At 51.3% G+C, this 60,948-nt stretch overlaps 3 protein-coding genes across 3 annotated transcripts; 2 read left to right on the plus strand and 1 right to left on the minus strand.

Moving 5' to 3' along the window:
- The first annotated feature begins 2,106 nt into the window (after window positions 1–2,106).
- Window positions 2,107–7,549, plus strand: PROCA1 (protein interacting with cyclin A1). Its single transcript, XM_082201868.1, has 4 exons — window positions 2,107–2,572; window positions 4,775–4,907; window positions 5,907–6,041; window positions 6,860–7,549. Exons 1-4 carry the CDS (start codon window positions 2,143–2,145, stop codon window positions 7,527–7,529), a joined length of 1,368 nt encoding a protein of 455 aa, XP_082057994.1. The 5' UTR covers window positions 2,107–2,142; the 3' UTR covers window positions 7,530–7,549.
- Window positions 7,550–14,083: 6,534 nt separating this feature from the next.
- SUPT6H (SPT6 homolog, histone chaperone and transcription elongation factor) lies at window positions 14,084–55,600 on the minus strand. Its single transcript, XM_082201650.1, has 37 exons — window positions 55,475–55,600; window positions 47,298–47,500; window positions 46,217–46,369; window positions 45,840–45,910; window positions 44,354–44,549; window positions 43,896–43,980; window positions 43,005–43,278; window positions 42,617–42,718; window positions 41,212–41,328; window positions 40,891–40,980; window positions 39,425–39,567; window positions 38,525–38,676; window positions 36,834–36,932; window positions 36,092–36,221; window positions 34,987–35,137; window positions 34,295–34,449; window positions 32,732–32,927; window positions 31,810–31,949; window positions 31,599–31,716; window positions 30,761–30,837; window positions 29,387–29,522; window positions 28,322–28,459; window positions 26,934–27,101; window positions 25,340–25,467; window positions 24,359–24,566; window positions 24,105–24,252; window positions 23,413–23,555; window positions 22,802–22,942; window positions 21,719–21,914; window positions 20,922–21,160; window positions 20,717–20,830; window positions 20,276–20,400; window positions 19,203–19,315; window positions 18,426–18,503; window positions 18,170–18,336; window positions 16,131–16,321; window positions 14,084–15,122 (listed from the first exon to the last, which is right to left on the minus strand). Exons 2-37 carry the CDS (start codon window positions 47,401–47,403, stop codon window positions 14,936–14,938), a joined length of 5,175 nt encoding a protein of 1,724 aa, XP_082057776.1. The 5' UTR covers window positions 47,404–47,500; window positions 55,475–55,600; the 3' UTR covers window positions 14,084–14,935.
- A 777-nt stretch (window positions 55,601–56,377) lies between these two features.
- SDF2 (stromal cell derived factor 2) lies at window positions 56,378–60,268 on the plus strand. The gene is made up of 3 exons (XM_082201929.1): window positions 56,378–56,768; window positions 58,310–58,506; window positions 59,694–60,268. Exons 1-3 carry the CDS (start codon window positions 56,393–56,395, stop codon window positions 59,979–59,981), a joined length of 861 nt encoding a protein of 286 aa, XP_082058055.1. The 5' UTR covers window positions 56,378–56,392; the 3' UTR covers window positions 59,982–60,268.
- The last annotated feature ends 680 nt before the right edge of the window (window positions 60,269–60,948 follow it).

Here is a 60,948-nt window from a genome sequence, read left to right on the forward strand (position 1 = left end):
CGGCAAGAAGATCAAACCTCTCCATTCTGAAGGAAATCAGCCCTGAGTGCTCACTGGAAGGACAGATCGTGAAGCTGAGACTCCAATACTTTGGCCACCTCATGAGAAGAGAAGACTCCCTGGAAAAGATCCTGATGTTGGGAAAGATGGAGGGCACAAGGAGAAGGGGACGACAGAGGACGAGATGGCTGGATAGTGTTCTCAAAGCTCCCAGCATGAGTTTGACCAAACTGCGGGAGGCACTGGAAGACAGGAGTGCCTGGTGTGTTCTGGTCCAGGGGGTCACGAAGAGTCGGACATGACTAAACGACTCAACAACAACAACAACAACAAAGTCATCAGGCTAGGAAGTAAACAAAAGCTGTTTGGTGCCAAAGCTTTCACATTTGTTCTTTGAAATGGTGTAGAGATCGCCTGTCAAGTATATTAGTGTTGCTAAAAAAATATATTTTGGGGACATTTTGTTTGGCCTAATGAAGACTTTTCCCCAGTATGGATTTTGGATGAAGACCCCACTTAAATCTGGAACATTAAAGTACCAGCTTTGCAGCTGGAATCAAATTCTTTTGTGGACGTTTATGTGGCATTGAAATATTTTTGCAAATATTCCTTTCCAGGCCTACGGCAAGGGGAGCAGGGATGTGTGACATGCAGCGGCGTATTGTGAGTTGTCAGCACCCGGGGCAAGGCAAGTAATTTGCGCCCCCCCCAACCCCTAACCTGCCGCGTCAGGTGATCTGAGGTGAGTTGCCGCTGGCGCTGGCACCCAAACGACGCCGCTTGCCCGGAGGAGGAGGGGGGCAGAGAGGCAAGTAAAATGCAACATGGCCCAGCGGAGACGGGGCTGTGAGGAGGAGCTGCCTGGCGCGTCCTCCATGGCCCTGACGCGCGGGGACCACGACGAACGCTGAGAGCTGCTGCCTGCCGGGCGCCTTCAGCCCGGACGCGCGCACAGCCAGTCGGTTCCGCGAGACATGCGGCTCCGCTACAGCCTGCGCCCGAGGCTCTTCGGCGACTCCGGAGGCAGCGAGCGCGCGCCCCCCAGATGTTGCGCCCGGTGCGGCCGGCCCCCCTTGCACCCCCCACGCTACGCCACTGGTGACATGCCTTGCAGACGTGTGTGGGAATGCCAGCCTCTCGATCTGGGGCACCAGGCAGGCCCATGCCTGCAGCTCTGACTTTTTCACTGCCAACACAATGCCCACCCTGTTTTGCTGTGCTTTCTGCAAAGGGACCTTAGGGCCCCTTCCTTCAACTGTTGTTGTTGTTGTTTGTATACCACTCTTCATCTGTAGATTTCAGGGCAGTTCGCAACATGAAAATACAAAATGAAAACACAAAATGCATAATAATAGAGAAACAAACCAATAACCCCCCTCCCATAAACACACTTGAAAGGCCATTGATTGCTTAATCAGCCTGGGAAAAGTGGAACATTCGCCTGGTGCCTAAAGATATGCAATGAAGGTGTCAGGCGAGCCTCTCTGGGGAGAGCAGCCCAAAGACGGGGAGCCACCACTGAAAAGGCCCCGTTCTCGTGTTGCCACTCTCTGGACCTCAGACGATGATCACAAATGTTTGTTCTCATGTCAAGGTGAGAACCTGAGTCGTCTGTGTGCTCCAAGCTAGTCCATCCTATAGCTGAACCATCACCTTACAACAGTTGGCAAGGAAGACTCCTACCTCTTACAGGACTGGGGTGTTTTCTTGGAATCTAAACTATAAGTATGCCCAAAACCATGAGCTATGATTCAAGGATCATTTGGCTGTGCTTCCTTGAATTGCCGGCGATTGGACTGGACCTTTGCGGTCTCTTCCGCCTCGAACCCCCCACGATTCCTCGATGGTGCCCAGACGCACCTGCTGAGCCATCCAGCGCAGCTGTCAAGTGAAGAACTACGTCCGCCACCCCGGACTAAGAAAAGCCTGCGCTTTCTGCTTCCTAGAGCTGGGAGACCGTCGAGATTTGGAGCGGGGGAGAGGGAGGGAGGGAGGGAGGGCTCCGGCCCCTCCCCTCTCCGCGGATCAGGCCACCGCACGGCGGGGCTTAAAAGGCGCCGGGCACGCCGGGCGCTGTCTCTGCGCCCTGGTGCTGAAAGCGAGCCGCCACCGCCGCCCGCTCCTTCGGTGGCTCCCGCCGCGATGCCTGGCACGTCGCTGCCGCTGTTGCTGTTGCTGCTCCTGGCGGGGGCTGGGTCCGACCCGGCCCGGCCCCCGGCGGCCCTCTGCGTCCTCCGCAGCCCGCTGGCGGCCGGCGTGCTCCGCTTGGAGGCGTCCGACGGCAAGGAGCTCCTGAGCGCCACTTGGGCGCCCCGACGACGCGCCGGCCTGAGCGGCTGCAGCGTCTCCGCGGAGCCCCGGGAGGTGGCCGCCTTCCTGAGCCGCTGTTCCGCAGGGGCGCAGGAGGAGGAGGAGCCCGACTTCCCCGGGATGGAAGAAGCCAAGGCGGCCTGCCTCGACGGCGCGGACGGCAGAGAGGCTTCCTCCCGGCGCCGGACCAAGCGCGGCTTCACCTACCCGGGGACACTCTGGTGCGGAGCCGGCAACATCGCGGAGAGCTACGAAGAACTGGGTAACTAACGGGAGATGGAGAAGGCGCGGGGCGGGAGGGGACGGAGGAAGGGGGGGGGGCCTTCTCCAGCCAGGAGCCTCTTGCTTCGCCAACTTGGCGCCCTCCGGAGACATGGAACGGCGCAATGTTTGTTTGTTTTTTAAATAACTTTTTTATTCAAAATTAAAACAAAACATATTATCCAGAAACATATCATCCTTATTCCCCCCCCATTTTTCCTCCCTCCCCCCACAGAACCCGCCCACCCCCCGACTTCCCTCAGTTCCAGTCTTTTGGTTTCTCTAAAAATGCTGTTTTCTGCATGTTACGCAGTTGTATAGATCCTCAAACTATTTAGCTGATTGTTATCAATAAAAGGTTTGTGAATGCTTATTCTAAACCAGCCAAGGAATCCAGTTTACTTTGTTGCGTCTTCAAATACTTTGTAAAGGGTTCCCATTCATCTTTAAAGTCACAGTTATCCTTGTCCCGTAGCTTATATGTCAGTTTTGCCAGTTCTGCATAGTCCATCAAATTTTTTTGCCATAATTCTTTAGTTGGGGTTTCTTCACTGGAAGACTGGAAGGATGGAGCAGCACAATGTTTGAGAGAGGCAGTGTGGCGTAGTGCTTAGAGGGTCGGGCTAGGACCTGGGAGACCAGGGTTCAAATCCCCCACTCCGCCATGGAGCCCATCGGGGGTCCGTGGAGCAGACACTGCCTCTGCCAGCCTGACCCACCTCAAAGGGTTGTTGTCAGGAGTCAATGAGCGGGGTGGAGAACCATGTTACTCCCCCTTGAACTCGCACCCATGGCTTCAAGTTGCAAAAAGAAAGGAAATTCCAACTAAACGTCAGGGGGAACTTTCCGACAGCAAGAGTGGACTCTCCTTCCCTGAAGGTTTTTAAGCATCTGTCAGAGATGCTTTAGCGGAGAATTCCTGTATTTCAGGGGGCTGGACTAGATGGCCCTTCGAGTCCCTTCCAACTCTACAATTCTGTGAAATGAAATGAAATCAAATGACTAAATAAATAGTTGCACCCCACTCTGGGACCTTAGGATGCAGGGTAGGTAGTAAATTGCAATAATGTTAATAATAGTAATTATTATTATTATTATTATTATTATTATTATTATTATTGATGATGATGATTGATCTTAGAATCTAAGGTCTCTAGGGAAAGTCCGAGCTAGGAGCATAGCTGTCAACTTTTCCTATTTCTTGTGATGAATCCTATTCGGAAATAAGATGATGTATTTAATTTTCTTTTTATGTTTTAAGGTTTTTAGGTTTGAAGTTATGTTATTAATAACCTTTTCTGTTAAGAGATAGCAAAGTGGGTGAAAATATAAGCAAACCAGAAACACAAGTTGGAGGAAGTCTTGGAGGGGAGGGAGAATATATAGTAAATGTTAAGAATTTGAGATGTAATGAATGAAAATGAAAAATGAAGAGAGAGAGAGAGAGAGAGAGAGAGAGAGAGAGAGAGAGAGCTTGGAGTCATCAATGAACATCTTTTTCTTCTCCTCTTAGAAATGTGTCATAGAATCATAGAATTGCAGAGTTGGAAGGGACCTGAGGGTCATCCAGTCCAACCCCCTGCAGTGCAGAAATCTCAGCTAAAGCATCCAGGACCAGGGCCATTCTGTGTCCTCCTGTGACCACAGCTATGTGATGATGATGGGGGGGGGCTGACCGGAGGAGGAGCCTAAAGCCCCTTGAGGGCAGCTGCTTGGCTTGGACCAGGGAGGGTGGCAGTGCCCCCTAGGAGGAGTGTGGGATTACCTGGGGGGTGCTAAGATGCCAGGGGGCAGCAAGAAGCGCTGGAGGTGAAAGCAGCTCTCAGACTTTCATCAGTTTTGTTGAATTAACCAAACTAAGTAGTTAAAGTGGATTTTGAATAGACATGCAGTCAACAGCAGGAATAGCTCAGTCAGCAGAGCATGGGACTCCTAAGCTCAGGGTTGTGGGTTTGATCTCCACACTGGGCACTAGATGACCCTGGTGGTCCCTTCCAATTCTATTATTGTTCCTGTTGCGAATTTTACTGTGTCGCCCTCTACCTCAGTGGGTCATGCATGCTGCTATTCTGAAGGATGCTTTTTCGGGGTAGGGCAGGGGACACACGGGATGAGCTTGTGGAGCCAGTGTTTCTAAAGCCATACCTAGGCTGGTCTTCTTAATTTTACCTGCCGCCCTCCAATCCCTCCCGCCCTCTTTCAGGAGCTCACCAGGAGACGGACAGGTGCTGCCGGGAACATGACCACTGCCAGCACGTCATCCACCCTTTCACCTACAAGTACGGGTACCGCAATTTCCGATGGCACACCATCAGCCACTGTGACTGCGATAACAGGTGAGCGGAAGGGAGGGGCGGGGTTTGGGAGGAAGTTTCTGCAGGGCCCCCAAAACACAGAACCACAGAATGGCAGTGATGGTAAAGATAAAGGGACCCCTGACCATTAGGTCCAGTTGTGGCCAACTCTGGGGTTGGGGCGCTCATCTCGCTTTACTGGCCAAGGGAGTCGGCGTACAGCTTCTGGGTCATGTGGCCAGCATGACTAAGCCACTTCTGGCGATCCAGAGCAGCACACGGAAACGCCCTTTACCTTCCCGCCGGAGCGGTACCTATTTATCTACTTGCACTTTGACGCACTTTCGAACTGCTAGGTTGGCAGGAGCAGGGACTGAGCAACGGGAGTTCACCCTGTCACGGGGATTCGAACTGCCGACCTTCTGATCGGCAAGCCCAAGAGGCTCAGTGGTTTAACCCACAGCGCCTCCCGCGTCCTGGTAGTGATGGTAGTGCCATGCAACAATAGGCAACTGTTTCATACGGGGATCAAACCCACAACCTTAGCAGGTTACCAGCACCACACTCTAACCAACTGAGCCGGTCCTGCAGTTTCCAAAAGGGAGGAGGAGGAGCCCCTCTTCAACCCTGCCTCCCCCTCCATATATTTCTTCCAAACTCCCAGATCTTCAAGGCCAGCCCAGATAAGGCGAGTGAAATCTGTGCAGCTATTGTGTGTTATAGCATAGAAAACCTCAAAGAACCCAAGACCAAGATGTCAGGGGGTTGCCAGGGTTTGAGCACCAGCTTTGCATGCAGAAGGGCCCAGGTTCAATTCCCAACTGCACAGAAGTGTAGAGGTGGAAGGGAACCCAGGGGTCATCCAGTCCAACCCTCTGCAATGCACAACACAAGGTTGGTGTGGGTTTTTTTAAAAAATAAAATACAAAAATTAAAAGGATGTGTTTTGGGAACCCCCTTGGGATTTTTCAAATGGAAAAGCTAGATGTTTATTCTATGCAGAATAAGTGAAATGGAAACCCCTCCACCATCCTTTTATAGGTTAAAGGCATGCCTGCGAGCCGTGAACGACACAGCCTCCCGCGTGGTGGGCCAGGCCTTCTTCAACGTCATCCAAGTGCCTTGCTTTGAGTTTGCCTACAAAGAGCAATGTGTGGAGCCTTATCTCTACGTCTGGTAAGCGGCTCTTAGTTCCTTCTCTGCCCCCAGCAGCCTCCTCTTCAAACTTGAGCAACAGAAGCTCAAGAAGCTTTTCCGCTGGTAGAATCGCAGTTTTCAACGAGCTTGCACGTTTTAAATTCTTTAACGTGATTTTTATATCATTGCTTGAAAAGCTGCAGTTTGGTTTTAGTGGGCTTTATCTTTTCTATGCTCTACAGTTACAAAAGCACTTTTGCTAAACTCACCTGGGAGGATCAGACTTTATTCAAATCAATTATCAAGAAGGGAGCCTGCAACCAGGGCTGGCTGGACTTGGCCTTAAAATGAAACCAAAGGAACCTGCTCCAGAATAATCCAGATTCTGCAAACATGTGCTATATGCAAATATGGGGGGGGGGGGGAATGCACATTTTCTTTCCATGCATGTAATTTATTCTGCTGGTGGCAGTCACAGGTGTGTGGCTATGGGTGCCAGAAGCACTGCCAGGCCTTAAAACACACACCTCGTCTCCCCAGCTAATCATCTGACTTCTGAAGCAATGGTAGCACAAGGACTAGAAACTTGACCTCTTTCATTTTAAAGCAGAGGTGGGGAAATTTGTTGGGCTTCACCTCCCATCACCCTCCCTGGGGTTAACAGGACCTGAAGTCCAGCAACACCTGGAAGACCACAGGATTCCCCAGCCCTGCTTTAAAAAGCACTCAGGTTTCTAGTCCTCAGCATCCCTACTTTGAAACGAACCAAAGTGATGCCCCCAGCCTGTGAAGTTTCCCCTGTGTGCTCAGGGAATCCCTGCAACTCCTGGTTATCTGTGTCTGCTCAATTTTTGCAGGTGCAAGAACTACACAACCGTGGCAGTTGCCGTGGCGCAAGATCCGGTGCTGTACGAATACGGCGGGGTGCTCATAGACGGGCTGGCAACCCGTCAGCCGCCCCCGGCAAAGTCTTCCACCACCACCACCACCTCCTTCCATCTGTCGGCGGGTTCATCTCCTCTTCCCCGCAAGCCGGACCCGGCTGTTGTGGCAGCTGCTGGGACCACTCCTGCCCCCCAGGCAAGGCCCAGCGACACCCCCAGGAAGCAGCAGAAGGGCAAGGGCAAAGGAAGAAAAGGCAGAAGGGGGAAAGGCTTGAAGAAGAAGGCAGAGGCAAAGGCTGCGACCGTTCCTCATCCGGCGAGAGAGGACCCCGCCGCCTTCCCAAAGCAGCTGGTGGAGCAAGAGCCGGCCAAGGTGGACTTCCAAGACCCCGTGGGGCGTCCTGACTTAGGGGAGGAAGATCTGTTCAATGCCATCCTTGGCGACGACCCTGCGGGATTGGCCGAACCAGGGGGCAGAGAGCCAACTGCCCTGCCCAAGGCCACCCCCAGGCCCCCCACTGTCCAGCCTCCTCCGAGGAAGAGGAAAGGGAGGAGGCGTCGTCTCAGGGAGAGAGATGGACGGTCCCAGCATTTGCCCCACCCAGACTTGGGGGGCAAGATCTCCGCAGTCCAGGCTGCATAATAAACAGGCAGAATCAGATCGAGCCCAAAGACCCTGACTTTACTTGTGTGCTCCCCTCCAGGGGAGGGCAGGGAAACATCGGGGGGGGGGTCTGGAGGAGCTGAGGGTGCCTGGCACCCACCCTGCCCAGCCAAAATGTGCTTGCCTGCCAGAGTCCACTGGCACCAAGTGTCCCACCCCAGGAAGTCTATACATGCACTTGAGAATGAAATCCTGCCAAGTCATGCAAACTGGCACCCGTTTGCTTGCATTTTGCGGGATTTCGTCTGCCAGGCGGCAGAAGCAAAACAGGACACAGGACCACCTCCCCAAACCCCAATAGCTCTGCCAAGGGGGCACAGGGGGGCAGAGCAGCTGCTCTGCAGGCAGAAGGCCTCAGGGCTCAAGCCCAGTTGGTGCTAACCTGATGTCGCTCCCCAGGTGTTTTGGACCAAGGCTCCCTAACCCTGACGCTGCTGCAGTTTGTTGAAAAATAAAAAGAGTAAGTGATCAGAAATGCTTGTTTCCTCCAGGACAGACAGACAGTCCTCAGGTAGAGAGAAACAGCTTGATCCTGAACACTTGGGAGTTCTAGTTACAGGTAGGTAGCCGTGTTGGTCTGCCACAATCAAAACAAAATTAAAAAAAAAAGTCCTTCCAGTAGCACCTTAGAGACCAACTAAGTTTGTTATTGGCATGAGCCTTCATGTATTTGAAGTGTGCATGCACACGAAGGCTCATACCAATAACAAACTTAGTTGGTCTCTAAGGTGCTACTGGAATTTTTTAAAATTTTGTTTCGACTTGGGAGTTCTTTAGCATCAAGGGATTGCAATGCAGACAGTCCCTTCCTATTCTATGATGTTATGATGAAAAATAAAGGAGCTTGTGAATCTCATCCTTTGTGTTCTCCTTAGCTAAATCTAAAGGACCAGAACATGTTTTTTTGGTGTTGTGACCCAGGTATGGTTCTCGGGCTGCAGAATCCTGCACCAAGTACCAAGTGCATTCAGGATGTGGTGGGACCCTTAGAATCGAAGAGTTGGAAGGGCCCACCAAAGGATATGCACCTTTGGCTCATTTCCCCACACTTCAGGAGGGGGTCTGCCTCCCCAGATGTTGACTGCTCACAGGTGGAGGCCAATTGGTATCCCTTCCTTGAGAGGCTCTGGGTAGGAATGGTCTGCCTGCTGAGCACTCCTCGCATTCTCTGGCTTCTTCATGAAAGGCCACTGGTGTTCTGGACACAAAGGGGAAATCAAGGTTGCTGCTCCCAGCCAAGAAAGGAAAGAGATTCTGCCAACAGGAGCAGCCTTTAAAGCCCATGCTCTCAAATTTCCAGCATTTTTACACCTTTGATTTACAGTTTCTCTGCTTCCAGGCCTTCCTTCTTTCCCTAGGGACCTGCGGCCAAAGATTTGTCTGGTTGCAAAGGACGCTGTCTTCCAGCAAGTCAAATTTGTTCCATCTAGAATTTCAGAACCCTAGAGTTGTCAGGATTCGCACCCAAAGCCTCCTTGGCAGCTCAGTGTTGTCTGCTGGCAGCAATGAATCTCCAGGGTTTCAGGCAGGGCTCTGTCCTTAACTGCAGATGGCATCAACTCTCAACTAGAGCCAGGGCTTTTTCGGCTGCGGCTCCAACCTGGTGGAACGCTCTGTCACAAGAGACAAGGGCCCTGCAGGACTTGACATCTTTCCGCAGGGCCTGCAAGACAGAGCTGTTCCACCAGGCATTTGGCCAAGGCACAGCCTGACTCCCTCCTTTGGCAATCCTTACAATACTTTAGTTTATGGTTGCCATCAATTCTGATTTTAATTAATTCTTATGATGTTTTTATAATGTTGCACTATTTTAGTGTTGTTAGCCGCCCTGAGCCCGGCTTCGGCTGGGGAGGGCGGGATATAAATAAAATTTATTATTATTATTATTATTATTATTATTATTATTCATCAGGGGCAGAGCCTGGGACCTTCTGCATGCAAAGCAGACACTCTGCTACAGAGCTGTGGCACTCCCCGCCCAAAATGAAGTCCCCAGTCCTCATGGTCTGAATAAAGGGGTGATTTGATTGGGAATCCAAGAAATTGCCATACATGGAGTCAGGTCATTGGTCCATTCACCCCAGCATTGTCTAAACCAGCGGTTTTCCACCTGTGGGTCCCCAGATGTTGTTGGACTACAACTCCCATCATCCCTGACTGGCAGAAGCCTTCCAGGCTTTCAGGCAGGGCTTACCCCCGGGGTCTGGCCCCACCACCAAGCCAGGGCCCTTCCTGATGGGCCTGAGCCTTTCCCCATCTTTCCCCACCACCCTGCTTATCTGGTCTTCACTCTCCCACCTTGCTGGGTTTCTCAACCACCTCTGAAGAGCCACTCTGAGCAGGGAGGCAAATACTTCCAGTTGAGATCCACTGCAGTCCAGAGGCTCCCTATTACATGTCAATAATAATAATAATAATAATAATAATAATAAATAATTTATTATTTATACCCCGCCCATCTGGCTGGGCTTTCCCAGCCACTCTGGGTAGCTTCCAACAAACTATTAAAATACCGTAATGCATCAAACATCAAAAGCTTCTCTAAACAGATCTGCCTTCAGATGTCTTCTAAAAGTCTGGTAGTTGTTGTTCTCTTTGACATCTGGTGGGAGGGCGTTCCACAGGGCGGGCGCCACTACCGAGAAGGCCCTCTCCCTGGTTCCCTGTAACTTGGCTTCTCGCAGCGAGGGAACCGCCAGAAGGCCCTCGGAGCTGGACCTCAGTGTCTGGGCTGAACAATGGGGGTGGAGATGCTCCTTCAGGTATACTGGGCCGAGGCCGTTTAGGGCTTTAAAGGTCAGCACCAACACTTTGAATTGTGCTCGGAAACGTACTGGGAGCCAATGTAATATTGTAGAGTTGGAAGGGAACCCCAGGGTCATCTAGTCCAACCCCCTGCAATGCAGGAATCTCAAGTAAAGCATCCACTGCAGATGACCATCCAACCTCAGCTTAAAAACCTCCAAGGAAGGGGATTCCACCACCTCTCTAAGGTGACTGTTCCATTGTCAAACAGCTGTTACCAGATACGGCTCCTGCCGTAGGCAAAGGGTGAACCTGTCAGCTCACACAGAGAACACAGTAAGAATCGGCTGGATCAGGCCCATCTAGCTCAGCCTCCTGTTCCCCCAGCGGCTACCCAGATGCCCACAAGAGCAACTCTCCCCTCCTGTGGCTTTCAGCAACTGGGATCCAGAAGCATCCCTGGCTCCATTTGTGGAGGCAGAGTAAAGCGATCCTTGTTGGAGCCACCGATCGTCCTCTCCTCCAGGGAATGGTCTAATAAAACTTCTAAAGCCACCCAGGTTGGTGGCCGTCGCTGCTTCCTGTGGGAGGGAGTTCCGCAGTTTAAACCATGGGTATTAAAACTAGGGTGAGCAGAGGGTGGTTCTCCCATTTGGGGAGGCAGGACACCGTGGCCAGGAGGTTGAACCTTCTCAGAGGGACAAAGGTAGCTGTTCTGAACTCCTTCCCCTGCCATCCTCCTCCAGGGCACAACCAGGTACTCACCCCCCAAACCCTTTTCAAGGCATCGCTAGCAAGGATCAGAGCCATGGTGCTCGAAAATGGTCAGTACCCAGGCACCATTTAAGACTGCTAGTAGGTTGGGACGTACTGCCGGCCAGTTAACAAGAGAACAAACACCCCCTCTCCCCAAATGAATGCAGAGTGAAGGAATTAAGCAGGACATGGCCAGATGCTGCTGCTGCTGCCTGCTGCTAGACATTTCCTGAGCTCTCAAAGCCACACCTGTGATGCTGTGAAAGCATTTCATAGGAGTGCAGAGTGGGCAGAGAGCCATCCAGTCCAACCGTCTGCAGTGAAGGGATCCAGCTCAAGAATCCGCGATGGATAGCCGGCCAACCTCTGCTTAGAAACTTCCATTGAAGGGGCGCCCACTGCCTTCCCGGGGAGTCCTCTCCACTGGGGAACAGCTCTTCCCTCCAGAAAGTTCTTCCCAGTGCAGTCAGAATCTCCCTCCCTGTCATGTGAGTCCATCAGTTTGGGTCCTGCCCTCCAGAGCAGCAGAAAGCCTGTTTGACTTGCATGTTTGGGATTGATGGGAGTTGTAGTACAAAAATAGATGGGAAGCAGCCGCTTGGTAGCTTCCAACAACCTGGTGCCATACAGATGTTGCCAGACAACACCTCCCATCTGCCCCAGCTGGTATGTTTGGGACTACAGCTTTGCTGGCTGCAGTCTACAACCTGGCTTTTGACACTTGAGAGGCATACTTTTTTTTTTTTTAAGGTCCTGCCTTATTTCTGAGATTGCAAGTTGTTTTGAACTGTTAATACCCTGGGATCTCTGGGTGAAAGGAGGGTAATAAATTGTAATAATGACCACAGCCTCTTTTGAGAACCCCATATTCGGCATTGCATATACGTACCACTGATCCTGGCCTGACTGCACTGGTTGCCCATTAGTTTCTGGGCCCCGATTCAAAACGCTGGTTTTGACCTATAAAGCCTTAAATGGCTCAGGACCACCCCCATCGTTCAGCCCAGACACTGAGGTCCAGCTCCGAGGGCCTTCTGGCGGTTCCCTCACTGCGAGAAGTGAGGTTACAGGGAACCAGGCAGAGGGCCTTCTCGGTGGTGGCACCTGCCCTGTGGAACTCCCTCCCATCAGATGTGAAGGAAATAAGCAGCTATCTTCTCTTTAAAAGACATCTGAAGGCAGCCCTGTTTAGGGAAGTTTTTAATATTTAATGCTGTGTTGTTTTCAACACTTGATTGGAAGCCGCCCAGAGTGGCTGAAGAAACTCAGCCAGATGGGCGGGGTATAAATAAAAAATTATTTTTAATATTATACCTCAAGGACTGCCTCTCCGGATATCAACCGACCTGCTGTGATTGTCACCAGGGACCCTCCTCCACAAGAAGTCTGGAGAGTGGCAACACTAGAACGGGGCCTTTGAGTAGAGGGTTTAAAATGTATTTCCACACACACACCCGTTTTAGTGTACCGTTGTGGGTTTTTTGTTTGTTTTTAAGTTGCTTTGGGTTGCCCTGGGCAAGATAGTGGTCAACAAATTTAATAATCACCAAAGCAAGCTGGCTCCATCTTCCACAACAGTCATTTAGATACTTGGAAGATTGCATCGCATCTCAAGTCTTGTTTTGACCTGAAGCACTGGGCAAGACAGAATGGGCTCTACCACCCCCACAATCTTTCTCTGGGACACAGCCCCTTCTCCACAGGAAAGACCCTCACAAATCAACCCCCGGTCACAAGACGGTGGTCGTTGCAACAAGCTCCCAGAGAAGTAGATTCCAGATCCCTGGGAGGACGTTTAAAGCATGGGGTCATGCAGAGGCCTACGGACTCCAACTCCCATCATCCCTTGCTGGCTGGGGCCGATTGGACTCCAGCAGCACCAGGGCTCCTGACCTTTAGCGGTGATCCTTGTATTGCAGAGGGGGCTCCCTTCCAACCTGACGATTCTGTGAACGAGTACCCTGCAGCCTCTCCAAATTCAAAGCAGCGGCTTCACCGCTCTCGTGCCCAAACAGGCTTATGTTTAGACTGCAGGAGTTAAGACGGGGTGGCGTCCTCAGAGATGCCTGTCCTGTTTCTGAAAGGATGCGAGTGCCCTTTCCTGCCTCAAATGAGGCAACAGGGATCCTGCAGGAACAGCAGAACTGCTCCAGGCTCACACCCAAAATGCAGGGATGGAGCAGAATCGGGCAGCTTCAAGGCAGACCAAGTGGCCAGGGATGCCAGAGCAGCCCCGTCCAAAGAGACGAATGGGGAGCAGCTGGCAGAGGTGGGACAGCGGGCTTTTTAGTCATTGCTTGGGAAAGTTCCTTTTAAGAAACAAAATGGAAAGCAGCAATTCTAGGGATGCTGGGCAGGGTGGGGGGGAATTGTGGCAACATCCAGTGCTGTGAAAATCACAGCGAGAAAACCGGGGTGGGGTGGGGGAGGTCAGCCAGAATATGAGAGTGAAAAGGAGAGCAAACAGCTTCTGGCAGAGATGGTGCTTAGAGGCCAAGACTCCTCCTGGCTTCCCAGGAGCAGCCAGACAGCCACCCCAAAGAGCAAGGATTTCATTGTGGAGAGGACAAGCCACAAAGGGACTCCACCTGGTGGGGGCTCCAGAGCACAAGGCAAGAGGAGTGTGCCCCCACCCCGCTGCACAGAACAGCTCCAGAGACCAGGCCCAAGGTTCATGGGGACGGGAAAGGGTTGGGGAGGAAGGAGAGAGATGGCAGACATGGCCTGGCCCTGATCCGCCACTCAGGAATTGAGGCAGAGCTGGCACAGTTGCGGGGGCTTTGTGAGCTGTCCCCAGCCCCCCACCCACAGGAGACTGGGCAGAAAAGGAAGGCACTTAAATCCCTGCATCTCCAGAGTCCCCCCCCCCCACAAGCCAGTTCCTCCTACCCCAGAGATTCCCTCCCGCCCCTCACACACAACCTCCCCACTGCCCCCGCTTTGGCCCTGGGTTTTGTGCAAGGGAGTCCAGTCAGACTCAGTCTCTGCCCTCTTTGGCTGGCAAGCAAGGAGAGAGAAAACCTCCACAAAGGTTCAGTAGAAACACTATTTATTCCTCGGTGCTGTTGGGAATGAGCGGAGGGGGGGCAGTGGGGTGGGTAAAGGGGGGGAGCACTACTTGGCATTCAGGCTGCCGCAAAACTCTCACTCTCCCGGTACTTCGCAGCTCCCAAACAAAAGCCGCGGTCGCCCCAGGTTCAACTCTGCAGTCTCCTTTTTTTTGAAAAGTAACACAACTGAATAAATATTGTCCCGGAGAGGGTGTGCCAAGGAAAAGCCAGCTGATGGGCAAGGGAGGCTGGATTCTCTTCCAGCCACGGAGCGCCCCCCCCCCCTCGCCCTGGCATGCCAGGGGGTGGGCAAAAGCAAAGCCCTTTTCATACATACAAATACAGGCAACGAGCGAAGAAGGAGGGAGAGAAAGACAGACAGACACACACAGAGAGAGAGAGACTGAGAGAGCAAACCCTGACCCAGTCACTGGCAGAGCCCCTCTCCTGGAACCCTTTGCCCGCCCCCCCCCCAATCCCAAAGGTTTTATTCCTCCACGCAGCCGGATCTGGCCAGCACTCCAAGGGGCGGTTTCGGAAAAAGAGAACATCGCTGGCGGGAGGACCGGCCGACGCCGGCTGTGAGAGCAAAGCGCAGAAGAGCAGCGGGAGGGCCGGGTCAGGACTGGCGCCCCACCCAGCAGAAAGGCTGCCTCCGCTGCCAGTATATACACAAGGGCCTCTCCTCTCCAACCCACAAGGAGGGCGCTGCCCAGCGTCCCTGGCACATGCCTCGAGTGTCCAGGGCAAAGGAAACAAAGACTCCGAGAGAGGTGGCCAGCCGGCAGGAGGGAGAGAGGGATGGGGTTTCCGGCGGCAGCGAGGGGAGAGGGACTACCGGTCCATCTCATCTAGCAGCGGGGTGGCGTCTCCGGCGACCGACATGGGCGTGCTCTCGATCATGGGGCTGGGTGAGGGGCGGGGGGTCAGCCGCTGCTTCTGCTTCCTCCGCTCGGCCTCCTTCTCCTGCAGCCACTGCTCCGCCATCTTGCCCCAGTCGATGGCCGTGTGGCTGCTGGACCTGGGCAGGGGGGGGAGAAAGGAAGAAGGTCAAGGCCAATCCAGTGCTAGAAAAGGAGAGAGGAAAGCTGGAGGCTAAAGGGCACCTTAAACCAAAGTTACGGGAGCAACAACAGAATGTCTAGGCGCACTTTTTTAAACAACAATAATGCAAAGAATGCTAAACTGTTATGCTCATTTTTCACACGGCCTAGTCCTTCCAATGCCCATCCCTTAAGAGGGCTTCTTCTCCAGTCTTCAGAGAGTAGATGGAAGTGGGGAGGCAGAAAAATTTCCTCCTTTCCTTCCAGGCTGCAGTTTTAACCTGAAATCTTAGGCACAGTACTGCTCCTCAGAGCTCAGAAACTACTCGCACGAATTCCCTGTCGCAAAATGCGCCTAGAACAATGGGCGTTTTGAACGCTGGGCTGATCCAGAGAGCGCTGTGTTTCTGGAGCTCCTGGTGCAGGACTACGGCTTAGAGACATACACCAGAGCTATGTCAAAGGGTCCCTCCTCAGCCCTACCTGGAGATGCTGCAGCAGGTGAGCGCTGCCTTGGAGGAGTCTGTGAGAGAGACTGAAGTGCAAACAAAACATAGGGGGGGGGGAGAGTCTCTTTGTTTTTAATTTTTGGTTTTGAAAAAGTGCTTGTTTTAATCCAGCCTTCCCTCTCCAGGTGTTCCACAAATCTCCCCAAAGATCAAGAATATTTTTAACCCAACTGATCAATTGACTGAACTGTGCTGCCCTTTCCTCCTTGTCGCACCCCACCCCAATTTTCTCCCTCCGTGGTTTCTTCCTCTCCCCCTTCCCTCTCCAACCTCCCCACTTCTCCATTATGAACCAGTGTGGCACAGTGGTCAGAGCACTGGACTAGGACCATGAAGCTCACTGGGTCTTAGCCTAGCCTACCTCTCCCAGGGCTGCCGTGAGGATTCAATGAGAAGCATGTACATCGCCTTGAGCTCCTTGGAGGAAAAGGTCATTAAAGTAAATAATAAAACAAGGAGCCTTTTTGCAGCACTCACTTGGGTTGCTGCCTCTGCGCTGAGCTGGAGGACGGCTGGGACTGGGGCTGAGACTGGGTGGACTGGGGCGTGGTGCTGGCCTGGAGCTGGTGGTACTGGGGGGTGGTGATGGGCTGGCTGGGGGTCGTGTAGGAGTAGCTGGGGGTCAGAAGTGGGGTGGCCACCGGCTGCTGGGCAGGAGTCGTGAAGACCTGGAGCAAGAGAGAGAGAGACAAAGAGATTAAAGTACAGATTAGCCAATGACGAAAAAGGGCTGAGTAGGAGCATCAAAAAGGAGCCTGTGGAGCCACCGTCATGGGAGCAGGCGGCCAGCTGTCAGGAGCAGGTGAACAATCAATCACACAGCGTCAGTGATGTCAACTCTTTATTCAAGGAAGCAAAGTTGACTCAGGAGGCCAGGCCTAGTGAGCACAGCAACTGGTTCCAGTAGGTCTTGCCCCTATGAGGCAGTTGTGGGGACTGAGGAAGAGGTCCCTGCTTTCCCACATCTGCCTAAACCTCCCTCCCCCACCAGGTCCCTCACAAGTAATCTGAGACTATGCCAATGCACCTGCCTCTGCTTCTCCCTCTTCATGCCTCTTCTGGTTCGGGGAGGCCATGGGGGAGAGGGAGGCCACTGGCGGCTTCTTCTGTCTCTGAGTCTGGACTGCTCTCTGTCAAATATCCTTTCTGCCCACTGTTACCCCTTCCATTTCAACCTCCTCTTCCCAGCCTGTTCCCTCTCCTCCCACTCATCTTTTTCTGTTGGGGGCTCCCCACACCGTTCCTCTGCGTCCAGCCAGTCCGTGTGCCATCAGGAGACGGGAGGTCAAAGGAGGCTGCCTTCTGCCGAGTCAGCAGCTCCGCAAGGCTTCAAGTTGGGGGGCATGCCCAGCCCCTCATCATCATTATAACCCACCCTTTACTGGCAGGTCCCAGTGTGCATTTCAACCATTGAAAATTCAGAATGAAAAGCAGTTAACGCTGAGTAAAAATAGACTGAGCCAGGGACCTTCTGCACGGGAAGCAGGTGCTCTGCTCCTGAGCTGCTGCTGCTGCTGCTCTTTCCCTAAAAATGTAACAAGATCCTGGTCCTCATGGTTCTGCCTTAAAGGCCGATGTAAGAGGAGGCTGCCTTATACCAAATCAGACTGTTGCCTCCATCTAGCTCAGCCCTGTCTACACAGACTGGCAGCATCTCTCCAGGGGAGTTTCAGGCAGGAAGTCTTTCCCCCAGCCCTCTGCCCCAGACGCAGCCCCCTCTCCCGACTGCGCTCCGCAGGGCACTGCCAAGTGTTTGTGAGGTGGCAGGATTGAGAGCGGAGGAAGGTGCCCTTAATTCCAGGTCAGTGGGAGGACCAGAGCCCCTTCCGCTCACAGCCTCTGCCTGCCGGGCGATTAGCAAGCTCAGCCGGCCAAGCGCTGCCGGCCGGCTTGTCGGCTCAGCAAATTCTTCCTCCGCTAAGCCTTTTCTCGCTGGCAGCTTAGCTGTGTCCTTCACGTCCTCTCCCCCTTGCCAGCGCCCAGCCTGCCTTCCCCATGCTCCCCCCCCCAGCACATTCCTTTAGAGTGGGGGCTACTCACTTGCCCGCGGCCGATTTCCCTTTCATCTACTCTGCTTAGTGGAAGAAAACGCAACGTGAAGAAAAACGGTGGAACCGCATGCAGGCGACGCTGCGATACCCACACTTTGAGAAAAGAAGATGCCCAGCTAGGAAGCAAGTCAGACCTTGGGTCCATCTAGCTCAGTGCTGCCTACACTGAGTGGCAGGGGTTGTCTCCCAACCCAGACGGAAGGCAGATGCTGTACTGCTGAGCCACTGTCCTTCCCAAAGGAAGGAGGATGTGTGAACAATCAAGAGCAGGCCGGGGAGGCGGGTTGGACTACTGACCACTGGGGACCCTTCCAACTCTATGATTCTTACCTTAACCGGAGCCTGAGCGCTGGCTGGGAGGTGCTGCCCCAAAAACCAGAAGAACGAGTCTAGAGCAGCCCACCCGGTGCCCCCCAGTCCCCGCCCTCTGCCCCACCCGGCCCCCCTCTTCCTGCGTTCACCTACGTGGTAAGCGCTGCTCCCGCCGCCGCTGCCTCCGTAGCCGTACTGGCTGGAGGCCCACTGCGCAGGGGTGGCGTTGGGGTTCTGCCCCTGGCCCGTCACGGCCGCGATGGCGCTGAACATCTGCGAGGTCATGTTCTGTGGCAGGGCGTTCACCGCTCGGGTCAGGTCTGCGGGGCAGAAGTGAGGTAGAGCCCGTGAGCAAAGACGCCAAGAGCAGGCGGGAAAAGCAGGGGAGGCAGCGGTAGAGGGGACTCACCTGCCAGGTTGATGTTTGCGGGAGTCGCGTTGATGGAAGCCGGAGTCCTGGTCCTGCTGCTGCTGCTGGGGGTGACTCCTGGGGGTGGGAAGAGAGGTGAATTGCGGGGGCTGGGGATCTGACCAAGTCGCTGCACAAGTGGACTGTGGTCTGCTTGCACATGGGGCATCTACCCCCCCCCCGCATGCAACAGAATGAGGGCAGCTGCTCCAGCAGTCAAGAGGGCTGGGAAGTAAAGCTCTCTCCGTCGGCTCTCCGGCAGCTGACCAGCCCCATCAGGCCTCCTCTCCCCATAACCACCACCTGGGGGTGGCCGTCCCACCAGGCTGCCTCAGAGGGAGACAGGAAGCAGAAGGCTGGAGTCCCAGTTCCATCAGGCACCTCTTGTCCTCAAAGCTGACAGCAGCCCAGGCTCACAAGGTGTGCTCACAACCGAGGAGGGAGGAAGAAGGCTGGCTAGCTGTAAGGCACGGAGGGGGAACCTGACGCTCTCCAGAGCTTGCTGGACTCCAATTCCCATCTGCCACTGCGGCGAGCATGGCCAATGGGAAGGAGTCAAACAATATCATAATGGGGGGCCGGGCACTGGCTCCCCACCCCTGCCCTCGGGCGACGTTGGAGGGGCCATCGAGCCTGTCTCCTGCCCCGCAGTGGGGCATGCTATTTTGTCAGAAGCGGCCTTTCTGGTTCACGGCTTCCGCCTTTCCCCCATCCCCATGATACACATGAAGCCTCTCGCTGACCCCGATTTTGTCCCCCAATTGGGGCTGGGATTACCTGGCACAGGATCCTGATAGTGATCCTTGAACCATCGGAAAAGCCCGTTGACCGTGGGAAAGATGTGGCTGCGGTACCGGAAGCCTTCGGGCGTAACCGTCACATACTCAATCCTACGGGGAGAGAAGTGGCCCCCACCCTGGTGACACTGAGTTGAACACCCCCGCTCAGAGTCATCCCAAGGTGGGAAGTGATGAGGCCCAGGCCAGGGAGACTGGGCCTTCCACCACCCAAGAGGACCCCCCCCCCATTTCCTGGGACTACTTAAGACACATCTGTCCTGAGGAAGGGCAAAAGCGAGAGAGGCCAGGCCAGGGAGTTCCTGCCACCAGCTCCTGAAGCTGGCCTGAAAATATCTTGCAGCATTTGCTTATTCTCATAATTTAAAATGGTAAAGAACCTCAGGTGCCTTGCAAGAAAGCGTTCTCTAAATGCAGTGAGCCAGTCGACAGACATCTCTGTGTGGAGAAGGTCACTCAGAGTCAGACTGAGCAACAGCCCTTCTCCAAACACGGCAGCTCTGTTGAAAGAGCCCAGACCTTGCGGGGAGTTGGCACTAGATGTTGCTGGGCTCCAACTCCCATCCTCCTCCTTTGTTGCTGGAGTCCAGACACATCTGGAAGGTCCCTTTCTCCCTGGGCATCAACATATATCCTGCCAGGCACCCCAAGCCCTCCTGCAGGTGTTTTGAGAACTGGATGGACTTCGGAATTTGCATTTCTGCACCTGAGCTTCTGAAGCCCCTCCTGAAGACACCTCTCCTTGCCCCTGACCATTCCCACCCCCTTCAGCATCAGGAATAATGCCTGTCAGCAGGCTTGGGTCTCAGTCTAGCTTTGCGCGCAGAAGGACCACAGCACCTCCTGAGAAGGTTTCAGGAAAGCTGCTCTTTCTTGAGGAGCCGCTGTCCATTATGGGGCTAGATGGAGAAATGGCCCAGCCTAAAGCAGCTTCCAAGCCAAAGGGGGTTTGTTGGGGGTGGGCAGGAGGGGGAAAGTGATCCCCCAAGAGGACCTTACCATCACCTCCCCTGTTCCTGCAAGGACTAGTCCCGGGGGTGGCGGGGAACTCACCTGGGCTTGCCCCGTGGCTGGTAGCCCAGCAGGAATTTGCCCGGAAGTTCTTTGCAGGCGCAGATGAAGTAGGGGATGAAGGTGGGCTTCTCCTTCTTGGTCTTGATCAGGAGCTCCTCCAGTTTCTGGCACACGGACAGAGCAGTAACAGAATGGGCTTCTGAAGGGGGTGGGGATCCAGAGCAGGGGCTTCTCCCCTCCTTGAATGGCCGCCCGGGGGAAGTCAAGGGGCTTTTGGATATGCTGCAAAGCCCAGTCAGCCTTGCCTCCCCTGGCACCCTGACCGTACCTGGTGGGCACTGGTGAGGCTCTTTTCCCTGGGAAGTTCCTCTCCCCCAGCGGCAGTGCCAACTCACAGGGGCAGGGAGCACCCATGGCTCACTTCTTCCTTGACAAGAGAAGCCCCCAAGCTCAGCTCTGCCCAGATGTGTGTGCGCTCACCTTCCTGTCTCCCCCATTGCAATCCTGGTAGTATTTGTGGCTGAGCAGGTCTCTGGCGAAGGACGCCATCGGCTGCACATAGCGGGCAACAATCTCGTCCAGGTCCTCAAACTCCTTGGGGCAGAAAAGGCAGAGAGGGTCACAGGCGGAGGCGTCAAGGTGGGTTTCCCCACAAGCCCACCAGGCTTTCTGCCTCCGGACTCACTTCTGTGTTGATCCAGAGGGTGGCCCCCAGGCTGAAGGCGTTCTCCTTCCCCTCCTCGCGGACGTCTACATGCTGGTAGATGTTGTCGCTGACTTTCCAGGTGACCGTCAAGTGGTTCTCTCCTTTGCTGCTGGGGCGGATGATGACATCTCCCTGGTCCATGGTCTCCATCATCTTCTCAGCCTGCTTGAAGTTGATGTTGTGGAAGGAGGGGTGGGCTATCACACGCTTGATGTACGCTGTGGAGAGGGGGAAGAGAGGCAGACAGGCAGCAGCGCACTGAGCTTTCTTGCTTGGAGGAAAGGTGAATTCGAGGGGACACAGTGCGAGTTATGCACGGTGAGAGCAGGAAGAGGAAAGCTTTCTCCTTTTCTCATAACACTTGACCTTGTGGACACCCAGCAAAGTGGGGTATTGGGAGACACGAGACAGCTCAAAGAAAGTCCTTCCAAGCAGCGCAAAGTTAAACTGTGGAACTCCCTGCCACAGGAGGCAGGGATGGCCACCAAACTAGATGGTTTTAAAAGAGGACTGGAGAAATTCATGGAGGAGGAGAGGGCTATCGATGGCTACTGGCCATAATGGCTAGGCTCTGCCTCCACAGTTGCTTTTGGAAGCCACAAGAGGGGAGAACGCTCTGGTGCTTGCGGGATTCCCATAAGGGGCATCTGGTTGGCCACTGGAAGAACAGGATTATAGACCGGATGGGCCACTGTTGCTCACTTCCCCACTGACTGGGACCACAGCCCACCCCCTTGGCTGACCCCAAGACAGCCGGCTGAGCGCCAGGGACTCACTGGTGCGTTGCTGCCTCTTCTTGTACTCCTCCTCCTGCTTGTGGTCACTGGCCTCGGCATCAAAGTCGTAGTAGGTGTCTTTGGGAAGCTTCCACTCGTTGCTCTTGTCCATCAAGTCCGACGTCCGGCAGGTCAGGTCGGCGCTGAACTTCTCAATGTCGATCTTCATGATCCTGCAGTGGACGGTCATCCCCACCTGGGCAAGACAGAGGCAGACAGTCAGCGGGAGGAGAAAGAGGTGCGCAGAGGAGGGCAAGCGAGAGGAGCAAGGAAGCCAAGTCTGATGAGGAACGGTTGAAGGAGCTGGGTACGTTTAGCCTGGGAAAGAGGAAACTGAGAGGAGATAGGAGAGCCATCTTCAACTATCTCAAGGGCTCTCAGGGAAGAGGGAACAAGATGGTTTTCTCCTGTTGGCCCAGAAAAGGAAGCAAGAAGAAATACCGATGAAAGAAAAATGGCAGACGAAGTTAATGGCCTATGAAGAATTGGACAAGATGACAGGAAGGATTCGAAACCTGCGGGACCAGATATTCACAGAAGACTGGAAGAAATATACAAACTATTTGAAGAGCAACTGTAATCAACAAATTACGCTAGTAGGACTACAAGAAGTTCTGTAAGGAGGAATATGTGAAATATTGCAAAGAAGATAAAGAAGAAAGACATTAGTTATGATACTTATATGTAATAATGAAAGAAAGAAATGCAAATTAAGTGGAAAAGACTGGAAATTTTTCAGATGTGATTAGCGGAAGTAAAAAAAGCCTGTATAAGATATAAAAGTATGTTTTATAATTGTTGAAAATGATATGTTAAAATAAAATTAATAAAAACATATATATAAGATTGTTTTCTCCTACTCTGGAGGGTAAGACTCGAACCCATGGCTCCAAGTTACAAGAAAGGAGATTTCGACTCAGCATCAGGAAGAACTTTCTGGCAGTCAGAGCTGTTCAGTGGTGGAAGGGGCTCCCGTGGAAGTTCACGGGTGGCTTTTAGACAGAGGTTGGGTGGCCACCTGTCCGGGATTCTATAGCTGTGATACTTAAATTGCAGGGGGTTGGAGGCAGGGAAATGGCCTACCTTGACCCTCTCCTCTGGCCGCTTGACCACCTTGTCGCTGAGGAACTTGGTCGGGATGAAGCCCGTGACGCCGTTGTCCAGCCGTGTCTTCACCCCGATGGCCTGGCCGGGGCAAGAGCCGCTGTCAAAGTGGTTCCAGACCTGGAACGGAGCAGAGGAAGCAAAGTCACGACAAAAGGAGGGCGGAGGGTGGAGCTCTGCCTAACCAGGACCCAGGCAAACACACACACACAGACACACACACACACAGACACACACACACACACACACACGAGTGGCTGCTTGGCTGGCCATGTGTGCCCTCAGCCGGGATCTCTCCAAAGGCCTGGCCAGGTGAGGCAGCTGCCAGGGAACAAGACTTGCTGATGGCGCAGATCTATTCATTTGTTGCATTTATATTCCAACTTTTATTCCAAGGAGCTCAAAGTGGTCTACACGGTTCTCCACCTCCTCATTTTATCCTTGCAACAACCCTGCGATGCAGACTATGCTGAGACACAGTGATGGCTACCCGGCAAGCTCCGTGGCTGAATGGAGACTTGAACCCTAGTTTTCCAGGTCCCAGTCTGACCCTCTCCAACCACTGCACCACACTAGTGTTGCTCTGTTACCTCACTGAGCTCGGGGAAGTTGTCCTGCTGGCAGAAGGGGCACTGCCACAGGCCCGTCTCGTCGTTCCGGATGGCCTGGTCGTAGCTCTCCCCCTGGGGCCGCCGGTGGGCTATCCCCGTCACGTTGCAGATGATGAGTTTACCTGGGGATGGAGGTTGATTAATTGTACAAATATTTGTATACGTCTCTCTCTCTCTCTCTCTCAAGCAGTTTACATTGAGAATACATAAAGCCATGTAATAAAAGCCATATAAACCATATTTAGAAAGTCAAAAGCAGACCTTTGGGGAAGGAAGCACTCTTAATTGCCTGCATAGGCCTAGAGGAATAGAAAAGTTTTCTAGAGATGTTTAAAAGTTGGCACAGGTGGGATAGGAAGGGTGGAGTTTATGGGTGCACAAGGTGTTTCGCAACCCCTTTTGGTTGTGATTTTCATATGCTGTTGCAGCCGTTCTCTCTGTTTTATACTTGCTATAAAATGAAATCAAATCTTTATCCCCAAAACCCAAATAAATAAAGAAGGCTGGCAGCACACTGGTGGCCCCAGGGGGTGTGCTGGTGACACCCCCCCACCAGTCTCCATCAATGCCACCCCTTCTCTGGCCCTAAGCACCGGAACAGCAACTGCCCTCCTCCTCCTCGGTAGCCTTGCCCCGAGGGGAGAGGCAGACATTTATAGAACATCTCCTACCTATATAGAAGGTCTCGGGTGTCTCCTTCGTCAGCATGTTGAAGACCTCCTCCGAGTTGGGGGAGCGGTAGGGGCTCCTCAGGTCCTTGTAGCGGCAGCTCAGCTCAGCTCGGATGTCATACAGGGTGATGTGCTTGTCACCGTAGCCCTGAGAGAGAGGGAGACAGACAGAAAAAGGAGACGTGAAAACCAGAGGGTCAGATTCTCCCCGCCCCCCCCCATCCAAGCCCCTCAGGGCTCTTCCCGCCCCCAACCTGTCTCTCCAGCTCTTCGGCAAAGGCATCCAGGTCCAGGTCCTTCAGGCGCTCTGGGTTTTCCAGGATCTCCTCCAGAGCTCCGGCCGGGTTGGCATCCTCAGCTGACTCGTCGTACTCCAGGGCGTCAACGGCCATCTTCCGGGCCCACTCGTAGGTCTCCGGGTGGACCCTGGACCCGTCCAAGACCTCGATGTAGGAGTCCGTGCTACAAAAAGAGAAGGAAAAGGAGGACTGAGCAGAAGGTGTGAAAAACTGGAGTGCGCTGGTCTTGCAAAGGCGACCGAGACCCCCTGGAACAGAAGGAAGTCCTGACAAATTCACGGAGGAACAGAAGGCTACCAGTGGAGTCCAACCACAATGGCTGTTCTGCACCTCTACTGCGGGAGGCAGGATGCCTCTGAAGACCTGTTGCTGGAAGCCCCAGGAGGGGAGAGGGCTCTCGTGTTTGGATCCCACCTGGGGGCTTCCTGCAGGCATCTGACTGCCCATGGTGAGGACACAACGCTGAGCCTCTAGCCTGATCCAGCAGCCAGATACTCTCTCTATTTTATTTATTTATTTAAAAAATCTATAGAACCATTTATAAAAAATAATAGTAATCAAAACATTGTGAGTTTATCCCATGGGTAGGCAAACTAAGGTCCGGGGGCCAGATCCAGCCCAATCGCCTTCTCAATCCGGCCCACAGACGGTCCGGGAGTCAGCGTGTTTTTACATGAATAGAATGTGTGCTTTTATTTAAAATGCATCTCTGGGTTATTTGTGGGGGATAGGAATTTGTTGATATTTTTTCTCCAAAATATAGTCCAGCCCCCCCCCCCAAGGTCTGAGGGACAGTGGACCGCCCCCCTGCTGAAAAAGTTTGCTGATCCTTGGTTTATCCTGTAAACCAACCTGAGACCTGAAGGACAGGGAGGGAAACCTCTGGCCTCCTTGAGCATTTCACCACCACCACCCGCTGCCGCCCCGCTTGCTCACCTGTCGCCCAGCGATGCTGTGTCGATCTTGATGAAGCCGGCACAGTTGATGAAGACTTTAGGCCCCATGTGGCACATGGTGACCAGCTGGGTCCGGTTCTCCAGCCGGGTGTTGTTCTGCTTCAGGATCTAAGAGGGGCACAGAGCATTCCTTTATTTCATTTCATAAAAATTCATGCACTGTTTGATCGTAGAAAACCTCAAATAAGAAAACAACAGGGTTGTTAATAAGAAACAATTAAAACATTCCAAAAATTAAAACTAAAAACAGGCCAGCAATCTAGGCATCCAAGTAGGCTTCATCTAAATTAAAAAATGTTTTTGGCAGGTGCTTTAAGGAACACAGTGAAAGGGCCTGCCTGGGGTAAAATGGCGGGGAGTGCCAAAGTGCAGGTGCCGCCACACTAAAAGATTTGAGTTTTCACAAATGCAGAGCAGGAATTATGTGGCACAGCTCTGCCCAGAGGGAGGCATTTCATCCTGGCAGAAAGGAGCTGCCTTGTATAAGGAGGTTGGGTGGCCTGGGCAAGGGCCTCAAAGCCATGTCCTCTTGCCTTATGCTCAGACAGGGTGTCCCTCTGAGCTCCCTGTAGCCTCCTCTGACTGGCAGGGGCTCCGCAAGGTCCCAGGGCAGAGAAAGTCCTGTCCTGTCACCTCCTGCCTATCCTGCTGAGCTGGGCCTCTTCCGTAATACACGAGTGTAGGAGGCTGCCTTATACCAAGAGGCCAAAACAGATAAATCGTTACGTTGCCCTGAAAAGAAACTGTTAGGAGGGGGAAAGACAAGGCCACAGTTGACGTGGCTGAAAAGGAGCCAGTGAGCCATGTTACAGAAAAAAGAACATTTGGAGACATCAGGAGACGCAGAATGCAACAAATGCTGTAGAAGCTGCAAAGAGAACTGCAGATCAAGGACTTCTGCATAGCCGGCGGTGTAAAATAGAGTACCAGTGAAAGGGACCATTTGTGTCAAAAGGAGCAAACTGCTGGTTGGTTAGTGCAGCTGAAACGATGCTTCACGACGGTGTTGAGCAAACGGAATGAAGGGGTGGATGATTTTTTGTTGCTGCACCTATGCTTGTACTGCATTTGAATTCTTTGCAGTGACTTCCGCATTAGGGCTGCCGCCTTGAATGCGCAAAATAAACGCCAATTGATTTATTACTGACCTCCAGTAAGGGAAACTAGTGTTTCCCCTACAGTTCCACGTAGCTCAGTGTTGTCCACAGGGCTTCAGACATTCAGTCGTTCCCATACAAAGCAGCTGCTCTACCACTAACCTAAAGCTACTTCCCTTCAAAAGGAAAACCCTAGTCCTCATGATTCTAAATGAAGAGATTTTTAAATAGAAACACAGCAAGCTGTCTTCTACCAAGATATGACTGTTGGGTCCATATAGCTCAGTGCCGCCTACACAGACTGCCAGCAGCTCTGTAGAATTTCAGGCAAGGATCATTCCCTGCCTGGAGACTGAACCAACCCAGAGCTGGAAGCAGGACAGGCCCCTACTACCAGGAGGCAGAGTGAGGCCACCCTGGCCTCAATTTGGAGACTTAGGCAAGTGCCGTCTTGGCTTGTTAGGGCCTTCTGCTTACCTTCAGCAGGTGAGTGCCCTTGCGGGGCCCCAGGCCACAGACGTACTGCAGGAGGGCCTGGCTGTGTGGGTGAGCGATGGCCCGGTTGACGTCCACCCCGACCTCGTTCACACGGTTGATGAACTCGCAGTGCAGGGAGTTCAGAAGCTCCTCCTTCACCACGTGCTCCTGGGGGAGGAAAAACACACCCACCTCAATGGGCTGCCATCTGCCTTATTGCAGAACAGATTGAAGGGTAAACCATACGTGGAATGAGTCTGCCCTTGCAGCTTGATGGAGGTAGAAACTGTCTCTCATGTCTTGTTACGCTGCCGTTTCTACGGGGATATACGCTCGGTATTTATCACTCCTGTTATACAAAAATCTCCAAATGGGTCTGAACTTCAATGTCTAAAACTCACACTAAGGGTGGCCGAATTCTGTGTGACTGCCATAAAACTCAGGGTACAAGCTGCACTACTAAAATGATTAAGGTTTTAAATAATAATGTTAGGTTACATTTTAGTGATCAAGATTTAATCTATTTTTTAAACTGCTGCTATAGCTGAATTGTCTCTGTTATACCCAATTGCAATTCAATGTATTTCTGTTGTGTTTTATGATTTTCCTGATATTGTAAGTGACCCGGAACTGGTCTGTGACTGTAATAATAAAATTCTGTTCTATTTTATTATATTCTATACTCACACACCAGAGCCGTAAGGCTCAGCTCCAGGGTGGCAGACTGCAGGGCACAGGGCAACCCGGTGAAAACGTCACTCTTCAACCGGGCCTTTAACTGATTGACATACCCTTTTAAATGTGTTGTGGGAGGGGGAGATATTGGTCTGTTTTTATTCTTATTTTTATTATGTTTTCTATTGTAATTTTATCCTGTGAACTGCCCTGAGATCTGCAGATGAAGGGTGGGATACAAATGTAATGTAATGTCATTCATGTATTTATTTATTTTACCTGCCTTGCCCCCTCCATGAGGTCCCGGGACAGGTTACAAGAATTTAAGAAGACAATATTAAAAAACCAGTTAAAGCAGATTACAACAAAGTGGGAGTAAGGTGGATCTTAAAATATATCAAAGGGCAAGGGGATAAAGAGGTAGGGACTCAACATGATTTATTCTGCTTCAGCTTGCAATGGAAAATGACTGCCTGCTCTCCCCCCCCCCCGGCGGCCCCCCAACCCCAGACACAAGCCCCCTTCACAGCTGGCCTCCGGGATTTCAACGGACAACTGAAAGCCTTCACACACTCCCAGGGACTGAACCAGATTTCCGAATGAAAAAGCAGTGCCTCTCCAGACATGGAATTCTTTACAGATACAGAATTTGATGCTGAGCATAGGACGGCAAGTGTTGCTTTCCGAAGGAGATCTTCTCCCGGTGGCGTTACCTGCAGAGGGTGCAGCTTGAGGCAGAGGATGTCCTCGTCGGAGCTGCAGACCTGAGCAAACTCAATCAGGGGGTCCTGGATGCGGCGGGCGAGGGAGACGGCCTGGCGCAGGACAGGGGGGTAATCCCGGAATTCGGCCTGCAAGAGAATCACACCAGAAAGGGGTTCATATACCCCTCCTCTCATAACCACACGTGAGGCAGCTTCCCATGACATCCAAATAAAGTGGTACCTCGGGTTACATACGCTTCAATAACATACGCTTCAGGTTACGGACTCCGCTAATTCAGAAATAGTACCTCGGGTTAAGAACTTTGCTTCAGGATGAGAACAGAAATCATGCTCTGCGGCGCAGCAGCAGCAGGAGGCCCCATTAGCTAAAGTGGTGCTTCAAGTTAAGAACAGTTTCAGGTTAAGTACGGACCTCCGGAACAAATTAAGTACTTAACCCGAGGTACTAATGTAATATGAACGGCAATAAGATATAGCATCACAAGAAAGGGGTGGGGGGAAATCAGCAACATCAACAACGATTAAAACAACTGAAATTAAAGCCGATATCAAGACCTGGAAAAAGTTTTCCTAACAAGGGTGTAGTTTTCAAATTTGCTGGGTTGCTGAAGGCTCTTGGACTGTAACCACGAATAAAATAAAACACTTTTTAAAAGCTAGACACTACGCAAGAAACTACTGTATATTTCCGTGTATAAGACACCCCCTATTTTGGAGGACTCAAAATTAGGAAAATGGGGGGAGATTGCCCAGAGTTGTTGAGCTTTTTTGGAGGATTGCCCATAGATTGACCAATGCTGCCCATCGCACAAGTCACATAAACCACCTGTTGTCTGTCCCCTCCAGGTATAAGACGACACCCAATTTGTAACATATTTTAAAAGTAAAAAAACCTCGTCTTATACACGGAAAACTACGGTAGCTCATTCAGAGACCCTTGGTCCGTCTAGCTCAGCGGGGCCTACTCTGGCTGGCAGTGGCTCTCCAGGGCTTCAGGCAGGGGACAGCAAGTGACCCGAGTTTGGGCAATGGGGGGAGGGTCTCCAGGCTCACCTCGGACTTCTTGCTGTTCATGTAGAGAGTGGCCAGCTCATTGTCCACCAGCTCCACCCCAATGGAGGAGAGCTGCTGCCCTTGGTCCAGCTCGTGGGCAATGCGCTTCACGTCCTCTATCAGCATCTGGGCATCCCTGGCAAAGGGAGAGGAGGAAGCAGGAAACAGCTGAGAGAGAGCAAACCACAGTTGCAAACTGAGCGGCATCTCTTGACCCCAAAGAGGGAGCTGTGCAGCAGAAGGCATCCTGTCCCTGTCTGGGCGTAGTGTTTGCTCTACATAAAGATGACCCCCCCACCTCTCTATCTGGCCCTCAGGACACACCCCGTCACTGGCCCAGTGCTGGACCTTCCCCTGAGTGTTTTTGCCTGGCTGGACCCTATTGATGCCTCTCGTTTTTCTGGATGAAGGATGCAAAGGGATTCCTGAATGGAGAACCTAGTCTACCATGCAAAGGCAGTTTACATTTGTTGCTCCTCCCACTTTTGCCTCTGGCCCTGCCCACCCCGTCATGCGGGCCCCTGGCAGGCTGCATCCAGAACATAGCTGTCAACTTTTCCCCTTTTCTTGCAAGGAATCCTATTCGGAACAAGTGAATTTCCCTTAAAATAGGGAAAGGTTGACAGTTATGATCCAGAAGGGAACGTGGCCGGCACTTGCAATTAATAAATAGAAAATATAAATATGTGGTTAAAAGGTTGAAAAAAGAAAATAGATTAAGAATGTATAACTTTAATTTTAGTGTATAAGGTGTATATTCTACGCAGAAGAAACAAGTATGTGATAAACCAGGAAGGGAAGTTGTGGGGGGAGGGGGATTTTGAAATGTACGGTAAATGTAATTTGAATTTTTGATTACGTTAAAATTTGTTGCAAATTTGTAATAAAAAATATTTTAAAATAAAAAACCAGAAGTGAATGTGGCCTTCAGGGTGAAAAAGGTCCCCCATCCCCCGGCACTGAGCTGCTACTTGCTCATTCCTGAGCAAACCTCTGCTGTTCTTAAAACAGCCATATCCTCCTTTCCTGTTGCAGCAGAAGCACTCAAGGCAGCTTGCACCAAGTATTTAAAACAGCCAATCCGAAAACAAAAGCACCAAATACAAACCAGGAGTAGATGATACATAGCAGGCCCTGTACACACCCTCACTCCAGCTGGCTGTTTTAAAGTATGATGAAAGCTGCTTGGAGTCGTGATTGTTTTGTGTTTAAAACAGAAAAGTAGGAGATAAAATATTTTTTTTTAAATGGGATGAGGGCTGAATGTGCTGAGAAGGAGGCATCTGGCAGGCTGCTGTGAGAGCAGGATGGTGGATTAGAGGAGTCCTGAGCATGATCCAGCAGTCAGGCTCTTTTGCTGTTCAGGTGGCTCACCTGTTCTCTCCTGCAATGGTGACCACGTGGGGCTTCTTGCTGAGCAGGAATTTCTTCAGGGTCTCGATATCCTGAGCCTGAGGGCAGAGAAAGGGGTAGAGAGTGAGGGAGGCAGAAAGGACACCGGACAGAACACAGCGACTTTACACACGAAAGCTCCTAAAGCAGGTGATTTGGTGATGGGAAGAAAGCCCTCTCAGCCAGTATGGAGGCAGGGCTTGTGATGGGCTCAAATTTCCACCAGGGAGTTGGGGGCGAGAAAGAAGAAGGGGATTTGAACCCTGGTCTCTCCCAGGTCTTAAGAGCCCAGGACTCTACCACTATACCAGAAACAAGAAAGCTGCAGAGATAGTGCGCACCCCGGAAATGATCTCTTTCAGCTTCTGCCTTCTGGAAGAAGGTACAGGGTTATAAAGACTAGGACTAGCTGCCTGAGAAACAGTTTCTATCCAAATGCGATTTTGGTTTTAAACACTGTGTAAGGTAGTATTTATGGGAGTATATCCTATTTAATCGTGGGGTATCAGTTTTTAGGGGGCTAACTAGGCTGGGATAGCTGGCTTGTTGGTTTTTGAATTTCTGATGTAGATTTTTTCAATTTCACTGTTCTGTATGAGACAATGTCAATAAAGATTATCGTATCGTATTGTACTGTATTTCAGATGAGGGTTGCAGCAGACTGCGGGGAGAATGTTCTAGGCCTGAGACCAGAGACACACCAGCAGCCCTGCACTTCTAGACTGGCGGTGGGAGGAAAACCACAGACCGACTCCTTGCACCAGAAGCTCCTGTAAGTATCTGGTGGCTTCCTAGCAAAGTCTTCAGCTTCTCCCCTCACCTTCTTCTCTCTCTCCTCCTCCCGCCAGGCGTTCCTTCGCTTGGTGAAATGCGGCAGGCGCAGGAAATCCGTCACCTCCCCTTCCCCATTCACCAGGGCGCAAAAGACAGGGTGGTCTCTGTAAGAAAAAGGAACGGTGCACCATTAGAAAAGCGGGGAGGAAACCCCACCAGGGCGTTGGGGACGCATCTCTGCCAAGGAGCCTCCATACCTGGCCGAGGAGAAGGCGATGCCCAGCACCCGGATGCCCTTCCCCTGGTTCTCGTCCATGAAGTCGTCATCTTCCTCCACCTGCTGGTCTGGCCGGTAAGGAGCCGCCTTCAGCCAGTTGTGCAGCTTCCGGCTGCAAGCCTATAAAAGGAAGGAGGAAGGCGACTCATGGGCAGACGCTGGAAGAAACTGCCACCTGGACCATTTGGAGGGTTTGACGGAACCTCAGAAAGTATCTAAGGGGCAGAGCTCGAAGAACCATTTTTGGGCTGCATGAGAGTGGTCCCCAAAGGGGGCGGTGGAATTCCCGAGGTGGCACTAAGAGGCAAGGGGAACTGGAGGTGGCAAAGCTTTGAAAAGCTGGTCTCACCGAATAAAGTTCTTCTGGTTTTTTGAATTAAATTAAATAGTTTTAACTGGATTATGAATAAATGTGCAATTAATTGTTACTGTTTTGAATTTCATTGTGTTATTAGTGGGTTGTGCAAACAGCTGCTCTGAATGATGCTTTTCATAGGGTAGGGGGATGACTATGGATCTGGGGGGGGGCTGTGCCCCCTCCAAGCTTGGGAGCCACTTCTATGATGTGATTTTATCTCGGGGGCAAATACTTGAAACACAAAGTTGCCCACTGTCACCTGCAGAGGCAAACACCTGGCTCACCCATATATTCAATATGCAAAAAGGAACTATCGTTTCTTTCTTCCGTGCAAAGCAAAGCAGCCTCTCTGGAGAGGAAGGGCGGTAGCACTTTGAGAAAAGGACCAAGAGGTCCCTTCCAACTCTACAATTATAGGACTCTTCCTTGTCAACCATCTAGGCTAGGCCTGCTCTCCCAGAGGCAGGAGCTGCCTGCCAGCTGCTCCCCAAGCACAAGGGGCCTAAGCCAAGGGGGGTTGGGGTGGGCAGCGTTGGACACCCACCTTGATGACGAACTCCTTGGCTTCCACCAGCAGCTTGTTCTTCAGCTCCATGGCCATCTGGACGTAGAGGAACTGGTTGAGCGCCCGCTCAATGGCCAAGGTGCGCTGCCGGTTCCACTCCTGCACCTGGTGGCTGAACTCGTCGCGGTAGTAGAACTGCTTGATCTCCTCAAAGTAGGACTGGTCGTTGCCGTAGCTGGAAAGGGAGGAGGAGAAGGAGGCGGTCAGTGGCTCCTAGGCATCATGGCTTCGTCACTCCTCCCACCACTAGGAGGCAGTAAAGGCCCCTGGATGCCAGTTGGCTGGGCAACACAAGAGGGGACTATAGTGATCAGGTGGGATTGCTATGAGGAATTATAAAAAAAAATGGAGCAAGCATTGTGTTGACTGGGTTTGAGCCATGTTTCCTGCTTGGCAGGGGGTTGGACTCGATGGCCCTTGTGGTCTCTTCCAACTCTATGATTCTATGATTCTATGATATGATTTCTGATCAATCCATGCCTCTGCATCCATGTCCTATTTCTCTGCCTGACAGATACATATCAGCATTCTAAAAGCACAGGCCAGTTGCTTCACCGGGCATCCTGAGTCAAAAAGATAGTAGGTAGTGTCAGGGATGGGTTCGCAGAGAAGGGGGGAGAGACAGGAATGTACAGAGAGCCTCCTCTGATGAGCAGCTGTACTTCGTCAGAGTTGGGAGAGAAGAGACTTTCAGGAGACACGGAAGATGAGAGAGAGAAGCTCAAAGGCTGCAATTGAAGAGAGAAAGGAGCAGCTTCCAGCACTTAGTTTTTCATGTAAGGAAAGGAAAAGAAGAGGGGGGTTTCCGGGGGTTTTCTGCTGGAGGGGGAACAGGTGAGAACCACTTCCGGAAACTGCTAGCGATTGAGGCAGACATGCTTTCAAAACCTCTGCACTGTACCTAAGTTTTAGCACTCAATAAATCCTGTAAAAGACAGGCTGGAGTCCTGGGCTGTTATCTTCGCAAGCACCCACCTATCAATTTGACAGGTAGCTTCTTTGATGTACCTTTCCTTGAGTTTGTTAATCTTTAGATAGCTCTTAGGGCCAGGAAGAGAGTCCTGCTTTATTTACTCTCAGATACGTAGGCATGTCCAAAGTAGTCTTTGTGGTTAACAGGATTTCTTCTGATCTGACTTTGTCCCACGTGGGTTTTTTTTTTTTAAAAGCTCAGGGGAAATCTGATTGGTTCTTACAAACACTGTGTAAAAAGTTCTTTTGTACATAAAACGACCTGGACCGAGGGGTGGAGAGGGAGGATTATTATATGCACTCCTGTCAGTCTTGCTGATCAAGCCTTGTGTGTATTTTATTAATCAGAGTCCAATCCTTCCTTGTTTGGGGAACGCTACAGGGACAGGGGCTGCAGCTGGACTCAGGTCCTTTTGCAGCCCTACTTGGAGACAGACGCCAGGATTGGACCTGGGACCTTCTGCATGCAAGCAAAGCAGATGATCTGCCACAGAGCAACTTACTACCCACCTAAAGACTGAGATTCACTCAGCGGGGGAAAAGGGTGTGTGTCTTCGGGCACAGACTCACCCCTCAACGCCCTTCATGTCGATGCAGATGTCAATGGTCAGGAGCCCCTCGTCCTTGGCCAGGCAGATCTTCAGAAACTGGTCGTCCCGCAGTTCCTTCACAGGCTTGTTCTTCAGGTACTTGAAGGAGTAGGCGTAATGGGCCTCGTCCACATCCTGCCGTTTTGAGAAGGGGAGGGGAGAGAAAATGGCAGCGACTCAGGAGGGGAAGAGAGGAACACTCCAAGCAGGCCCTCCCAGGACAATTCCATGCCAATGTTTTTGGAATTCAGCTATTCCCCTCGACCACCAGGGCTCGCCTCTCTTCCCCCCTGCCAACTGGGCATGTTTTAATGCCTTCCCTCCAACCCAAGGAAACTCAAGGTTCTTGCTCCCGCCACCCTCACAGCAACCCTGTGAGGTGGGACCAGGCTGAGAGACAGAGAGATAGATTGCCATGGTCTTCCACTTCCTCTTCCACAGTTTCTGCTTGCTCAGTTTTTAAATGTAAGCCTTTGCTTGCTGAACTGTGAATTCTCAAGCGTGCCGCAAACGGGTTTGCAGAGTTACTGGCTGGGCCTTGGGGACAGCCACGCGAAGAGGGATTTGAACCCGGCTCGCCAAACAGCTCCACCACCACTACGGCAGAGAGAGCCTTGGGCACCAGATTCCCCCCATTTGCCAGGGAGAACCACCCAGGCAGGTGCGCTTTACCTTCTTCCCTTTCTTGGTAGGAGCGACGTTGATCTTTGCCCTTTCCTGGAAGGTCTGGCGCAGGACCTGCCGGACCAAGGGCTCGCGGGCAATCTGCAGGGCCACCATGTAGCAGGCCCCTTCCAGCACGGCCTCCGGGGTGGGGAACTGGCTGTGGAGAGCGCAAAGGCAAGGGCATGGCTGGGTCAGGATGGGGCGCAGGATCACCCCCCTCCACACTTCCAGCCTCCAGCTGTTATTCACAACTCCCACCCACCCATTTCCTCCCATCTCCGCCTTCATCACAGCCCACCCACAGGAAGCCTTCTAAAAACGTGCATTATTCAGGCAGCCCGGTCAAACGCAAGAAGCTTTGCCAACCAGCTTCTGTACTGATGTGTCTGATATTCTAAAACTAATTGCAATGTGTTCTGGGCTTATAACCAAAGTGTGGTTTATGCCCACTCGACCACTTCAACTGATGGAACTGGCACTGTTGCAGGTTCCGCATTTGTAAGAATATTTTAGTGTGGCAGGAACGTTGGAACTCCCTGCCTATTGCAAACAGGCAGGTGCCTTCGCTGTACACTTTTTGGCATCTACGGAAAACATTCTGGTTTAGGCAAGCCTATCCAGAGGTTTAGGTAAATTGCTGCGAGTTTTAATCTGCTTTTAGACTATTGCTATTTTAATTTTCCAAAAGCCTTAACATTATTGCTGTTAATTGTTATTATCAATAATTTTAAGGCTTTATCTTTTTCTCTGTACACTGCTTTGAAGTCTGTCTGCTTTCTGTGTGTGTTTTTTACAATCAAGTGTTGTACACATTTTAATGAATGAATAAATATTTAAATAAATTAAACGCCAATGCGAAAGAGACCCACAAAGCAGATGCCTGTAGGCGCAAACTTTGTCAAGAGCGATGTTTGTCAAGCAAAAAGCACAACCCGGACACACAAGTCACAACTGAATCAGCTGAGAAGAGTTTAAGAGTCTGGAAAACAAGTAACGAACATGCCCAACGCTAAGACATTTTGAGTTCCTTTCCAAAGGAGGAAACTGAGGCAGGTCAAAGGGCCCCTGCTCCCCAGCCAGGAGGGGACTACACCTGAGCCAGGGCTCCTACCTGCAGACGTAATCCTTGGCCAGCTCCAAGGGCTCAGCTGGGAACTGCTCTGTCTCGTGGCGCTGATAACTGTCACGCAAGTTCTCCCCAAACTGCTCAGGGGTCAGCCCAAACTTCTTGGCTAGGCCATCTAGGTGGACAACAGCAACCGTCAGTCATGAGAATATAAGGATAGCCCTGCTGGGGTTTACCGTCAGTCATCCACCCCCAGCATTTAACCTGGACACTGAGGTCCAGCGCCGAGGGCCTTCTGGTGGTTCCCTCACCACGAGCAGCCAAGTTACAGGGAACCAGGCAGAGGGCCTTCTTGGTAGTGGCACCCGCCCTGTGGAACACCCTCCCATCAGATTTCAAAGAAATAAACAACTATCTGATGTTTAGAAGACATCTGAAGGCAGCCCTGTTTACGGAAGTTTTTAATGACTGATGCTTTATTGTATTTTATTGTATTTGTAATCTTTTGTTGGAAGCCGCCCAGAGTGGCTGGGGAAACCCAGCCAGATGGGCGGGGTATAAATAATATTTTTAAAAAATTATTATTATCACCACCACCACCTAGCCCAGCCTCCTGTTCTCATAGGGGCCGACCAGAAGTCCCCAAGCAGGATTCGAACACAAGAGCAGCCCTCTCCCCTCCTGAGGTTTCCAGCAACAGGGATTCAGAAGTAGGGCTGCCTCCAGCTGCGGAAGCAGAGAACTGGCTCACTGCAAAGGCCAAGGGAGCACAGGAGCTGGTACCTACCTAGGCCAGCCGCTTGGCAGATGGTATACATGTCCCGTCGAGACGCCTGCTTGAGCTCCGGCCCCTTCTGCTCTTCATCCTCCACGTCCTCCCCTTCGCCTGGAGAAGGAAAGAGAGAGAGAGGCCCTTGGGAAAATGCCCAACCACCAGGGACTACCAGGAGAGGCCACACACACTGGGAACATCAGCAGAGAGGCACTGTGGCACAGTGGTTAAGAGTGCTGGACTAGAACCCAGGAGAGGCCAGGTTCAAATTCCCCAAGTCAGCCAGGGGTGATCTTGGAAGCCTAACCTACCCCATAAGCTTGTTGTGGGCACTAAATGGGGAGAAGAACCATGTACGCCACTTAAGAGTGCCTTGAAGGAAAAGTGGAATATAAATCCAATAAATAAACAAACAAGAAATCTCAAGGAAAGGAAAGGGGAGCCCCCCTGACAAAGTGAGAGAGGCCGCCTCCTTCTCCCATCCAGCAAGGGGGGAGATTCACCAGGAGCATCTCGTCTCTCTAGCGCAGCCACTCCTAGCTTGGTGCTCCTCCTGATGGCCTGGGATTACAACACCCATCAGTCCGACAGGCAGCGTGGCTGTGAAGTTGCCTCACAGGGCAACAATGCCCAGAGGAAACCCTGAGACGGGGAGGCTGAACTAACACAGAGTTGCAGAGACCTCTGATGCGAAAGGAAGGGAAGAAGAACAGAGGGGATGCGGAGGAAGCTCACCCAGACTGGCTCCCTTTGTGCCCAGAAGGACATTATCCTGCTGCTGTTTGTTTCAGTCCATATTTTAATTACGGATGCTTACATTTTAATGCACATTTAAGTGGCTTTTACCATTCTAACCTGCACAAGTCTTTTTTACCCTTGAGCAAAGTAATACTTTGTATTATTAATTACAAAAGGATCTTCATTTGTAATACATTGTTTCTGACTTGATGATTTCACCTAAACGGTCTCAGTCCAGTATGCCTGAAGGAGCGTCTCCACCCCCATCGTTCTACCCGGACACTGAGGTCCAGCACCGAGGGCCTTCTGGCGGTTCCCTCATTGCGAGAAGCAAAGCTACAGGGAACCAGGCAGAGGGCCTTCTCTGTAGTGGCACCTGCCCTGTGGAACGCCCTCCCATCAGATGTCAAAGAGAACAACAACTACCAGACTTTTAGAAGACATCTGAAGGCAGCCCTGCCTAGGGAAGCTTTTAATGTTTGATGTATTACGGTATTTTTATATTTTTTTGGAAGCCGCCCAGAATGGCTGGGGAAGCCTAGCCAGATGGGCGGGGTATAAATAATAATAATAATAATAATAATAATAATAATAATAATAATAATAATAATTATTATTATTATTATTATTATTATTATTATTACCACCACTTAGGGCTTTGGGGGGGGGGTTTGCCAAATGTGTTGAGTGGTATATCTAGATTTTCTAAATAAATAAACAAGCAAGCAGAACTAAGAGTGCCAGCCTCTGTGGGCAGCAGCCCAGTTTCAGGGCTTTAGCGACCCACAGCAATTGGCACAGGGAGGGTATGGAGCCAGGCCCCACCACCATGTGCAGAAAGCCAGGCTCAGAGGCCGGGGGAGAGAGACAGCCCTGTAGCGAAGGCACCAGAGCGGGGAGATGGTGGGGTGGGAGTATGGATACAATCACCTTAGAAACCAGGCAGCCCCTTCCTGCAACCCACATACCTTCCTCCTCCTCGCCGTCCTCCCGGACCCTCTTGTGCTTCTTGCGGCTTGCCTTGGCGGCGTTCTGCATCTTGGGGATATCTCGGCCATAGTAGAGCAGGAAGTGGTTGTACACATCCCGCAGCTCATCCATGGACTGCACGTCCTTCAGCCTGCCAAAAGAGAAGCATGAGAAGGCATTTTAAAATATATATATATTTGGCGGGAGCCACAAGAAACAGATTTCATTTCTTTACTTTACTAACTTTTTTTAGGATTGAAGCTGCTGAGCTTTTTTAGGATTGAAGTTGTTGAGGTTTTCTTAGGATTTTACTCCAGGAAATAAACTGCCACAGGGGCCGCATTAAACCAACCTGCGGGCCGGATTAGGCCCCCAAAACGGACTTTGGACATGGCTAGACCAGACTCTTTTTCACTTCTTAAGTACAGTTTGGACTCCCGAATGGGAGTTAAACGTTTTGACTCCTGAACGCCACAAACCCGGAAGTGAGTGTTCTGCTTTGCAAAAGTTCTTTGGAAGCAGAACGTCCAACTTGGCTTTCGATTATGTGCAGGAAACTCCTGCAGCCAATCAGAAGCCGCGCCATGGTTGTCGAATGTTTTCGGAATTTGAATGGAGTTCCAGAATGGATTCCGTTTGACAACCAAGGTACGATTATATGTAAGGAGACTCTCCTTAAAATACTTGCAGTGTCCCTTTTGTCAGAGTTCAAAATCACGGCAATGACAAGAAATGGCAAAAGGGCAGCCCTAGTCAAGAAAAGAAGACCCAGAATGTTTTCCCCGAGGCTCTCGGGAAGAGACAGACAGGCTGGCCAGGGGGAACCATGTGTTCCCATTGAGACAAGACACCGGCCTGCCTTGAAGTTTTGGCCTAACAGCTCTGAGGAGAGACGGTACCTCTCCATGTCGGTGGTGTCCAGGGCTCTGATGCCGTCTGCCAGAGGCTTGTCTGGATCCGCAGAGATCTGCTCGTACTGGTAGGCTTGCATCTTCTCAAAGAGCCTGGTCAGGTTCTGCTTGCGGATCTTCAGCTGGGTCCACTGGGGCAAGAGAGAGAGAGGGAAGTTTGCTTTGAGTCACCTGACTGCCTTCCCAGAACCACCCCACCGACTTCTCGCCTCCAACCGAACTCCTTTGAGTAAGGGAAGCAGCAAGAGTCAGAGCAGAGCCAGAGAGGTCCCTTTCGCCGGCGAGCACAAGAGCACAAGGTGGTGGGTCTGAACACGGAAGATGCAGGGGGTGGGGGCTTCCTTCCAACAGTGGAGAGGGGGCTTGGGCCCCCACTTCTTGCAAAGGTCAGTGAACTGAGAGAGGGAAAGGAATGAGAGACTCCTGGCCAGGGCCAGGCTGGAACTGAAGTCACAGGGCTTAGCTAGCTGGCTCCATAGAGGGAGTCATGTATGAGAGCAGCTCTCGGTGGCTAGTTAGCCAGGATGGCTCTGCTCTGCCTGCAGAGAGGGAGGCAGCCATGCTTCTGAACACCAGTCGGGGAGAGGGCTCTTGTGTTCACATCCTGCTTGCAGTTTTCCCCTGTGAGAACAGGGTGCTGGCCTAGATGGTCCCCCTTTGGCCTGATCCATCTTCTTGTGCCCCTATGAACACCAACACCCCACGACACAGATAATCTGGTCGTGGTCATTCAGGTTTGCAGAGGGAGAGAGAGAGCTAGGAGGCGCAGACCTTTTTGGACAGGAGAACAGGGCCCATTTCCCCCTCACACAGAGATTTTGCTCAGTGAAATCGCAGGAAGATATATATTGTTATTTGTTAAAAGAAATGATGGCCCTTTCTATGGTGGCCAAGGAGGATCTTCTCAGGTAAAGTTCCCACCAACGAGTGGCTACAGAGCAAGAAGAGACAAGTGCACTTCCCTATTAAAAAGGTAAAGGGACCCCTGACCATTAGGTCCAGCCGTGACAGACTCTGAGGTTGCGGTGCTCATCTTGCTTTACTGACCGAGGGAGCCTGCGTACAGCTTCCGGATCATGTGGCCAGCATGACTAAGCCGCTTCTGGCAAACCAGAGCAGCACACGGAAATGCCGTTTACCTTCCCGCCGGAGCGGTACCTATTTATCTGCTTGCACTCTGACGTGCTTTCGAACTGCTAGGTTGACAGGAGCAGGGACTGAGCAACAGGAGCTCACCCCGTTGCAGGGATTCGAACCGCCGACCTTCTGATCAGCAAGTCCTAGGCTCTGTGGTTTAACCCACAGCACCACCCGCATCCCTGCAGGTCCCTATTACTGTTTTTAAAAAGAGGAGTCCATTATGTCCGCCCCACCTTTCCCATTTCAGTGATAACAGCAAGTATCTTAGAGCAGAATCACCGTCTCAGGTGAGGCGGCTGGGCTGGGAGGCTCACCTTCTCGTCCCACTGCCAGACTCGCCACAGGTCATTGATGTGCAGTTCTGGCTCTACGTACTCCTTCCTGTAGAAGGCGATGAATGGAACCTAAGGGGGGGGGGATGGGGAAACACCATTAAACCCAGGGAGGTTGGGCTCACGGACAGGAGCCCTCCTGTTCATGGCAGGCTTCGGTGGCCAGCCACCTGCCAGGGATTAGGGATTCCAGCTGCCATCGGCCCCTGTCAGCGTGGCTGTGCTTTTGGACTCCAGCTTCCACCAATCGAAGAAATCCATCTACCCTCAAGGAAGCAGCTCAGCCGTCCCATCCTAGCTCACCTCAAAGTGTTGGTTCCTCATGAAGTTCAGGGCCTCTTTGATCTTCTGGATGGTGCTGGGGCCCTTGCGGCTGAAGCTGCTGCTGGCCTGGCCACGGTCCAGGTAGTCGGCACTCTCCTGGGGGGCAAGGAGAAGGCAAGGGGGGTCGGCTGACACTGACGTTTCTTACAACCATAGAACAAATACTATCTTTGAGCGTGGCAACACCCACCCCTTTGGAACTACCTGCCTATTGACATCAGGCAGACACCATCACCATACTCATTTCAAGCACCTGATAAGAATATTTTTTGTTCTGGAATGCCTAGCAAGACATCTGGGTTTGAAATGCATTTTCAGCTGCTGATTTTAATCATATTTTAAATTTTAAACAGAATTAGCTGAAACACATTTTTTTTTGTACGGGAAAACCTAGTGAGACAAGTAGGCTGAGAGTTAGCTCAGTTGGTTACAGGGCGCTGCTGACAACGCCAATGTCATGGGTTCAGTCCCCATGTGGGCCACATAAAACTCTGTCCCTTCCAACTCTGCAGTTCTGTGATTCTAAATTTGATGTGTGTTTTAAGATAGCTGTTTTAAGCCAACTGTTTACTCTAATTATATTTTTAATGTCAAATATCTCCTCCTGTTCCACTGTCCTTAACAGTGCCCCTGCCCAAAGCCCCCACCTCAGACTACCACACTTGTGCGCCAGAGACAGCCGAACCTCAACCCTGTTGACACCCAGCTGGCAAAAAACACAACTCCGAAGAGAAGGCTGTGAAGGAGAACTCTGGAAAGGGGGGGGGGGCAGTGCAATTAATTCTCTTCAATATTGCAGGCTCTGCATGCTTAGAGTTAGTCCAAAATGCAGCAGCGAGATTACCTACTACCTGGGATTGCATTTAGTTCTCATACAAACTGTTTTCGAAACAGCTGCACTCATTGCTAGCTCGCTTCGAGACCCAATTGAAGGTGTGCGTGTTAGCATTTAAAGCTCTAAACGACCCAGGCACCAAATACCTGAAAGACCACCTCCTTCCCTACAGTCCCCTTGGGTGCTGAGATCAGCAGAGGGGGCCCTTTTGGTACGCCCTCTGCCCGGAGAGGTTTAGCGGGTGGCAGTCCAAAAGAGGGTCTTTTCTGTGGTGGCCCCTCAGTTGTAGAACTCCCTCCCCAGAGATGTGTCTCTGGCACCTATATTATACAACTTCCAAAGGATGCTGAAGATGCACGTCTTTTGACAAAACCCATCTCAATTTTATGGCTGTTAAGTTGCTTTGCATTGTTTTCAATATTGCTTTATAGGCTGCAACTTGCCCTGGGACCTTAAGAGTGGAGGAGTAATAATAAAACAAACAACAACAGCATAGAGACATGTCCTACAGCCTTCCAAGAACAGCTGTCACTCCAAGCAGATCCTCACCTGCAGGGAGATGGTGGGCATGGCAAAAGCATTCCGGTAGATCCAGTCGGCTTCCTCTTCCAGCTCGTCATCTTCGGCATTCTTCACAGGGATGGAGCGCAGCTGGGAGGAGGAAAACAGAGTGCAAAGGGGTGAAGTTTGCTGCAAGCGGCCTAAGCGGGTCAGGGCTGCGTTTTGTGACCTAAGGCTAGGGAACATCTGTGCCCCCAGATGTTGCTGGACTCTAGATCCCCAGCAATCTAGCAGGGCCAGTGGTCAGGGATGAGGGTGATGGGCGCTGGACTCCAGCAACATCTGGGGGCAGCCACAGGTGTCCCCCCACCCTTGCTGTAAATGCAGCAGGTAGTGAAAAGAGAGAAGCAAGGACCGGACAGGCAGGTCTCCTCACCTGGAACCTCTCGGGCATGTCAGTCACCCGGATCTCATTGTCCTGGTCAGTCAGGTGGCTGCTCTCCAGTTCGCTGGGCTCATACATCTCGAAAATGCTGCGGCGGCTGACGCGCTTCTTGGCCGTCTTCTTGGGCCGGACGCGGATCTCCCCTTCCGTCTCTTCGGGCTCGTAGTCGTACTCGTCTTCCATCTCCTCGTCGTACTCGTTGTATTTCTCGAACTCGTCATAGTCAAAGTCCACTCCAAATATCTCCTGAGCCTCTTGCAAAGCACTGGGAGAGGACAGGAACACTGGTATTTGACCACTGAAGACCCTCAATGTCTCAGAGTGGGGGAAGGAGAGAGGGCAGCAGCTGACTTGCCCACAAAGAGCCTTATGAGAACAGGGGGCCTCTGAACACCTAAAGCCAAAGCAGGCCCATTTCCCCATTGAAAGGGAGCTGGGCAGCTCCAGGGGCCACTGCAAGGAAAAGCATTTCGCAAAATTGTAGAGGTGGAAGGGACCCCAAGGGTCATCTATTCCAACCCCCTGCAATGCAGGAATCACAGCTAAAGCACCTCTGGCAGATGGCCATCCGACCTCTGCTTAAAGGAAGGAAGGAGAAGCCACCATCCTCTGTGGCACTTCGTTCCACTGTCAAATGATTCTTACTCTCAGGAATCTCTTTCCCTACAGCTTAGCTGGAATATCCTTTCTTGCACTTTGAACCCTTGGGTCCTGCCCTCTGGAGCAGCAGAAAACGGGCTTGCTCCATCTTCCACGCGACAGCCCTTTGGGGGTTGCAGGGGGCTGGCATGCTACCGCTCACGCCTAACATTTCCCTTTGGCGGTGGTTCCCTCCCCGCAGTCAGAACTTGAAAGAAGGGCAGCAGCCTTCGACCAACTTACGCGTCTGTGTATCCGGGGAGCTTCTTCCTCCACTTTGGTTTCTTTAGAGGCTGCCCATCGTCATCCACAATGAAGTCATCGATGTCTGGAAGAAACAGCAATGGCTGCCGCTCACATAGGTGGCTGGAACCCCACCTCTGTCTCGACCAATTATTGATCTATGCCCAGTTGCTGGTGCATCTCTGCCAGGGGCTGCCCATTCAGCTGGGAGGCAGGTCTCCCCCTCACACCAGTCTGGAATATACCACTACTTTGCCATGGGGGCTCCAGCCTGAACAAAATAATCTAATGAAATAAGAAATATGTTGCTCCTATGGCATAAGAGCTCCCCAAGGCTGGCTTCTGAATCTTTCCAAAGGCCACTAGCTGCCACTGGCTCCTTTGAACACCTTCCTTCAACTCACAGCCCTTCCTATCATTTCATCCAGTATCCCAGAGGAGTGAGCGTCAATACCTACCAGATTCATCTTCCTCCTCTTCCTCTTCTTCCTCGGCTGCAGCAACAGGGCCTTCACCGCCCTCTCCCCCGTCCTCGCCCTCCCCATCCTGGAAGATCTCTTCAGCAATGGCTTCCTTCTCGTGCTCCTCCTTCCCATAATCCTCTTCTTCGTCATCCTCGTCATCTGACATCTTCCTCACCCGCCTGAATTTTTGCTGCCGAGGGAAATGTATTCTGTTTGATCAGTCTGCAGGCCCCTTGAGATAGGGACTCCCCACACCTTCCTGGGACTCAACAGGCAGCCCCTCATCTCCACACCCAACACAAACTCTCAGGGACACCGTCTTTCCTAACCCTGTTGCCTGTAAACAGAGGCCTCCACCCTGCCTGGAGATCATTCAAGATGTAGCAGAAGGAAGGGTCACTGCTGTCCAGGGCAGCTGTCTACCAACTCCATCTGGTACGCAGGTTGAGACCCTACCTGCGGACTGTCTCACCAGAGTGGTGCATGCTCTGGTTATCTCCCACTTGGACTACTGCCATGCGCTCTACGTGGGGCTACTTTTGAAGGTGAGCTGGAAACTACAGTTAATCCAAAATGCGGCAGCTAGACTGGGGACTGGGAGCGGCCGCCGAGACCATATAGCACTGGTCCTGAAAGACCTACATTGGCTCCCAGTATGTTTCCGAGCACAATTCAAAGTGTTGGTGCTGACCTTTAAAGCCCTATATGGCCTCGGCCCAGTATCCCTGAAGGAGCGTCTCCTCCCCAATCGTTTCCCCGGACACTGAGGTCCAGCGCCAAGGGCCTTCTGGCAGTTCCCTCCCTCCCTGTGAGAAGTGAGGTTACAGGGAACCAGGCAGAGGGCCTTCTCAGCGGAGGCGCCCACCCTGTGGAAGGCCCTCCTGTCAGATGTCAAGGAAATAAACAACTATCTGATTTTTAGAAGACATCTGAAGGCAACCCTGTATCGGGAAGTTTTTAATGTTTGACATTTTATCACTTTATTATTATTATTATTATTATTATTATTATTATTATTATTATTATTGAAAACCGCCCAGAGTGTCTGGGAAAACCCAGCCAGATGGGCAGGGTATAAATATTTGTTATTATTATTGTTGTTGTTGTTGTTGTTATTAACAACCACACCTCAGCCAAACAAAAGACGTGTGATAGGGGTAAGAGCCAGGCTGCAGTGGGACCCAATCTACTTTGAGGTCCCAACCAGGTACCCTTCAGATATTTTGGACAAAAACTCCCATCAGTCCCAGTCAACAACATAGGGGGGCAGAGAGGGAAGTAAGGCTGATTTAAGTCTCTCCAGCACAGCCTTCTCAGACTGCATGGTAGCATGAGACATTGCCTGAAGGAGAGGTGACTGAGCAAGCCCTTCCTTCTAAAGCAAAAGATCCAGCAAATCGAAATAGTAGTAGATTAGGATAGCTGAGATAAGAGCACCTTGCTCACTTAAAATATTGCCAGAGTGTGACGTGCTACTCACCCGTTTAACTTTGACACCCAAGTTTTCTTCAATGAGGTCAAAGTCGTCGTCCTCAAGACGGTCATCAAAGTCTAGAGAGGGAGAGATGGAAAGTCAGGACCCCAAACAAGTAGAAAAGGAAGCTGGAAAAGACTGGTGGGAAGGAGGAGGGTAGGGGGAAAAAGGTGCATCACCCAGGTCAGGCAGAAGGTGGGGCTATGGGCAATGAGGACAAATGATGCAGGGTAGCCCTTCAGATGGTGTGGACCACAACTCCTAGTTGGGACTGATGGGAGTTGTAGTTCCCAACATCCAGAGAGGCCCAGGTTGAAGAGGACTGGCACAGAGAATGAAGACCGACAGGGACCTGCTTGTTGCTGACCACCCCCCAAACTTACTGCGCTTCCTCTTTTTACGACCAACATCGTCCTCAGAGTCTCCGGAATCACTGGCTTCTTCCTCCTCCTCCTCTTCCTCATCGTCATCATCATTGATGAAGCCTTTCAAGTTCCCCTGCTCGTCCTGGTCATCAAGGTTTTCCTCCTCCTCCTCTGATAGAAGGAGAAAGTCAATACAATAAATATACAGAAGTCAGGCACCGGGTGCATAAAAAGCAAATTCCCAGAGGCAGAGGATTAGCTGAACTATGGAACTCCCTGCCACAGGAGGCAGTGATGGCCACCAACCTAGATGGCTTTAAAATCTATCCATTTACTTATTGAATCTGTATGCTGTCCTTCACGGGGTGGTTCGCAACATAAAAATGCAGAAACACAAAATATAAAAGGGGATTTCACGAATTCACGGAGGAGAAGGCTATCAGTAATGGATGCAAGCCACGATGGCCATGCCCTGCCTCCACAGCTGGAGGCAGCTATGGTTCCAAATGCCACTGGAGAGGAGAGCGCTCTTGCACTTGCATCCTGCTCACAGGCTGCCCCTTGGGTCATCTGGTCGGCCACTGTGAGAACAGGATGCTGGACTAGATGGGCTACTGGCTTGATCCAGCAGAGCTCGGTTTAGGCTCTTATGCTCTCATTTAACTGAGGGTTTGTTTGCCAGCACCAAACTTCCACAAAGGCCTGAAGCTCACACACAACCGTTCCCTTTCCAAAGTTGGGGCGCCCGGTGGATGCGTTTCTCAATCTGTTCATTCCTCTTGCCCCCAAATCCAATTACATTCCTCCAGCCACTTAAGGCGTGTGGATGCAGCCTGTTCCCAAGTGAACAAACCCTGAATGCAGCTGGCCTGCCAGGGCGCAGCTTCCAGGCAATGCACCCAACCAAGTCAGAAGCCTTTGTCGGCTAAAGCCCCCAAAAACCGCCAGCCGAAACGAGTCACAGGAGCTTGGTTGTTTTTGCTGCCATGGACCAGCACAGACGCTCCCTCTGATGTCGGGAAGCTTTCTGGCAGAGACTCACATGGACAGGCTGTTGGCACAACTCAGAAACCCGAGGGGGAAAGCGAAGCGAGCTCACCGTCTTCATCCTCAACGAACTTCTTGGGTGGCCTGGTGACGACTTCCCCATCTTCGTCGTACTCCTCCTCTGACTCCTCAGCCTCGCTCTCCACAAAGTCCGACATGGTTGCGGTTATAGATGGGGCTGAGGGGGGTAGAGGAGGAGGAGGAAGGGGCCGAAGTCAGCGAAGGAAGTGGCCCTCCCTTGCTGGGTTACAGCACCTGTGAGGAAACAATGAGGGAAGGAGACTATGGATAAGGCCGCCACACACAAAGAAGGCACAAGGGCAAGGCAGGGCAGGTCTAGCTGCTGGAGGGAAGCAGATCTCACTGCAAAGGCCCGGTGTGGGCCAGAAATTTTTAGGAGAAAGGAATACCCGACTGGATAATTTGTGAATTTGGACCCACCATGTCAAAGATCGAGCGAAGTAATTAATTAATTAATTTGTATGCCACCTTTCCATAGTTAAAACCATGCTCAAGGTGGCTTACAACATGAAAAAATGTGCATAATTACAAACATAACAAAAGTAGACATAAACAATAAATAAAACTCATCCAAAAGTAAACAACCAAATTGAACATTTTCCACATAACTCTAAAAAGATACAAAAAATCATTATCAGCAACAACCCCTCTCCCAACAGAACCCCTGAAACAAAACCCCAGTGCAAGAGTCTGTTCCTCTGGTCTGCCCCCCCCCCCCCCTGCACTCTGGCTCTGCTTACTTCTTAAGAACTTAGAAAACTACCTTCCATCACAGTCAGGCCACTGATGACTTTTGCTCACTACTGTACACAATGGCAGCGGTTTTCCAGGGAGCCTTTGTATATCCACCCTGGAAATGTGACCTAGGACCATTTGCACATGTAAAAGATGTGCTCTACTACTGAGCTATGTCCCTTCCTCAAACATTCTTACAAAATTTCTAAAGCTTGATAAAATAGTTATGATCTCTGATACGGACAGGACTTTGGAAGAGGGAATGGTTAAGCCTCTTAATCACTCAGGTTTACTGTTTTCGACTGCTGCAAGTTCTAACACTGTGCACAAATCTAATGTTGGGGTAGTGCTGGCTGTTCTTAGCAACTGTGCTTGACATGTGTACCGTTATCCTTCTCTATCCAACTAAGAGCTGATTCACACTGCCAGGTTCCTCCTGGCATGTTTCTTCCTGGGAATGCTCTGGTGTGCTATCTTGATTCAAAATGGCAGCCAGTGGCCCAAATTTGACAACGACCCCCTGCTCCCACCTTAGAAACCCTTGTGCCAATGATATCCAGATAGGCAGTGGACCCTATAGAGAACAGACAGACAAACCACTTTCCAAAATATACAGTGGTACCTTGGGTTAAGTACTTAATTTGTTCCGGAGGTCCGTACTTAACCTGAAACTGTTCTTAACCAGAAGCACCACTTTAGCTAATGGGGCCTCCCGCTGCTGCCGCACCTCTGGAGCACGATTTCTGTTCTCATCCTGAAGCAAAGTTCTTAACCTGAGGTACTATTTCTGGGTTAGCAGAGTCTGTAACCTGAAGCGTATGTAACCCGAGGTACCACTGTATAGGAGATACTCTCATTTAACTTCCAACAAGCCGTAGTCAAGATTCCAAGAATCTTTGAAGGGGTCTCTTTGACAAAGACTGGAGTGGTCAATGGTGGATAGAGACTGCTGGCAGGCAAAATGGTGGCAAGAGCAGAGGACCAGAGCCACGTGGGGCCCTGAAGCCCCAATCCCTGACCTGGAGGACCTCCGCAGGTCCCCCATGCCACCCATGCTTTGGACCCAAAGCTTTGGACACACTGACTCTGACATGCAAACACAGAGGTTTCTTCAGGCCAGTCAAATATCCAGCTATTCCAAACCCACATGTGGCTGCAGCTGTGATCTGCTGGGATGTAGGCCTTCACCCACTGAGTTGTGAGGCTGAGCTAGGTGGGTCACAACACAGCTGTTGCCAGCATGTTGGATTCCATCTTGGGCTGACTGGACCAAAGGAGCTCTCCTCATGGGTCTGGACTAGGAGACTCTTCTGATGAGTTGTTCATTTTATCAGATTCCACGAGTGCTGCAGGAGTACGGCAGGAGAAAGGCATGAGTCATTTTTTAAAATAAGATACGCATTTCTGGCCAAAACCACACTCATGCCTTTCTGCTGCCGCACAGCAGGAGTAATTTTCATTTACTAATGCAGTAATGATGAGGTAACATGATATACGTTGCTCTCGGGATTAACAGCATGCATTGTTAGCGCTATTAAACGTAAATCCGAAGTGAAAACATGAAAGTGGGCTCCGTGTTGCAGCTTGGGCGGCAGAGGTGGGTACCAGGATATCCTCAGGGACACTCCCCAAATCCTTCCCATGAGGGGACAATTGCCGACAGGTGAAGGAGCGGGTATTTCTCCTGTCTGTTGGTTTGAGGCAGAGGCAGGCCAAGGGGTCAGATTGCACATTCTACAGGCAACACACAGATCAATGGCCTCTTGCCAGCATTTTGTTTACTGACAGAGGGGGACGAGAAGTGAGAGGTAAGAACCACCAACGCTGGATGCAAGGGGGCAGCAGCTTATGCCCCGCTCCAGCCACAACACAAGCGACAGATCCCAACCAACCCTGCGATCCTTGCTCGGGTACCAGGCTCTATGCAGGCTTTCCTCCTCCCTGGGTGAAACAGACCCACCCTGGCAATTCTTAATCCTAGCTCAAATGCAATGACTGCAACTGGAACAAGGTCTCCATGGGCAATCGCATTGTTAGATCACACACACAATATTTAGCCATCCTCCTTTCCAAAACTGCATCCTCATTGCCCAAACTATACTTTGCAAGGGTGTTCCTACTTCATAGGCAGGTTTCTAATTATAAAGCACCTCTCTCTGTTCTCCCTTTGCCTTTCATCAGACAAGTGCTCCCTCCTGTTTTTCCAGCACTACCACAGCCTCCAGGCTCTCTCTCCACTGCAGCATGCTCTACACTCCTGCGAGCAGAGATCTCAGACCCACCGGCCCACAGAGTGATTGGGGGTATAAAATGGCACCCAGAGGCTGGCAGACTGAAAGCACTGGCCACAAAACACCCACCTACTCTGCCCCAGCTTCTGCCAACATAGCAGTTTGAAAGCATGCCAGTGAAAGTAGATAAATAGGTACCACTGCGGGGGGAAGGTAAACGGCGTTTCCATGAGCTCTGGTTTCCATCACGATGTCCCTTTGCACTAGTAGAGGCTTGGTCATGCTGGCCACATGACCCAGAAAACTTCAGCCTGAAGTGAGATGAACATTGCACCCCATAGTCGCCTTTGACTGGACTTAACCGTCCAGGAGTTGGTGGCACCAAGGACCATGCCCACTTCCTTTGGGTCTACTTTCAATCCAGAAGTGCTGCCCTCTGGTTTTCATCATCCTTCTACTCCTGGAAAGATCTTTACTGCTGGATACTGTCCCCTAGCGGGGGGGGGGGGGAGTGTGTCATGCTACTTGTGGCCTTTCATACACAGGACATTGGTTTGAATTGGATGTGGCTCTGGGTTAATCACTGCAGACTCCTGAAGCTCACAGTTTTTGGTCACTAAGGCAGAAAGGAAGGACCTACATGCTTCAGTGGCACCACTTTGATTCAGGGAGCACAGAAGGGATAATCCAAAAGAAATATTCGAGATTTAACTGGGCTGTGGGGAGAATAGCAAGGCAAACTTCCTGCAATGAATGAAAGCTAGCTGATGTGGCATTCCTCAAAGCAGAGAGGTGCATTGATGCACAGTTTCTACACAGAACTGGGACCCTGCCACCCTCATTTAACAGGGAGGATCATAACTCATTGGTAGAGTACTTGCTTCGTAGCAGAAGGTCCCAGTTTCAACAGCTGGTATCTCCCACATAGGGCTGGGAATGTTCCTCCTGCCTGAAATGTTGAATCGTAGCTGCCACTCAGTGCATATAATGAGCTAAATCAGGCATCCCCAACCTGCGGCTCTCCAGATGTTTTGGCCTACAACTCCCATGATCCCTAGCTAACAGGACCAGTGGTCAGGGATGATGGGAATTGTAGTCCAAAACACCTGGAAGGCCGAAGGTTGGGGATGCCTGTGCTAAATGAACCAATGGTCTGAGTCAGGAGAAGGCAGCTTCCTGTGATGTATTGGCTGAGGGATGGCTGGAGAAAGGCTATGCTTTGCATCCATGGTCAGAAACAGTAATACTTCTAAATACCAGTTGCTGGAAACCACAGGAGGGGAGGAAAAGGTTCTTGGGCTCAGGTTCTATTTGTGGTTTCCCACTGAAGCATCAGTCTGGCTACTATGAGTACAGGATGCTGGACTAAATGGACCCCTTTGGGCTTGATCCAGCAGGCTCTATTGTTCTTGGCTCCTCCAGCATTTGGCACTGAGAAAACATCCATCTTCTCAGTTTCCTGCATCAATAGCACACAGCACTTACAGGAGAACACTTCAGAGCACTCAATGCACCTCACACAGCTTCTCGGTAATATTTGCAACAACCCTTATGCCAGAACCATTTCTGCCACGTTGCAGCTGGGGAGCCAAGGCAGAGAGCGAGAGAGTCAGCTAATTTGTGGACAAAAAGGTATTTGAAATGGGTGCTTCCCAGTTCACAACTCAAGTCTCTGCCATGATGCTACAGTACCTCTTTAAATGCTTAGCTTTTCATGCAGATCAGGCGTGGGGGACATTAGGTCTCCAGATGTTGCTGAACTACAACTCCCATCAGCCCCGGTCATTATATCATGCTAGCCGGGGTTGATGGGAGCTGTAGTCGAAAAACGTCTGGAGAGCACCTGGCTGGGGAAGGCTGCTGCAGAGGATGTGAAGTGCCATAGCTCCAGGGGAGAGCACGTGTTTTGCACGAAGATGATCCCAGGTTCAACCTCCAAGTAGGACTCAGAAAGACTCTCAACCTGACATCATGGGTTTGATTCTGTCTAAGGTAGCTTCCTACATCCATCCAACTTCCCAGATCCATTACAAAAGATCTTGGAGACATCTTGGAGACATAAATGTCTCCAGCAAAGCACTATCCATGTGCTATAATAATAATAACAACGCATAAATAAATAAATAAATAAATAAATAGGAGGAAACGAACAACCACCTTCCTCTTAAGTCAGCCTAGATAGTTTTTGCATCTCAGAGGGAAGGATGAGGATGCAGAGTGGAGGATGTAAGCCACCGCCTTCTTCTGGTGCCCCCCCCCGATGTTTTGGGTTATGACACCCATCCGACCCAACTAGGACAGCCATGCTCCCATCAGACGGCTGTGATGGCTGAGGAGGGCACAAGGTTGGCAAAGGCTGCTTTAAGGAGTCACTGGTTTGCTACCTTTGATGGAAACAGAACCAGGAGCTCCATAAGACGAGAGCAGTGATAGCCAAACTCAGCCCTCCAGCTGTTTTTGGACTACAACTCCCATCATCCCTAGGTAACAGGACCAGTGGTCAGGGATGATGGGAATCGTAGTCCCCAAACAGCTGGAGGGCCGAGTTTGGCCATTACTGGACTAGAGCATAAGAAGAGCCTGGTAGGATAAGGCCAGTGGCCGGACCAGCCTCCTGTTCTCACAGTGGATAGCCAGATGCCCGCAGGCAAGACCTGAGTGCAGCAGCACTCTCCCCTCCTGTGGCTTCCGGCAACTGGAATTCAGAAGTACCAACACTGTCGCTAGTAGCCATTAATAGCCTTGTCATGGACTTGTTTTTTAAGCCGACACAGATTCTTCTGCTCAGGGATCCCCCTGAAGAATCCTCCCGCATTACTGTCTCAGGCACTTGCTCCTTGTTTTCCTTGCCTTCTCCCCACCTCCCAAATTGCTCTCTGTAGTCAGGGTGGAATTCCCCCTTCTGTTCAGAAGCATCAGCCATCAAGGGAAAAGAGGCCCTTTGGTGCCTGCTCTGGGGGAGGGGGAGGGCAGCAGGTAGGATCATGGTTCACCAGATTTGTACTACGCCACATCTCAGCCACTGTGCTCCTCGAAGCTGCTTATATTATCATTTTTAACCCCCTGTTCCTAGGGCCAGTCCTGTTGTTTTTGGAGGAAAAGTCTGAAAGGTTGGTGCTATTGATAGTGGGTGCTTGAGATAGTAATGCGGGAGGATTCTTCAGGGGGATCCCTGAGCAGAAGAATCTGTGTCAGCTTAAAAAACAAGTGCACTTACTACATCAGGATATTTTCATGGACTAGAGGGTATGCTGTAGTCTATAACAAAGTGGGGGGCCCATAAGCAATGAATGTGCTATCCTTTCAGATAGCACAAGATTCTTGGTTGGGTGCCTGGTGTGTTTTTTTAGCCACTAAGAAGGGGGATAAATGCTTTTTTTAAAAAAGCAAGTTTCAACCTGTTATAAGAATTCTAAAGTTTCAAATATAAAATGTTCATAAACTTATAAGGCAAACACATACATAACTATATAAATCACGTGTCTGAAATAGTATGACCTCAAATATTCCTCTGCAGTTAAGGGAAGCAAATGGGGAAAGTCTTCCTATTGTATTTTTTGCTTGCAAATTGTGTCTTAAGGATACATTTGGGTATGAATAGGGTGAGCCTGTGACCCTATTGGGAATGAGAAAGTATTAACCATAACAAAAGAATGGCCAGACAGCCCAGGTAATGCAATCAGTGACCATTATCATGTATCCTGGCAGACAGGATTTCTGCTGTAGACTGCCTCCTTCTGTGATGTATTTATGAAGTTTTGGGGTGGTGGTCTTTTGGCTACAGGGTGGGCAATTTGAAAAGTCTATATAAGGGCTTGAACACCATTGTTCAGGGCTCTCCTCCCTCCTGCGTGTAGGGACCCTGTTGCAACAGTTCCTTGAATAAAGACCAGGCTTACTAGCCGCTTTGTTTCTCAAATACAGTACACTCTGGTTGGCCTGTTATTTCCACCTACTTTTAGGGAACCCTCAAGGACTGTATACGGGCTCCAGAATACCCCAAAGGGAAAGGGAGCAGTTTATTTCTCTTGTAACAAAGCCCATACCAAATGTTATTTATCCAGTATCAGCAACAGAACACCAAAAATGTCTTTAAGTGACTTACAGAAATATCAAAAGCCATTAAAAACCACAACATAAATGTGGATTTCATCACAACTGTTTCGGTAAACAAGGGGGAGAGAACACCTGTGGTCCTCCAGATGTTCTTGCACTCAAACTCCCAGAAGCCAGCAGGTTTGGGGGGCAGAAATATTACAAGAAGCATTTCCATCTGCCCCGCCCCCCCACGTTGTTTCCGCGCTGACAATACTAAGCAGAGTCCAAGCCCCTGCACACACACCAAACATCATCATGATCAGTAAGGAGAGCAGAAAGGGAAGTCCAACCGCCTCCCCCACCCCGATCACCATGGTTAATAGGAGGAACACCAATAAAAAGCGAATCCCACCCCTCCCCTCACCATCACAGATAGCAGCAGCAAGGAAACTGCAACCTCGCTCCTGTATACCTGAAGGAGCGTCTCCACCCCCATCGTTCTGCCCAGACACTGAGATCCAGCTCCGAGGGCCTTCTGGCGGTTCCCTCATTGCGAGAAGTGAGGCTGCAGGGAACCAGGCAGAGGGCCTTCTTGGTAGTGGCGCCGGCCCTGTGGAACGCCCTCCCACCAGATGTGAAGGAAATAAGCAGATATCTTCTCTTTAAAAGACATCTGAAGGCAGCCCTGTTTAGGGAAGTTCTTAATGTCTGATACTGTATTGTTTTTAACACTTGATTGGAAGCCGCCCAGAGTGGCTGGGGAAACTCAGCCAGATGGGAGGGGGGTATAAATGACAAAAAAATATTATTATACCTTGGTATTTTAATATTTTGTTGAAGTGGCTGGGGAAGCCCAGCCAAATGGGCGGGGTATAAGTAATAAATTATTACCCCCACGAGCCTCCCTAACAATTAAGTCCCTCTCCTCCCCCCGGTCCTTTTCCTCCCTTCCTTTCCCTTCCCCCGCCGCCCCCTTCCTCGGGCCCTGCCTAATTCCCCCCTCCCCAAATTGGACGGCATGAGACCAGGCGCCCTCCCCCCCCTGCACCCGCTTTCCCCCTTCCCCGCCTGGGCCCGGAGGAGCTCTGAAGGCGCCGCGAGGCCTCGGAGGCGAAGCCCGACACCCCCCTCCCGCCGGCTCCCCGGGGCACCGCAAGGCCTCAGGCCTCCTCGTCCCCGCCGCCCTCCCGCCAGGCAGCCTCACCTCCTCGGTCGGGGGCCGCCCACCCAGCCGAGCGACGGCGACGGCCTCTCGCAGGCAAAATGGAGGCCTCGCTCCGTCAGCCGCAGCGGCGAGACTGGGGGCGGGGAGGGAGGGAGCAGAGGAGGCGTCGGCGCAGAGCGGCCTCAGGTGGGGACTTCCGGTTCTCCGGGCCCATTTCCGGCATCCTTCCAAATACCCGTATGCGGATGGTGAGGATGATGATGATGACGACGACACGACGACAGTAATTGTTATTTATATCCCGCCCATTACTCTGAGTGGCTTCCGGCAAAATAAAATAAAAAATAAAAAGTCCAACATTAAAAGCTTCCCGATGATCTTCCGCCAGGCCTTCGCTCTTAGTTACACCCGGGGCCTCCTTGAGGTGGGCAGGATGCTTCGGCCCTGCCTTTTCTTCCCCCAAAGGGTGATTGGGGCTGCCTTTTAGAAAATCTGTGTTTTCCTCCTGTTTTACAAACACGTGTTTCTTTAAATATTGATCGCAACTCGCTTTTGAGTTCCCCTTGGCCAAACTTGGCCCTCCAGTTATTTTGGGACTACAATTCCCATCATCCCTGACTACGGGTCCTGTTAGCTAGGGATGATGGGCATTGTAGTCCCAAAACAGCTGGAGGGTCAAGTTTGGCCATGCTGGTAAGAAAAGCGACCGGGAGAAATTAAAAGTTTTTAATATTTAACGCTGTACTGTTTTTAACATTTGATTGGGAGCCGCCCAGAGTGGCTGGGGAAACTCAGCCAGATGGGTGGGATATAAATAATAAATTTATTATTCTTATTTTTATTTAAACACCTGGAAGTTCCCCTCCCCCCAGCCCTTGAACCAGGGAGATCAGAGACGCTCTACCTCGCTCCTCTTTCCCTTCCTTTTACTGTACAAGCCTAACTCTATGGTCAGCCATGCACCCCTCTTTCCTGGAACTTCCGCCCAGCTGCCTGTCTCTATGGTTCCAGGGAGAGTCCTCCTCCCACCTCGCCGACGTCGAAACCGGAAGTAGCCCCTGGCGCCGCTCCCTCCCTCCCTCTCGGATGGCGGAGCCTCTGAGAGGAGTTTCCGGTTTACCTCAGGGACGAGGAAGGCGGCGGCGGCGGGGGGCGATGAGGGCTGCGCGGGGCCGCTTGTGGGCGGCGCTGCTTTTGGGCGTCGTGGCGGCGGCAGCGGAGGGCGGTAGCGACGGTTCCCCTTCGGGGCTGGTGACGTGCGGCTCCGTGGTGAAGCTGCTCAACCCCCGGCACGGAGTCCGCCTCCACTCGCACGACGTCCGATACGGCTCCGGTGAGGCCGCCGCCTTCGAGACCCTTCAAGTTCGCGGGGGGGGGCGCTCGCCGATTGGCTGCCTGAAGCCCCGCCCCCATGGGAAGAGGGGCGAGGAGGGCGGCACTCTGTCCATGCTCTTAATCTCAGGTCGTGGGTTCGAGTTCCGGGTTGGGCAAAATATTGCTAGTGACCTGGTATACAAAACAAGGGAACAAATAACAACGGAAACTGTTATTAGGTTTATTTATATCCCACATTTCTCCCCCCTCTCCGAACTGGGTCTCAGGGAGCTTGCAAAAACTAAAACAAACACAGAAAATACATAGGAAGATGATATTGTATACAGTGGTACCTCAGGTTACATACGCTTCAGGTTACAGACTGCTAACCTAGAAATAGTGTTTCAGGTTAAGAACTTGGTGCTTCAGGATGAGAACAGAAATTGCGCAGCGGCAAGAGGCCCCATTAGCTAAAGTGGCGCTTCAGGTTAAGAACTGTTTCAGGTTAAGAGCAGACCTCCAGAACGAATTAAGCACTTAACCCGAGGCACCACTGTATATATGAACTATTCAGTTTAATTCAACAAAATGGATGAACTTGATTCAATGATACCAGCTTTTCAAAGAAAGTCAAGCAAAGTTCTTAACCCGAGGTAATATTTCTGAGTTAGCGGAGTCTGTAACCTGAAGCGTCTGTAACCTGAAGCGTCTGTAACCTGAGGTACCACTGTGTGTGTGTGTGTGTGTGTGTGTATAAAAATATAATATAATACTTAGAATTAAAACATGAAAACAAATATATTAAAATGCAGATAGTAAAAACAGCACACTGCTATTTAAAGGCCACTATTAAAATAAGGACGCGGGTGGCGCTGTGGGTTAAACCACAGAGCCTAGGGCTTGCCAATCAGAAGGTCAGCAGTTCGAATCGCCATGATTGGGTGAGCTCCCATTGCTCAGTCCCTGCTCCTGCCCACCTAGCAATTCGAAAGCTCCTCAGAGTGCAAGTAGGTAAATAGGTACTGCTCCAGCAGGAAGGTAAATGGTGTTACCATGCTCTGCTCTGGTTCGCCAGAAGCGGGTTAGTCCTGCTGGCCACACGACCCGGAAGCTGTATGCCGGCGCCCTCAGCCAGTAAAGCAAGATGAGCGCCGCAGCCCCAGTCGTCCACGACTGGACCTAATGGTCAGGGGTCCCTTTACCTTTACCTATTAAAATAAGAGCAATAATAAAATTCTCTAGGTTTTTTTTAAACAAAGGGCAGTGTATAAAATCTAATAATGATAATAATACAAATTAATCTAAGAATCATTTCAATCTGAAGTCATATTTAGGGTAGACCCGTTGAAATTATGTTTCTTTTTATTATATTTCCTGTGACAGTGAATTTAAAAAAAAGGAAGAGGCCTTGCTCTTTTTTCAATATCTGTGCAGAACTATAGACCCCTCCTATATGTCATAGAAGCACACGGACAAAGAACATTTCAGATAAACTTGCAGGTGTCGTACCTGGAACAAAGGGAGGGTGAGGCTAACTTGTGGGTTCCTTTCTCCCCACAGGCAGTGGGCAGCAATCGGTGACGGGGGTCACGACGGTCGACGACAGCAACAGCTACTGGCGGGTCCGGGGCAAGACAGACACGGTGTGTGAAAGGGGCACCCCTGTGCAGTGCGGGCAGTCCATCAGGCTGACCCACATTAACACCGGACGCAACCTGCACAGCCACCACTTCACATCCCCCCTCTCGGGCAACCAGGTGAGGCTGGTGGACTGGAGCTGGCGCAGGAGGAAGGCTCATCTTGCCACCTGTACTGCCAGGTGGAGGGTGGTGTCATGGACACAGAGGAACAGTGGGAGCTGGGGAACCAAGGGAAGAAGACTCTGAGACCCCAGGGACTGGTGCTGGGTCAGGGGTGAGTGATCAGAGGGAGCAGACGGGGTGGAGGGGCTGAAGAAGTAACAGGGCTTAGTGAGCTGGGAGAGTCTGTGACAGAGAGGAGTCCAGTATCAGAAGCGGAAGCTGGTGAGTGGGAGGAGGAGAGAGGTCAAGAGGCAGAGATGAATCTAGCTGGTGAAGATGCCAGGGGGTCTCTTCCTCCTGCTGCGACAAGCTCCTCTCCCAGCTGTCTCCCAGAACCAGAAGCAGCATGAAAAGGGCAAAGCGGTGACAGGCTTCACCCAGGTGCAGTGGGCTGTTGTGTTGGGGGTACAACTTTCAGTCTCGGCAACTGGTTCATGGAGTAAGACCTGGTTCAATGGAGTAAGATCATTTTTTTGGTAATAAAGAGTTAACTCCAACTCTGAACAGGAAGTATCTCCCAGTCTTACCAGGAGATGCCATTGGGCATTGAACCAGGGACCGCCTGCATGCAAAGCAGGGGCTCTTCCAGTGATCTCCAGCTCTTTTCAACCCCAGGTTTCTATTTTGTTTTTGTTTTTCATGCCCCACCCCCAAGAAATTTGAATGCTTGATGTCAGCAACAGAAATGAGAGTCTTGGCCATTGCACACCTACAATGGGGCAGTCTCCACAGGAGCCGGAACCGGCCCAGTTGCCTTCTAAATCCAGCCTGTGGACAGTCCAGGAATCAGCATGTTTTTACATGAGTAGAATGTGTCCTTTTATTTAAAATGCAACTCTGGGTTATTTGTGGGGCACAGGAATTTGTTCATTCCCCCCCCAAAAAAATATAGTCCGGCCCCCCACAAGGTCTGAGGGACAGTGGACCGCCCCCTGCTGGAAAAAGTTTGCTGACCCCTGATCTAGTCCAGCCCCTGGCAGTGCAGGAATTGCAACTAAGGACTCCCTGACTGGTGACCATCCAACCTTCGCTTAAAAACCTCCAAGGAAGGAGAGTCCACCACCTTCCAAGAGAGGCTGTTCTCCTTCGAAGAGTGTGTGCATCTGTTAACATGGCCTTGCTCTCTGCCTTGTCTGTTCCAGGAGGTCAGCGCCTTTGGGGAAGATGGCGAGGGGGATTTCTTGGACGACTGGACTGTCCTGTGCGGGGGCAGCTACTGGGACCGGGACAGTGAGGTGCGCTTCAAGCACTCCTCCACAGACGTGCTGCTCTCCGTGACTGGCGAACAGTACGGGCGGCCTATTCATGGCCAGAGGGAGGTCCACGGCATGTCCTACTCCAGCCAGGACAGCTACTGGAAGGCGATGGAAGGGATTTTCATGAAGCCGTCCGAGTTCCTGAAGGCAGAAATCTACCACTCTGAGCTATGACAGCATCGAGGTTTCTCTCTCCTCCTCTGCCAACGGTCTGGTGTTCAGGGCCAGCAAGCCCCAGGTTGATCCTTAGGCGGTTGAGGCTGCAGGTGTGGCGGTGATGCTAAGACGCTGTCCTGTTGTGGGAATACCAGGACAAAGGTTCTCTGCCACTCCGTGGGCCGCCATCTGCAACCGCACAACAGTGTTCCCCCATCCCTCCTTCCCTGCACACCTATTGCTGATATTCAAGCACCCGTGTGCCTGGGAGTCAGCCATAAATAAATGCAGGTTATTCAAGCAGGTGCAATGAGTACTTTGTGGTTTTTCTCCCTTCCCCATCTTATGCTCATAGTAAGAACAGAAATCTTACTGTGAGTCAGCAGTGAGATTTCTAAAATGTCTGTTACTGGGTGTTCCCTTCTACCATCTCACAATTCATAGTATCTTCTGTTTCTCTCATCAGTTCTCAAAGAAAGGCATTGAAAGGAAGCCACTGGTGTTCAGCTACATGGCAGTTCCCCAGGACAGCTTAATGCTTTTACAAAAAGTTATCGGGTGCAAGCCCACCTACGCTGAGCTCGCAGCTCTTGGCTGGTCAATGGTAGCCAATATCGCATGCACACACTAAAGGTCTCTTCTGTATTTCTCTGCACTGAGAGGAAGAGGCCAAATGCATGTTCCCATGTAAGAGCTGGCTTTGTCCCTCTACTCTACTCCTCCCCTCCCTCCTAATTTTGGTGCACTGCTTCAGCTGACCCATCATTTCAGGACCCTCTTTCCACTCCCCATCAAGTCCTGTATGCCCACAGCTCTTCCATGTAGCCATAGGCAAAGGAGGAATTGCATCCAGAGGAGCAAGCAGGTTTTCTGGAGGAGGATTACCAATTTGCTTCCATCAACCTTGGAAAAAAGTGTTTTCAGGCTAGTAACTTCTGGGTTTGTTTACAGGGCTGGGAGCAGCATGGTCTGCAAGGGAATGCAT

The sequence above is a fragment of the Podarcis vaucheri genome (assembly GCF_965113315.1).
Source record: "Podarcis vaucheri genome assembly, chromosome: 15".
NCBI classification, from domain to species: Eukaryota; Metazoa; Chordata; class Lepidosauria; order Squamata; family Lacertidae; genus Podarcis; species Podarcis vaucheri.

Excerpts from the sequence above, each read along its gene's own strand:
- SDF2 (XM_082201929.1), top strand. The coding sequence starts at position 56,393 with ATGCACCCCTCTTTCCTGGAACTTCCGCCCAGCTGCCTGTCTCTATGG. Across the intron at positions 56,769-58,309 it reads CGACGTCCGATACGGCTCCG|GCAGTGGGCAGCAATCGGTG; the intron begins GTGAGGCCGCCG and ends TTCTCCCCACAG. Across the intron at positions 58,507-59,693 it reads CCCCCCTCTCGGGCAACCAG|GAGGTCAGCGCCTTTGGGGA; the intron begins GTGAGGCTGGTG and ends TGTCTGTTCCAG.
- PROCA1 (XM_082201868.1), top strand. The coding sequence starts at position 2,143 with ATGCCTGGCACGTCGCTGCCGCTGTTGCTGTTGCTGCTCCTGGCGGGG. Across the intron at positions 4,908-5,906 it reads CACTGTGACTGCGATAACAG|GTTAAAGGCATGCCTGCGAG; the intron begins GTGAGCGGAAGG and ends ATCCTTTTATAG. Across the intron at positions 6,042-6,859 it reads GAGCCTTATCTCTACGTCTG|GTGCAAGAACTACACAACCG; the intron begins GTAAGCGGCTCT and ends CAATTTTTGCAG.
- SUPT6H (XM_082201650.1), bottom strand. The coding sequence starts at position 47,403 with ATGTCGGACTTTGTGGAGAGCGAGGCTGAGGAGTCAGAGGAGGAGTAC. Across the intron at positions 40,981-41,211 it reads TGAGGAACCAACACTTTGAG|GTTCCATTCATCGCCTTCTA; the intron begins GTGAGCTAGGAT and ends CCCCCCCCTTAG. Across the intron at positions 20,401-20,716 it reads GCAATGGGGGAGACAGGAAG|AAACTGGAGGAGCTCCTGAT; the intron begins GTGAGCGCACAC and ends TCCGTGTGCCAG.